Source organism: Protomyctophum parallelum, assembly GCF_964188405.1.
Source record: "Protomyctophum parallelum genome assembly, chromosome: 17".
NCBI classification, from domain to species: Eukaryota; Metazoa; Chordata; class Actinopteri; order Myctophiformes; family Myctophidae; genus Protomyctophum; species Protomyctophum parallelum.
This window is the reverse complement of record NC_139719.1, coordinates 21,781,295-21,842,242: the sequence shown is the minus strand read 5'-3', so window position 1 is coordinate 21,842,242 and position 60,948 is coordinate 21,781,295. Positions and strand designations below refer to the sequence as shown.

The 60,948-nt window shown below is 44.8% G+C and overlaps 3 protein-coding genes across 5 annotated transcripts; 2 read left to right on the top strand and 1 right to left on the bottom strand.

Moving 5' to 3' along the window:
* Positions 1 to 492: 492 nt before the first annotated feature.
* On the bottom strand, positions 493 to 40,199 carry LOC310874869 (myosin phosphatase Rho interacting protein). Of its 3 annotated transcripts, XM_083787785.1 has the most exons (25): positions 39,200 to 40,196; positions 35,086 to 35,163; positions 34,527 to 34,592; positions 26,647 to 26,798; positions 26,052 to 26,136; positions 25,183 to 25,357; positions 24,033 to 24,534; positions 20,987 to 21,113; positions 19,757 to 19,855; positions 15,211 to 15,267; positions 14,479 to 14,547; positions 14,283 to 14,372; positions 14,056 to 14,165; positions 13,006 to 13,591; positions 12,554 to 12,691; positions 8,337 to 10,979; positions 6,171 to 6,318; positions 5,789 to 5,906; positions 4,246 to 4,405; positions 3,913 to 4,020; positions 3,616 to 3,702; positions 3,267 to 3,429; positions 3,073 to 3,158; positions 2,575 to 2,649; positions 493 to 1,558 (listed from the first exon to the last, which is right to left on the bottom strand). In XM_083787785.1, the coding sequence occupies exons 1-24, from the start codon at positions 39,320 to 39,322 to the stop codon at positions 2,617 to 2,619; spliced, it is 6,003 nt and encodes a 2,000-aa protein (XP_083643911.1). In that variant the 5' UTR covers positions 39,323 to 40,196; the 3' UTR covers positions 493 to 1,558; positions 2,575 to 2,616. The 3 variants fall into 3 exon arrangements, with proteins under 3 accessions (XP_083643911.1, XP_083643910.1, XP_083643912.1); XM_083787784.1 differs by lacking the exon at positions 2,575 to 2,649 and having other exon boundaries at positions 39,200 to 40,199; XM_083787786.1 differs by lacking the exon at positions 2,575 to 2,649 and having other exon boundaries at positions 10,923 to 10,979; positions 39,200 to 40,189.
* Positions 40,200 to 41,108: 909 nt separating this feature from the next.
* Positions 41,109 to 46,807, top strand: dhrs7cb (dehydrogenase/reductase (SDR family) member 7Cb). Its single transcript, XM_083787806.1, has 7 exons — positions 41,109 to 41,259; positions 42,441 to 42,597; positions 42,766 to 42,878; positions 43,697 to 43,907; positions 44,064 to 44,156; positions 44,893 to 45,054; positions 45,395 to 46,807. The coding sequence occupies exons 2-7, from the start codon at positions 42,444 to 42,446 to the stop codon at positions 45,616 to 45,618; spliced, it is 957 nt and encodes a 318-aa protein (XP_083643932.1). The 5' UTR covers positions 41,109 to 41,259; positions 42,441 to 42,443; the 3' UTR covers positions 45,619 to 46,807.
* A 1,979-nt stretch (positions 46,808 to 48,786) lies between these two features.
* LOC310874651 (multidrug resistance-associated protein 1-like) lies at positions 48,787 to 53,319 on the top strand (the record flags this gene model as incomplete). Its single annotated transcript, XM_083787512.1, has 1 exon — positions 48,787 to 53,319. One exon carries the CDS (start codon positions 48,787 to 48,789, stop codon positions 53,317 to 53,319), a length of 4,533 nt encoding a protein of 1,510 aa, XP_083643638.1.
* Between the last annotated feature and the right edge of the window lie 7,629 nt (positions 53,320 to 60,948).

The following is a 60,948-nucleotide window of genomic DNA, read 5'->3' as shown; positions in this document are numbered from 1 at the left end:
TGCACAGCATATAGCACTTTATGGTAAAATTTACACTTATTGTATGTTTTCTGGTATCTGCTATGTGTACTGTAGTATCTTTTTATTTTACTGTATCGTTTGATGTACTGATTTCTGTCTATGTCGCTGCAACCCAATTTGCCCTTTGGGGACACTAAATAAAACTTGAACCGTGAACAGAATGTATATGCAAGGCTATTAATTGTGAATTTTAAATGTGGTTGCAAAGCTTAAAAAATATAATTCACAACCATTATGCATTTTCAAGGGACAAAAATCAGACCCCATTTTTGTCCTGGTGCTTGTGACTTGTAAATCCATAAGTACTTTTGTTTTCCGTTCTTTCCATTTTCTTCCTTTCAAAGACATAATGTAGTGTTGGAACTGGTCTGGATCTAAAGCTTTTTGTATGGAAAAATCAATTCTAATCAAGTTTGCGATCACAGTGTAGGTATGCTGGCAGAACAACTCCACAAACTAAGACACCTGAACAAGGGTGCAAAAATATTTATTGCTAATAAACCTTTAGTCAGTTGGTGTACATTTGCTGTATATTTACAATAATAGAGTACAGAGGAATGGGCATGTGAGACAACAATCCAAAACATTTAAATAAATACAAAGGGACTGCCACTGAACAAGACTACAAACATAACCACCTCCGACAACTCCTATACAGCTGACCCAATGATTGCAGCAAGAAAAAAAGAAAGAAAAAAAAGTCTATATAAATTTTCATATATATATTTATATTATAATCAGTGAATCAGATACATATGCATTCAGCAGTCAACCTTTTCATGGATAATCTAAAATGGGTGAATTTAAGACATCTATGATGATCACCACATAGAACATAAGCAAACAGCCAATGAAGCGTCTTCCAATGCGGCAGACAGTTTGCATACATTTTCGTCCCACGGCTTGTTTATCGAGTGACACAGTCATCTGCGATGAAATGATAACGGAGCGGTGCTGGCCTGCTGGGGGGGTTCTCAACATGTGCAAGCCGACCACACCTAGCATAATGTGCAGGCATGAAGGCCAAACTAATTCCTCAGGTTGGTTATGCAAATCATTATTCGGTCATTAACATGTAGCCGTTGTGTGTAGCCATTAAACATCACACTTATTCCTTTGGCTAGCAACACAGTCTACGCCGTTAAAACAGTAGCTTACACAGTCAGGGTTTTAGTGTATGCATGATAGATGCTCAATTAAAAACAGTACACAATATTTACAGTAAGATTTTAACAATAAAAAACAAAATGTCACAGTAACTGAAGTGCATGGAATGCGGACACTATAGACATGAAATTCAAACTCAAATTCATTCATTTTTTTTTTCTTTTCTTTTTTTTTTCAATAATATACGACTTGTGTTTTGTGACCAGTGTGTAGTGTTTCTAAATAAGTAATTACAGAGCTAAAATATAGTGGGCCTCTAAACATGCAGCAAGTTAGACAGGCCATTAACGTGCCAATGTCAGAACTCCTTAGTGTCTTTGTTTTCAAACAGGTGGAGTCTCTGTTCAGCCGTCAGTCCTTCCTTTAGACTCTGGAGAAAGATAACAGAAGAGAAAGACAACGGGGAATTGAGACAGATCTGGGAACATAACATTGTTGCCTTGATAGAGCCATGTCATTCCTTAGCAGGCAGCGGAAGTCAAGTGCTTCCCAACAGTGCTTATCTATTGTTAACAGGTGCTTAACACAATATGGGTGAATGCATTCATCCGAACAGTGCAGTGAGAGGAGTAAAACCCCAAAGACAAAACTTCACTTGTGACCCCAAAGCCTTCTAGACACACCGTGGGTAATCTATAAATCTATAGGTTGTAAACTGGTAAACAAACAAACAAACAAAAAAAGGTATGAGTGAGTAATGTGAGTGGACAAATGGATCAAATTGTATTGAGAGCGCCGAAGTCCTGACGTAACTCTCATCCCTTTGATTCCCCTGGTTTGCGGAAGTAATTTCTCTATGGAGAATAACATGGGGTGATCTTAATATCGTCTACTATAAGCGTTGTGGTCCAAAAATAAACAAGCTGTCTCAGCGTTATTGTCAGGGAGGTGTCTCTGTATCGTTTGCAACAGTCAGTTACTCATATATTCTAGCGAAAATGTAACTAATTCAGTAGCAGTAACATTGGCATTTTCAGTCAGTTGATTCTTCATATCCATATGAGTGAAGCGGCCGGGATGACATGTTTATTTTTCAAACACAGTTCTTATATGAGGCGATCTAAAATCCCCCTATGGGGATTATAATGCAAATAAAAAGTACATGAACCTGTGGATTTGCGCCCTCTACCGATATTGACGTCAGACTTCGGTGCTCTATACCAACCACGTAAATACAAAAAAAAGAAGAAAAAAACAGAACTACATAAAAGATTTCTATGCTCTGTGGGAGCCGAACGCAATTTCTTCTCATCAGCCTGCAACCTGGGGGATTTGTGTTTAACGACGTTGAAATAGTGACACCGTCAGAGAGAGCCACACAGTGCTTTAAGAGGTGAAGGACAACAGGAAGTGGTTGACACTGGTGGAGGGGTCCGGTTGGTTTACCTAAAAGGAGAAGGGTAGAAGGCCTAAACGTCTCCAGCAGCCCTAACTGTCCCAGGGCATGTCACGATTCACAGACTGAGAACAGAAGGGGGGAAAAGAACAAAACACACCAGCAAGCGTGTGTTAAGCAACTACAGTGTTACCGGTGCAACAAAGTCCATAATTATGAAGGTCATTCTAAGTCTTGTGTGTGTGTGTGTGTGCAGCTTGGCAACAACATTGCCATATTATGTGGCGCACCGTTCAATAATACAGGTAATAAAACAATTGACCTGTAGATGGCAGTATGGCATGCTACATGACTTGTTTATTGTATTTAACACACTAAATCCAGCTGTTATGAGAGACCTCTACTGGCAAAATTAATCACTGTTCAGAAAAAAGACAATTGTTTCAGCAATCCAGTTTAATGAAGATTACATTCTAATAGAAAGGAAACGGCTACAGTAGATGGGTTTTGAGGACTAGTAAAGGCCTCCCTAGTTTTCGGCAACCTACCTTTGACCTCATGGTACGCTCAGAGCGTTTAGCTGCAGCAGCTGCCATCTTGAGGATGTCTGGGTTGCTTTTGGACTTCATTATATCTAGTGAAGACAATGGACACTTAAATAGCAAGGTGCTCCTGGCGAGTGTGGGCCTGCATAGTTTAATGGCAAGCATTTGATTATTCGCAGGGTGAACGGTTCTCCTACCGTATCCTCCTTTCTCCAGCTCCTCCAGTGAGGGCTCCCCCAGTGCCTCGTGGGCCAGCTGCAGCTGGTCTCTGAGCCGCCCCAGATCCCGCTCGGCTTTGGCCTTGACAATGCTCAGCTCTGTATAGATGTCCTTATACTTATCAGTTGAATATTTCTTGTCCTGCGCGCGCACACACACACACACACACACACACACACACACACACACACACACAATAAGATCTCGGATGAAGGGTCAATTGAGTTTTATCTATATTGTTTACCCTTCACTTCAATCCCCTGTGCATGGGGATTTGCATCCTGAAGTGCCTGAGAAGGCATCCAAGTCAAATGAAGAGAAACGTACTCTTTGGGCAGACTGGAGTTCATCTTTCAGTGAGTTGATTTCCTGCTTCAGGTACTGGACCTCAGATTCCTTCACCCTCAGCATCACCTGGCATGTGGAAAATACATGCAACTTAATACTGAGCAACAGTCTTATTAACCTCCATACATCGGATTACAGATGCTACAGTGGGAACTCAATGATAACCAACCATTGGTTTTATTACAGTAAATTTGAATCTGCCACTATTAGTGTCATTACGGTACACAGATGTACACTTTCCAAAAAATACATTTCAAGAGTAAAAGGTGAAGGTACCTCTAACTCGTAGAGCTCCTTGCCCTGTATGTACTGCCCCGAGTCTTTCTCTTCACTGGTCATGGAGCGCATCTTTGTGATCTCTGCCGCCAAACGGTTGTTCAGCTCCTAAGAAAAACACAAACAACTGCCGTCTTAGTTCAGTAGGTAAAGGAAAGCTTCAGCACCAGGGAAACCGTGACACATGATTCATCATGTGTCTGTTCATGCATCACATGCAAATGTTGATGGCTAAGCAAGCCACGGTTTCTTCAAGGAGAATGCATGTGAGCAGCCATGTTGCGTGTGAGCAGCTGTGTTGTGTGTGTGTGTAGTGTACAGTATTTTGTGCACCTGATTGTGTGCGTTGAGCTCCTGGTTCTCTCTCTGACACTGCCTGAGGGCCTGCCTCTCGGCCTCCAGTGCCTGGGCCAGGTGGGCGTTCTCCAGGCACTTCTGGGAATACTGCTCCGACAGCACCTCGATCTCCCGCTGGAACGAACACAGCTCCTCTCTGAAACACACCGCGATAAGAGACACACGAGACATTCAGGAGAGTTCAAACAAGAGCTACAGCGGCATGAATTCGGAATTATATATCCTCTCTCTTGGCCTGCCTTTGGCTTTTAAGTTCACGCTTTGAGCCTGAAAGAGGTTGATTGATGTCTGATTAGGAGCATACAGTGGGGCAGAATGGCAGAGAAAAACAAGATAAATTCAATGTCCCACAGACCAGACTGGGGTCCGGTCTGTGGGACATTGTAATTCCATGTTTGGCAGGGTCATATTTTGCTACCTCAGTCACCTGTTGCCTTGGTTACAGCTGGCAAGCAGCGGACTATAGGAGACCTTCTGCCCAGTTGCTTAGTTACACAAAGCGGGATCAGTAAGTTAGTCCAGAAAACACAAACAATGGTTCTGGATCGAAGAAAGGGCACAACTAAAATAGATTTTTACAGCCGTTTCATACTTACCTTTTTCAATCAGATTGTGTTACAAAATTAGAGAAACTTGTGTAATAGACTCCTTATTTAAAAAAAACACACACATTTCCATGGACTTGACCTTAATAAATGCTCAAGTTTTCTGATGGGAATGTCATATGGCAGGTCTCAACACCTGCAGCTCCCCAGGTGATGTGGTATGATGTGTCATAGCATGCAGAGGACAGGCAGGTGGGAAGTCAAGTCAACACCCAGTATGTCTGTCTAGTCTGCTCATGTCACAACTAGACATATGGAACGGCAGAAGAGACTGGGACTATTAACATCTTATCATTGCCTAAATCAAATTAAACAAGTCATCCTGTAAATAAGCAAAGGCAAGAGGAACTAGCTAGTTTGACTCAAACGTACTATCAATAATAAAAGGACAGATGTGGGGGGAAAAACCTTTCAGCGGCCATCAAACAGGAGGACCACTCTGAGTTAACCCATTAAGACCATTAAGATCTGTGTCAGCTTAGCTTTTAACCACGTTAACCATTATTTTAAAGTTTATCTGTTGAAAATAGCAGACCTACAAGCTCATAGCTCGGCACAGAGTGTCACGCTACGAGCTTGTAGATATGCTATATATTTATTTTTATCGTGAAAATGTGTCTCAAATCTTTGAATATATATTCTAACGTTTTTAACTCATATCTTTGCTTCTGGGGGGGGTCCCTGGAACAACATACTTTCAGATGGGGGTCGGCGGCCAATTACCTATGTTTGGTGTCCTTAACATGAAATCGTTTGAGAACCCACTGATATAGAAACATAGGTTTTTTTCAGAAAACTGTCATGATTTAGAAGATATCTGTAGATTCTGGTCTCAGGACTACAGCTCAGAGTTTTCACTGTGTTGTATCCTACCATAAGATACAGTACTGGAGCAGCGAAGGAAGCCAACTTACTCGTGCTGCCTGCGAATCTCCTCTATGTCTGCATTCTCCGTGTTGTTGTTAGCCTTGCGGGCCTTGTCCAGCTCCTTCTCCAGCTCCGACCGGTGGGCATTCTTCATTGCTTCAATTGCTATGGCAACAACAAAAAAACAAAGGGCTTTACTGAGCGGAGAACCTGCAAACTCTTTCTTACATGTGTAACCACTTTCACTGCAGAGCATAATAACCCCACGCCAATGTGTCCAATGAGCTTAAAAAAAAAGAAAGAGCCTATAAGTTGTACTGTACTGTATGCTTGGTGACATCAGTGATCACATGCATTTACTAGTCTGTAATGCCTTCAGATATGTTCTGTCTTAAGTAAGATGGGTTCTTCATCCCAGGTTCCATTTACCAGCTATGGTCGCTGCAGTCTCCTCGGCCAGCAGCCTCTCTTTCTCCTCGTGGAGATTCTCCAACTCTCTCTGGTGCTTCCTCTGGAGCTCGTCGACCACCTTCTGGTGCGACTCCTCCATGGCAGCGAAGCCCCTCTCACAGGTGGCCTATACAATACATAGGAGGGGGGTTCAGAGGTAACGGTTGAGCATACAGGTCATCTGTGATGGGACCAAGAGGTTCCCCTGGCCAATGTGAGCTGGGATGTAAAAACCTCTTGGGCCCCCCCCCCACACACACACACACACACGTTATTTTCTGCTGATCATCATCCATTTAATAACAAGCTGCAGCCTGTTAGCCACGAGCAAGACGAGCCTGTATGAGTAGAGATGTTAAGAGAAGGGCACTGGAAGGAGAAGTGGGTAATACAAACATGTGCCTTTAAACCCTGTGAACCTAAAGACTATTAATGCACTGACTACTTGACCCAATGCCAATATTAAAACGAGTTCAAGTCTGGTTGAAAACGTGTACACAACATAATCTGCATTGGCCCCAACGAAATGATTAGTGTGTGTGTGTGTGTGTGTGTGTGTGGGGGGGGCAGATGCCTCTGGAAACAGACGCCTGGTCGGCATGAGGTATTTATTTTTGGCATGCCCATCTGTGTCGAATTATGCAAGACCGGCAAGTTTGTATTTACACCTTTGGGTGGTTATGGACTGGAGAAGGGGGGAGGGAAGGTAATCCTAATCAGCACACTTTTAGAAAAGAGCCATTCACAGTGCTATTATAATTAACAGTGCACGTTTCCACAAGAGGAGATTTGAATGGCCTTTCCGACTGGCTTGACCCCAAACCCTAGGCCCACATCCGTCCTCTATTCACTGCCACTAATCTGAGGACCCGGTCAACGGTGGTGCCCTGGCCTGTGCTCCTCCCTCTCTGCAGCAGTTAAAACAGGCTGCAGCCCCAGTCTGTTTTCATAGGGATAAAAGCCCTGAGAACTCAGAGTAGCAGCAGGAACTGACTGTGAGAGACTGAGTGAGCCAAGTCTCTCCCGCTGGGCATATGGAGACTCTCTGGTCTTACATCACAGAGCACCTGCACTTTGTTTACTGTTGATACAGATTTGTGTGCGTGTGTGTGTGTGTGTGTCTGCATGTGTACAAAAGCTCATATCCTGTTTGAGGAGTGCAATGGGTTCTGCTCGACCAATCCAGACTATTTACGTAGCTTGTAATGGGGAGGACTAATTAAGTTACATGGTAACACAAATTATTTCCATATATTTCAGAGTGGATGGAAGGAATACATTGCCGTTCCTCTCATTCACAACAAACATGACTGTATTAGCCTTCAGCTCAATGCAATGAAATCAGTTACTACTGATAATACTTCCACTGACTTTAATTAACATAGAAAATTAAGACCCCAAAAGGCGAAGCCAAACCTAGCTCTGTAGGTGGAATAAAACTAAGATAAATTCTCTCATCTATTTGTAGGGGGGAAAAAAGAAGAAATTATATAATTAAATATTATACAAGACGGTTCAATTAATTTCATATTAAATCAGAGCCAAGAAGGGTGAAACGTTAAAGTTAGCACAGCTAAAGGAAAAGAGATTGGACCCATGCATTGTCATGTTTGAATAAAGGCTAAAATAATTTCCAAAACCATGATTACATTTCTTTTGGCTCCAAATAAATTACTTCAAATAAAGTAAAAAAGGGTCAACCTCTTTGCCAATACCAGAGTAAAAGATTTGATTAATAAGCACACTGGACTAACACAAGAGGAACACATTTCATATTAATATAGCCTCAAAATTGTGGGACAGCATCTTACAGTGTCAAATGAAATGATCAGATAGCCAATGTCAAATCTTGGTTACTTGAGACTCACTCAAATAACCAAGAAATTGCAGCTCAAAAAACGTCCACAAAATGGGTTCCTCGGTACAAAACCACTGCGGCTTTAACAATCACATGCACTCAAGAGAGGGTTAGTGATCATGCAACATGGGGGGAAAACTGGTTTACAGAACAAAGAGCGGGAGTGAGGGCTGGCGAGGTTAGGAAGGCAGGGTAAGGGGACAGGGGGGGGGGATCTGGGGGTTTGCCACAAGGGAACACAAGGCGTCACGGATGGAGGAACGGGCAAGGACAGGGAGTGCTGCCACCTTCAGGTTCTCCAGGTCTTTGTCATATTTCAGCCGCAGCGTCACGTTGTCGCCCCGCTGCTCGCGTCGCCTCATCTCTTCGGCCATGGCCGAGACCTGGGCCACCAGCTCCTGGATACGCTCCTTGAGGGTAGACGCCGGGGGTGGAGTGGTGGGATGCGCGGGATCGTGCCGGACCTCGTCGGCGGCGCTCGCCGGAGTCGCCGCACGTCGCAGCTCCTCCATTTCACGCTCAAACGTCTCTAGGAGAACGCTCCTCTCCAGCTCGTGCTTCTTCGTCAGGTTCTCCATGCAGGCGGTCAGCGAGTCTATCTCTTTGATGTTCTCCTCGGAGCGGAGGCGGAGCACCTCGCCGGCCTTGGCGACTTCCCGCCTCAGGTTTTCCGCTTCCTGCTCGTACGCGTCCTTGACCTCCCGCAGCTCCTTCCGATGTCTGGCCATCGTGTCTTGAAGTTCAATGGCTTTATCCAGCGAGTCTATAGGCCGTCCTTCGATCTGAATGTGAGCGAGTGACTCCGTGTCCCTTCTCGCCGTCGCTTCAGACAGCCGATTCTGAAGATCTGCCAGTTGGGACTGTAGGTCTCGTGTGAGCTCTCTCAGTTTAGGACAGTTTGCACAGTCCAAGCTGCCGTTCTGAATTTGTGTCTGCTTTTGCTGTAGCTCTGCGTTATGTTCATACTTCAGTCTAATGCTGACATAAGACAAGTGCGCTTCTCTAAAGGCATCTAAGATATATCCGTGACAGTGTTGCGGTTGATCGCCAGAGTTGAAACGAGCTAGAATCACGGACAGGAGCTTGTCATCTTTTTTGGACTTCAAAGTGGAGATTATCTGCTTCAGTAAATAAACCTTCTCTTCCAGGATCTCTCTGAGGTCGTCCAGGACGAGAGCGTTGGTCTCATTATTGAGCCAGCTGTACATGTCCGGGAGGCTCGACTCTGTCACAAACACCTCGCTATCGACTTCCATTTGTGCTTGCGGGGAAATCCTTCTCATCAAAAGCAACATGCTCCTCTCCGCCATCATACGTTCTGCCAAAAGCCTCTCAAAGCTTTGTGTATTTCCTGCCTCTTCTTCTGGTCTCTCTTCGGTAATACTCAACAGCTGGCTCCAGAACTCTGCCTCTAATACTAATCTCTTCAGAACTTTCTGACTCACGTTAAATGATGCCGCGTTAGGACATCCAAGGTATTCTGTGATAAGTAAAGTGCTTTTCAAACCACCGAGTAGTTTCTCTACATTGACATCCACCTTCGATAACATCTGCAATACCCGATTAAGTGCTTGAGCCTTCAACTCAAACTCTCTGACTACTTTCTTAATAAGTCCTTCTGCACCCTGCCTCTCGCCCACATGAATTACCCGTTCAGCAACACGCATATTTTCTTCCATACTTGCAGTCATCTCTAACTCCACCGTATCTTTTGACATCCGCAGTTCATTTTCTGCCTCTAATAGTTTCCGACTATTGATCCTCTCAGATTCCTGGATTCTAGTGATTAGTTCACTGGTCTGTGCCGCGAGTTCTAAACAGCGCTGCTCCGCGGTCTGCAGCGCCGTCTCTCGTTCGAGCAACTTCACCTCGGAGGCTTCAAGCAGCTCCCTGAGATGCTCTTTCTCCGACAGCGTCTCGTCGTTGTCGTCGTCGTCGTTATTCGCCAACTGGAATCCCAGACCTTTCAGCGTGGCTTCCTTCAGCTGCAGCTTCTTCTCCGTGTCCTTCAGGCTGTTCCCCAGCTCCTCCAACGTCACCAGAGCCTCGTGAAGCCTCAGAGACTTGTCGTTTAGCTCCCTCTCGTAGTACTCCCTGTCGATGGCGTTGGCCTGGTTCTCCGCCAGCTGAGCCTTGACTCTGTTCAGTTCCTCCATGATGAGGTAGTGCTGTTTGCTGCCCTGCAGGTCGACCAACTCGGCCTTCAGCCTGTCTATCTCTCTGTCGGCTTCCGTCAGCTGGTTCACCATTTCTTGGTATCTTTGGTTCAGCGCCCAGTTCTCGCTGGACAACAGCTCCACCCTCTGGGACAGCATTGCTGCCGTCACCTCGTTCATTTCCGAATGGTCTTCGATTTTTGAGACAGGACAGTATGGGTTTTTTAAGCTTTCCAACTTTTGCCTCTGAACCCTCCCGACCATATCTTCCATGGTTAGAAGACGGGTTTCGTAGCTGAGGATGCTTTCTCCTGCCCTGGCTAAGCTCTTCTTCATGGTCTCATTCTCTACCTCCTGTTGATATTTCCAGGCCTCCAAGAGATTATGGAAGCTACTGTGTTCCATTGCCTCCTGACTGCAACTGTGTGACCGTAATAATTTCACCAAGCCATTAAGAGTCAGAGGGTTTCCATTTATCAAGTCCTCTAGCTCTTGAATCCTCTCCGTGCTATCATGGAGCAGGAGGCTAACTGTCTTTTGGATAGGTTCTGGGGGAGGGCTTTGTGGGGGTTCAGAAAGATAAGGTTCCTTGATGGAGAGGTGAGAAAGTGAGAGGCCAAGCTGTGCCTGCATATTGCGCTTTTTCAGTTCTTGCAGCTGCAGGAGCTCTTTGGTCTCCTGGTACTTCTTTGTCAAGCTCTGTGCTTGAGAACTAACCAGTTCCGGCCTCTTCGTCTGGGGCGTCACATCAGCCTCCAGAGCTGGGTGCTCCAGCTTGGAAAAGGGGACCAGACAGTTGGTTAACACACAGCAGGGGACACACAAGCTTGCTAATTGTTTCAAGGGTCAACTAATTAATTATTTCCCCCCATTTTCCCTCTAAAATGTGACATTGAATTAAACATTCCCAAATGATTAATGTTTAACTTCAAATTATGTTGATGAACACTAATGATATATATATTAAAATAAACATCATTCCAATTTAATTAGGCCTAAATTATGTGAATTGAAAGCATAGGAAAGAGATTTAATGGCAGAGGTTAGTTAATCACGACAGAGCATGCACATTAAATGGTTAATGGTTATTTCATGGGGTAAGTGATGCAGAATTAGTTTCAGCTGGATGGTTTACTGAGGGATGAGGGATGGAAGAACAGAAGACCAAGTCCAACAAAATACGTACATACATACATACATTTTCAGTTATTTGCACCACTCATTCACTGTCTTTCTCCAAACATAATGTTTGTTGAGATGTTAGATTTCTCTTGTGCCCATCTAAAGCATAGCTTAGAAATGCAATTCTCATAAAATAAAAGTGATAAGATTTCACCACAGCCTTGCAAAACACTGGAATGTAATATTTCTGAAACAAGACAAAAAAAATGTACATGTTTTCATAAGGATTACAAACATATTCTAAAGATTTAAAAGAAACTCATGGAAAAATAATACATTTTTTATAGCATGTCTGAACATCTATATACGAAGTCCCCAAGTAAATACAAATAGATCACTCTTACTTAACCCATTTTAGGCGGGAACCCCTTTGGTGTTAGCATTGTTATGCTTTAGCTATATTTGAAAAATCGAAGAACCACTGACATAGAAACATAGCTTTTTCAGAAAACTGTCAGGATGTAGAAGACATTTTTAGAATCTGATCTCAGGTCAAAATGGGTTAAATTGTCACAAACCTAGAAACATATCCACACGCACAAGGTCAACGGGATTCACCACAAGGTCAACGGGATTCAACCGACAAAATCAAATGAAGCCACGGCATGGCTGATGACATTTGTTAAAGAAAAAAAAGGATGGTCTATAGTAGTTAAAAGAAAATGAAATTCGGACTTCCATGCAAATAATTAGACAAGCTGAGAGGTTATTTATTTCAAGCCAAACATTTAATAGCCAAAAAGTATAATCCCATTAATAATGAAAACCAATGTTATTTGGCCAATACCAAATTGAATATTCGGCAAATTAACTTCCAGCATAAGTTCTTGAACTCTATCCTACACGAGCCTAATCCATCACATAAATAAGAGATACGCCGATAGAAGCCAAAGTAGTAATGAGATCTCCATGTTTTTCCTTCGCATGCAATGAACTCATGCAAAGGCACATATCTGTAGTCGTTTTGTAGCATCGAGGTCTGTCAGTTTCTTACAACAAAATACAACATGCAAAGATTGTTACAAAATGAAAGGAAAATACTGCTCAGTTTCCGAACGAATGCATGAAACCCCCAACAGCAGGCCTTTTTCAAGACATCACATCACAATGCAGTACACTGAGTACAGCACTGAATACATGGCGACTAGTTATCTGATATGACTCACCGGGGAGATGTAGCCTGTCCGGAAGTCCTGCTCTCTCTCCAGGGCTGTTCTCAGCTGGGTTTCTAACTCCTGCTTGTGCTGGTTGGAGTCGACCAGCTGCTGGTGACAGCTGCCCAGTTGAACCTTCAGCTCTTCTACCTGGAAAGGTGGCGAGCCATACAAAATGATAGTAACAGTAAATGGTTAATCCATTCTGGGCGGGAACCCCTTTTGGTGTTTCAAACATTATGTTATAATTTAGCTATTGAAAAATAGCAGATCTACAAGCTCATAGCACGCCACTCGCTGTTTTTGAAAAATCGTTAAAATGTGCCTCAAATCTTTCAGAAAATTGTCATGATTTAGAAAACATTTATTAAAAATTTCGACGTCAGGCCTGAATGGGTTTTAAATTGACTGAGCCTTGTTCCCCGCTTTCCACAGATGCTGCCACTCTCTCGGTGTAAACGTACCCCTTTCTTGTAACTCTCCAACAGTTTCTCCAGCTCCGCCGCCTCTCTGGTGTGCACAGTCGCGGGCAGGGGAACTCTCCTCTCGTCCCGTATGGGCGTGTTCTCGACCTGCTGCCAGTGCTGCTCGATCACCTCCTCCACCTGCTGCTGCGTCTCCACGGCCACGGGACCTCCCGCGTCGAGCTCCGTGTGCCCGTCGCCCCCTCCTCCTCCGCTCTCGCAGTCCATCCTCCCTCCCTCGACGGCGGCGGCGGCCGATGGCTCGGCACTCGTGCTGGTCACGGACTCGTACCTCTTCCGCCTCTCCTCCCTCCTGCGAGCCCGGTCGAGGTCTCCGAGGTCTGCCTGCAGGCCTTCGGCCTCCTGGGCCCGCTGGTGGGCCAGAGCCTGGGCGATGGGTCGGAACTCTGCCCAGTCGAAGGTCTTCGAGCGGCCTTCCTTTCTTCGCTCTCGGGCCCGGCTCTTCTTGACGCCCACCGCGGGGTCTCGCTCCGTCGACGAGACCTCGGAGGAAGGAGAGTCCTGGGTGACATCCGGTCTGACCAGGCCCTCCAGTGGAGAGAAGGAACTGTTGTCCTCGGTCGAGCTGAGGGCAGCAAGAGCATTTCAATTAAAAAAAAACAATGGAACATTGCGAGGAAGGGTGTTATGATGCGTAACATCACGGCTGTAATGTGTTCACGGCTGTAATGTAATTCAGCACCAATCGCAAATTGTACTATTGCTGCTATGCAAATTTATTTTAATACATATCCGATATGGTGCCGTCGAATGAAACACTGAGATCAAATTTTTATGAAGACTTTAATCTGCTGTAAACAGCATTGCCAAGCGATATTAACCCATTTAGGCCTGATGTCGAAATTAAAAAAAAACGTTCGCTCTGAAAGAATATATACCTATTCAAAGATTTGTGCTGCATTTTTACAATTAAAAAAAAAATAGTACAAGCTTGTAGATCTGCTATTTTTCAATAGCTAAAGTATAACAGAATGCTTGAAACACCAAAAGGGGTTTCCGCCCAAAATGGGTTAAGATGGTTAAACTGACCTAGCCACATCAGGAGCGGTGGAGGGTCTCACATTCTTCATGACTGCCTGGATCCAGTTCCTCCGTATACCTGCCGTCATGGCCGACAGAGTGTGCATGCCCTCCTGGGTCTGAACATTGACAGTTCGGTATGAGACACATAAGATTAGGGCTCAACGGTCGAACATTATGGCATGCTAAAACAACGACAAAATGTCTTATTATATGAGAAAGGAGTTGTCCCTCACGTGTATTTGGAAACCATAGTTGCGTTGCGCCTGGTACTCCGTGACATTGTAGCAACTAGACAGGTCAATCTCACCATCCAGATCAGAAGCCTTTTGACACAAACGTGTCAAAACATGACATTTAACAATCGACAAGATTAGGAAACATTATTGGCACGATCAATGGAGAAAAAAAAGAAAATATGAGCTGCGTCACCTCTTCAGCGATGGAGTCCTTGTAGTATCGCAGGCTGTGGTCTGTCAGCACAAACCAATACTTTTTCCACTGCAGCGGAGAGGGGTGAAAAGAGAAAAAAGCATGTTACGCAGAGTTCAAAGACAGAATTGTGTCACAGCGCAAAGACTGCAATGCAGAAGAACATAAAACCGCCAACTTGAGTAATGAAAAACCCGACGAGATACTTGAGAGAAATGAGAGTTTGTTCACGTTGCGTGTATAACATAACATTCCCTCGGTCTGTAAAAGCAGCTACGAGATGCGGGAGCGTTTGCAGCTCCCGACACCATCTCCCCGTCCGTATGTTGTGTAAAATGCATGTGCAAAAGGGCCTTGGGCCCCCAGTTTGCTCTTTTAACTGTCCTTATTGAAGCTCTGACATCAAAGTCTGACCGGACCTCTGTAAAAGGCCATATAATGGTACACAGACATTCTGAGGTGCTCGGGGTGGACATTTTAGATGTCGTTTGAACTAGCCACCAAGTCCCTTCTTTGATGACTGCTGACGGAAAGTTAATGCATTACGTCACACAGCTACTTGAACTTCAGTTAAACATTGGGTATTTTACAACACATTATTGCATTTTATAATTTTATCGTATGAAAGAAACACAATGGCTGCAATTGGCTGAGACAGATGGAGGGAGCGCTCATAGGATGTGGAATGGACCAAAAAAGGAGCACTTCCCACACGTAAAGCTCTGAGAGTACCTGGCCTTGCTCGTCCAACTTCATCATCCAACCCTTTTTGAAGTTCAGCAAATCTGGCTAAAAGGGAGGGGGGGGGGGAGAGAAAAAAAGGGATAGTGAGACACTGTATTCATCTGAATGAAAATTAAAGCCTCTCTTAAAGGACCATAGCAGCATCAATACTACGTATTCTCATCATAAGCCATATAATATATCGTACACTAAAAAGAAAATCTGTTAATGTCTTAATTTTTTTATTTCACATCTATCTATAACAGCACAACTTTGGGTGGCCAACTCATAGACTGCAGTTGTATGTGGACTGGAGTATGCAGAAGTGCGGGGTTTTTTTTGTATGTTTTTTTGTGGCTTTCTCCTTTATTTTATATATTTTATGGAGGGACAGACAGTAAGTAGGCTGACAGGAAATGGGGAGAGAGATGGGGCCGTCGGGATCGGGAGTCGAACCCTCGGCACACTGCCAGACTGGATTCCCAGCCAAGGTGCCTGGACCGCTGAGCCACGGCCCAGGCCAGAAGTGCCGTTTTTACTTGTGTGTTGTGGCCGTGATGCGTAACCTCTGCGCTTACAACCGCGCACAGCTTTATTTTCCACAGCTTCAAAGTTTGAAGTTGATTTATAAAACTTTACTGAAATGAACTGAATCCAATAACCTCCGTGAAAATGACACAAACGATGTCATGTGCAGTATGTTTTGGAAAATGGTCTGTATAGTAATGTCGAGTATTATACACCTTGAGTCATAGTCACATCATGCGGTATGGTCCTTTTAAGACTAAAAACAATATGACACCATGCAACTTGCAAGACAATTTTTTTGCAGAATTTTAACTCGTGTAGGCACTGAAACATAAGACCACATAGGCTTTATAAAGTACACGATGAGTTTGGTTCACTTACCTGTGGCTGTGACACAATTATAAAACACAAGTTACAACAAACAGGGCACAAATTAATTGGCCCAAAACGATAGCAGACATTTGAGCTTTCGACACTTCACAAGTCAAAAGGCTGCACGCACGCCGCCATCATTTCAAAACGGGTGAACAAAAATAACAGCAGCAGCAGCGGCAGAGACAAACACATGCTCACTCAGCGGAGGGTAGAAGTTGACCCTACCAATGGCTCGGACAAATCTATAATAGGTTTTGTTGTTGATATAATGATCATCTTTTTAGACATGATCCACTTGACAGGGGCAACTTCTGCTTGATGCTGTTCTGTACTACGACAGCCGAGGTTGCAGCGTTCAGTTTTGTTGTAGTCTGCTGTGATTCCACACAGTGGGACAAAACACACGCGCACACACACATGTGATCAGTGCCCTCAGGAAGCAGTGGTAAGTTGTGACACACACACACTTTGTTCTGTCGCTCTCAAAGTCTTCAAACACACACACACACACACACACACACACACACACACACACACACACACACACACACGGCAGAATGGGTGCTCCAAAATCACGCCAAGATGATAAAAGGCTGCACACAAGAGATAGCAGGAGGATAACCTGGAACAGGTGAGGTAGAGAACCCTGCATCATGGACGACTTGCCCTATAGCGCCACACTCTCACACAACCACACCTAGGCCAAAGAAACACTAGCATTAGTCTGAACTCTGCAGTAGGTTCAGGCCACAGATAAGACACTTGGAATCTACATTAGTGACAAAAATCAGCTGGCCCACAACGGAGACATAATGCATAAGCTAAACAGTCGCCCAGCTAATTTTGCTTCCGTCATCCGAATGTGTTGATTTTGATCATTAACAGAATCAGTACTAGTAGCACACAGAAACGGTAAAAAGACGTAAGGCGGTAATTTCGCCAACCAAGCTAAGAAATAAAAACAGCAAAACAATAAAACAGCTGCCCAAGCAGAGCTGCCATAAATAGAAAGGGACAGCTTTGCTTTAAGAATGAAGTCTGGATCAACTGAAACCTTCCTCCATCTTTAACCTAAGTTCGACTTCTATTTAGAAGACAAATGTGTTCTAAATCATGACAGTTTTCTGAAAAACCCATGTTTCTATGTCAGCGGTTCTCAAACATTTTCATGTCAAGGACATCCAACAAAAATATATGTAATTGGCCGCTGACACCCATTTGAAAATATGTTGTTCCAGGGACCCCCCCACATTTTCAAAAATAGCAGACCTACAAGTTCATGAGCTTGTAGATCTGCTATTTTTCAACAGCTAAAGCATAACATCATGCTTAAAACACCAAAAGGGGTTCCTGCCCAAAATGGGTTCATGTGTGCCGTTCTTTTCTGATCCGTTAGATAACCTCACTAGCCCTTCAACTAGGGCTGCAACAGCAGAGATAGTAGATCAGCTATTTTCACTAGAACAAAAAATGTTAATGTTGATTTGGTTATGCACGAGGATGCGTAATTACGTACACCAAAGTCCTTGTAGCCGTGTACCGGCTCACAGGAGAATAAACTGAAAAGGGAATCTTGAAAATACAAGAAAGTGGGGCTTTCACACGGGGCTAGAACATGCGCTGCTCCTGTGCTTGCGGTTATGGTTAGGGTTTGAGGTAGGTTGTCGTTTGTCGGACCAACGAGTAGTCTGAACCAAGTACTGCACCCTAGCCAAAGTGCCAATAGTGCTAATATTTGATTTACGACGCAGATGAAAAAAAATAAAATCTGAAAAGTAAATCGATAGAATAATCACCAATGACATAAATCGATAGTTACAGCCCTACCTTCAACCCAACAACAACAGAGCAACCCAATGACCTCCCTCAGCAACAACCCTGGCATTGAATCTGACCATAGACTCTTCACAGCTTACGAGAACAACAGAGGTATTGTCTAATACAAAAAAGCACAGTCTACACCCATTAACACACACACACACACACACACACGCACGCAAACAGAAACACCTTGAGCAAATATCACTGGTTGATTACTCCGTTTATTCTGGACGAGTAGATGCTTTGCTCTCATCGTGTGTTGCCAGATTTACAGTGTCCTCCAGTTTCCCACCAGGAAGTGTCACATGGACACCTCATCGAGTCAGGTGATCAAGTCGGGGGATTTCTGGAATCTGGACGCAACACAAACTGGACGATTTGGGATGTAATCTAATCACCACACGCGTGGCCAATGTGAATTTCGTTTCAACACAAGTTGGCTGGCTTTGTTGTTAAAGAAAATGTAATGTGCTGGTACAGTGGAAACTGCTCAAAATACATTTTGGTGGCATTAGAGAATGATTTTATACATTTTCTCTCTACTTGTTATATCTTCTTATAATATATTTTCGTCACCAAGAAATAGAAAAGACTAGCCATACAAATAGGTAGGTAATCAAATCACCTCCTTCTTTCAAGGAGGTGATTCTTCAACTTTCAAGGAGGTGAACTCTTCAACTCTGGGAACTACTACCCAACACCATGATTGGCACCAATATGGCAAAATGTTCTAAATTTCATTATACTTTAATTAGCATGTGACGTGTCAAACTAGGGGGTTTTCATGATTCTGAACCCATTCCAAGCATTAGTTTTGCACGAAAAACACTCCTTGGGCTAAATTTGGCCATAGCCGAATGTGCCCAAATGTGCTGCCCTCATCACATTTGTGATGACGGCTATGGCCACTCGTATATATTTAAAAAAGTGATGTGTAAACGCAAACACTATTATATATAGCAATGAGTACTATCACAATTTAGAGATGATTAATTTAACTTTACTTTAACCAAATCACTACTTACCCTACCTTTACACACACACTTTCACTGCCAATAATATATCTCAGTTTTCATTGATTACGTTAGATTGCGCTTTTCGCCAATGTATTAATCGCTCTAGGTTGCTAGGAGACAGATAAAATCAGAAAAGAAAACTGTCGCCAAGACTCAATGTAAACAGATTTGCACAATCCATAACTAAAGAGCCCATGATCGTGGTTAGACAAATGACGGCAGTGAACGAGTGAATGTGTTAACACATTCAGACCGTACGACGTGTGGGAACGTCATAGGCAATCCAACCGACGGATCCTAGCGCATTTTCAATTATATCAAACGAGAGAAGAATATTCTGAATTATTTTCTTTCTTTCTTTCTTTTTTTTGCCTCCAAGGCCACCATACTCTTCGGTCCCGGTCACTTCCTAGTTTGCCACGGCAGAAAGAATGCCTAGCTCTCCGTGGTTTTGATCAGATGGATATACTAAGCTCTTCATTTCTGACTTCTGACCTGCCTCTCGTTCAAAAATTTGAACGCGAGGGACAATCAGTGATTATTATCGGAATCTTAGCGAGGTAAGCAAGCAAAAATATGTCTACGTTTTTTCCCGGAACGGAAGTGTGTGTGTGTGGGGGGGGGGGGGGGGGGGGGGGGGGGCTTACAGAATAAAAGTGTCCATATCTTCCCGGCACCCCGAGCTTCTATTTTTAAAGGAATCCCGGCACTGTTAATCCGGCACTGTTAATACCGGCAGGATCTGTCTGCATTAGTTACATTTGAAAGGATCACATGAACTGTGATAAACCTTGATATTCAAAAGGGAGACTTACTGTCATGACAGACTCACTGGTCCGTCGGTCCAGGGACTTTGCTCTCCTCAGTGGAGGGAGGGTGGAGGGGAAGTCCAGGCCCTGGCCATGTTTCTGCTCCTGGAGAAAAAACACACACACAAACATGTTATGTTTTTCTTGCTTTGCTCTCCGTTTTAATCATACGTGTTCTTTCTGTGGGAATCAGATTCATCATCATAACAGATACAGGAAACGTCCTGCTTTTCAGAGAAATCCGAAAAGCAGGAAGTAACGGAATGTGGGTCAGGGTCAGGGTGGGAAAGTGCGAAACCAGCCCCTCAGTGCATACGTAAATATGATGACAGCCAATGCCCCCCCCACGTCAAACGTGCATGTTTTCTGAGGCTGAACTCAGAGAGAATGATAACACAGAATGCTCGCTGATAGCGCGAAGCAAAACAGGGCGGCTCTAACCGCAATGTGTGTATATAAAAGGGGGAGTGCTGCGCGACTGGATGTTTGACAGCAACAGTGGAGATGGACAGAATTCGTCGAACACGGGCACAGAGTAGCCTATGTGAGAATGAACAAGTGTTGGGCCTATATTTTTCATCTGGAGACAAACGCAGAGCGGTAAAAAAAAAAAAAGAAAAAAAAACACACAAAAAGTGCTGGTGAGATCGGTTCCCCATAACATTTTGGTGGCAGTTCTCAATCTGTTTTTGACTTCTGACCCAATGTTGTGCATCTCTCTCTCTCCTAAGGCGAGGGGGGGAGGGGGGCGTTTAAGCCACTGTAGCTCGAGTGCAGCAGGCCAGGGTGGGAAAGGGAAGCGCCATCGCCAGGGGAATCCCCAAACAGAATGGAAACTGGAAATGAATACAGCACACGCTCCTGACCTATGACCTCCAACCAAAACAAAGGCAGGACAGAAAAAGGGGGCTGGGGGGGGGCAGGGTGCTCTGCTGGAAAGAGAGGAACACCACAACACAAGCTCGTGGGTCCAAAAGCTAAGCTCAGGTCTGCGTTCTTTTCTGCCATGTGATGTCGTTTAAAAAAAACCCACTGTTTACAAGTCCTTACCACACATCCATTGTAAACTGCTGCACAATGCTGGCACTGTTAGTGTGTGCGCACACACACACACACACACACACACACACACACACACACACACACACACACACACACACACACACACACACACACACACACACACACACACACACACACACACACACACACACACACACACACACACGGTATTACCTCTCTGTGGAAGCGTCTGTGTTCACTGCGGCCTTGTCTGGCTCCACCCCTCCCTGCTTCCTCCACCTCCATCCTCTCGGCATTCTCCAGCTCCAGGGCCTCCAACTTCTCGATCACGCCGGAGCGACTGGATCCAGGATTACACACAGACAGACCCACAGCGCACGGTTAAACACAGAGCGACTGGGTCCAGGATTACACACAGACAGATCCACAGCGCACGGTTAAACACAGAGCGACTGGATCCAGGGTACACACAGACAGACCCACAGCGCACGGTTAAACACGGAGCGACTGGGTCCAGGATTACACACAGACAGACCCACAGCGCACGGTTAAACACAGAGCGACTGGATCCAGGGTACACACAGACAGACCCACAGCGCACGGTTAAACACAGAGGCCAGCAGTTAAGCCATTTAGACCTGAGAAAAGATTCTACAAATGCCTTCTAAATCCTGACGGTTTTCTGAAAAACCCATGTTTCTATGTCAGTCGTCCTCAAACATTTTCATGTCAAGGACCCCCAAGATTATATGTAATTTGGATGCCGACCCCCCCCATCTGAAAATATGTTGTTCCAGGGACCACACCAGAAGCAAAGATTTGAGTTAAAAACGTTGGATTTGCGTCACGTGTTCACGATTTTTCAAAAATAGCATACCTACAAGTTCATGAGCTTGTAGATCTGCTATTTTTCAACAGCTAAAGGACAACATAATGCTTAAAACACCAAAAGGGGTTCCCAACTTCCCGCCCAGAATGGGTTATGGCAGAGTGACCACAACAAAAGTAAAAAAAACACGCAAGATGGAACAAGAGTTCCACACGTCATACAGTTTATAATACTAGTGCAAACCAAGCCGGTTTGTGGCAGGCCGTTGTTGGGAACGCACGCCCGTGTCGGAGCGGGCCAGGTATGGAGAAACCGTTCATCTGATCAACTTCACACACTGTACTTCCACACTGTCCATTCGTCAACTTACTCTAAGTATGAAGCTCGAGATACTGTATATACAAAGGAAAATTGTACATACATTGTAATATGCAAGTAAGGAAGTGGGTTAAATTCGGTTTTGTGCATCACATTTCACCCACTTCTTTACTTCTGTAAACCTGTGATGTGACAATGAAGCTGATTCTGACAGACATCGGAAAAGTCCGTTTATGGGCAGCTTGGGTACATCAAGGACATATCCTATGGCAAGGTCAGTGCGACGGTCAAATATTAGAAGGGGGCAGCCGGACTTTAAGATCACGGATGAGATAGTAGTACCTTAATCTGTGCTTTATCTGCAGACTTGCATAAACATAGCTCCAACAAATGAAATGGTACACTGCTGGCTTTGACACATTCCCACACATACAGCCTTTGTTAAAAAGCCAGTGGAATAGAATTCGACTGTGTGTGTGTGTGTGTGAGTGAGTGTGAGTGAGTGAGTGAGTGAGTGAGTGAGTGAGTGAGTGAGTGAGTGAGTGAGTGAGTGAGTGAGAGAGAGAGAGAGAGAGAAGGAAGCAGTGGGAAATATTAAATTACTCTTCTTTTTTATGCTGCCCTTATTTGGGGATTCCTCAGCAATAGCTGACCTCCTTAAAAGGCAACATGGGAGAGCGAAGGAAGAGGACGGCTAAGGGGCATTTCAGTCACATGATCTCATTGGCTAATTAACCATATTCACACAGCTGTCATTTTTGCTGTTACATCATACTCATCTCTTATGATGTAAGACCAAAATGGCCGCCATGTGAACAAGAAGTCTGTTGCCTCTAAAATCAGAAAAACAGTCCAAATGGACCAGTTATCTGTCTGCGAGGCCAACTGTGTACATTCTTTCTATTTTCCCCTCCCATCTCCTCCCTTTCCTTTCAGGCCGGGGCTTGGATGTAGGGAATGGAGCAGGAAGCGGGCTCGGGGAGGAAAAAGATGACCCCTCCCTCCCCCACTTGTTTCGTTTGAAATGCTGCCTTCACTGGTGTGTGTATGACCTGTGACCTTTCCAAGAACAGCGCCCAGGGGCTGAGGGGCAGATTGCTGAATGGAAAAGTACAAAGCCAGTATGTTTATACAGTGTGTGCTTACACAGAATATAAGCGCTGACCCCCCCCTCCCCCTCCCCCCACCCAAAAGAAATTAAAAAAAATGAAAACTGGCAAAATACAATTAGTTGTAACAAATATGGTCCAAGAAATACACACACAGGAATATCCAAAGCAGAGGCTCTCAAATCTCAGTCTGCGTCTCTCGTCTCCCCTAATCACCAAATACGGCGTTTTTCTTCCACCCCATGGAAAATACACCGGTTCTGAGTGTGCATCAAAAGTGGTCAAGTATGTCGGTTAAGTGCGTCACAGGACTGTCTATGTGAGTGCATGCCTTTAAATGGATAAAAAGCCTAGTGCTCCACTGTCTCCAGACAGCAGGGAAGCCGGCATTCCAAGAAGGGCTGCCTTGCTAACCTGGTTCACCAAGCTGAGGCTAAACCGGCGGTTGATTAATAACTGCTTTACCTGGAAGAGGACAGCAGTGGTTTTAGTCAGGCTGGATATTATCTTCAATAGCTCTGCACTCGGGCATGACCAGGCCCTGTTCCACAGAGGGCTAAAGAACGCTTCTTTTTCACTTACTGTATAAAAACAATGTTGCCACCGGCTGTATTGTATGCGTATATGAAAATACCCTTACACCTTGAACCTTGATTACTGGAGGAATGGGAAAGACAAGTGATACAATACTGACTAGACTAGAGATACTCCGATACCGTTTTCTTGGGAGTATCGCTGATACCGAGCACCGATACGAGTACTTTTTGATTTTGTTGAGCAACAACAACTTATTTTACCCCCTTTTCTGCAATTCATTGATATTGCCTTGTACTAATGCTCGAAAAAAAACATTATAGCCCATTTGATATGATATATAAATGACAAAATAAGTACAATATAAATGTAATGTGTATTGTGTATGGCTGTCATATCTTTTTTTCCAACTTAAGTGAAACATGCAAGTACTTTTTCCACCACCACTGGGCAGACCCACAGTACTGACCTCCTCTCGGGACTGAGCACGGCCTCCCTCTCCTCCTGCCTCTCGGGGCTCCTCAGCCGGCTCCTCTTCTCCGCCTTCCTGGCCTCGGCCTCCAGGCGCCTGGAGGAGCGCGCGGCGGCGGCGTCATGGTGGCCGCCGTGGTGGGCCGCCCCCCGGGGGTGGTGCGCGGCCCCCGCCGGGTGGCTGTCGGTGCTGGTCACGGTGCTGCCGCTGCTGGCGTCCGAGTCCAGCGAGCTGACCGAGCCGCTGATGTGCGAGCCGTTGGAGAGCAGCGAGCCGCCGGAGGGGAAGGGGTCGCTGGGCGCCGGGGAGACGCAGCGCGGCAAACCGCCGCCGCCCAGGCTGGAGCAGGAGCCCGTGGGGGAGAGCAGGTCGCGGTGGGGCGCCGCCATGGGGCCGTGGAGGAGGAGGGGTGGGGCGGGGGCGAACGCCCGGTCCACCGTTTCGTCGCCGTTCACGGAGCCGCCGTCCGAGCCGCGGCCCCCCACGGAGGTGGAGTCAGCTAAACACATGGAGGACACAGGAAGTCACTCTACACAGGCAACACAGATGTGCGATTATTATGAAATTGATTTAACCCATTCTGACCTGAGATCAGATTCTAAAAATGTTTTCTACATCCTGACAGTTTTCTGAAAAAGCCACGTTTCTATGTCAGCCGTTCTTCGATTTTTCAAAAATAGCAGACCTACAAGCTCTGAGCTTGTAGATCTGCTATTTTTCAATAGCTAAAGCAAAGCATAATGCTAACACCAAAAGGGGTTCCTGCCCAAAATGGGTTAAGCTTAAAATTCCAATACCCAACATCTCGGCTGCACTCGCTCACTCACACTCGGTTACTCCGTCGCGGTGGTGTTACGGTGAAATTGGTGAGCTGCCGATATGCGTGACCACTTTGTGGACTTCACACAATTTACATGAAGGTCTTTAAATACGTGGTCCTAAATACAGGTAGGTTGAACTCCGCTAATAAACAAACCGGCAATGACTTGCGTTCGGACACTGACATTATGTGATGTCCAACACGATTATCACAAATTTCTGTAGGTCACCATATTCACTGCAACACTGCCATGCTGGAGTGTGAGTGGTGACTAGCTCTTTTCTGCACAAAACTCTGTGGGCGAGTCATTATCCGATTCCTCCCTACCAGCAGGGGGAACTGGAGATCCCAGCGGAGGCAGGTCAGCAGCAGACCACACCGCAGCCCCTTCAGCCTCCCTCTGGCTCAGCTCCTCCTGCCAGATGATGGAGCTAGAGTCTGGAACCTTCTCTGCTTCAGGGATACCCGAGCCCGTCACCGCAACCTTGGCTGGACCCGGCTCCTGAACAACAACAAACAAAATCACACCCGTGTTAAGTGAGCGGCGCTCTTATAATCATACGTCATCATACATCATCTCATTCTCAACCAATGGAACATCTCCCACCCAATCACATCGACCAATCACAATTTGCGTCCACACTTTTGTCTTCAATGTTTGTGTTTACGGTTTACGCAAACACTCTCAAGCTAAGCATAGGCCCCACTCGTGACATCACAAGTGGGGTCCGGTTTTGTTTTTGTTGTTTTTTTGGGGGGGCATGAAAGCCCATGACGTCATTCCTGAAAGCCAAACATCGGAGGGACTAGCGCCCCTCATAAATATTGTCACTTAAAAGTAGAAATAATTAAAATAGTCTAATTTAATTGGAGAATATAAGCTTCCTGATAGTGAACCCACAGTGCTCTTCCAGACATTGGTTGTGTTTCTATTAACTAATGTATTTTGTGTATTATTGTGTCCCACTGGGAGGAGACCCCGGGGCAGACCAAGGCGCAGTTGGAGGAAACACATCGACTCACTGGCCTTGGAACATCTCGGAATCCCCCAGGAGGAAGTCACTAATGCTGCTCTGGAGAGGGAAGTCTGGAGCACTCTGGTGGAGCGGTTGCCCCGGCGACCCGACTACGGATAAGCGGTTGAAGATGGATGGATGGATTATTTTGTGTATGGTTCACGGTGTACTGAAGGTTACCTGGGAGGTAGTGGGCTCCACCTTGCGCTTCTTCTTCTGGTTCTGCTTATTGGTCCTGGGGTACACGACCAGCTGTTCACTCCACCTAAAGACACACATGCAATGTGAATAGCATTACATTGTTCTCTGGCTCTGCAAAGAACCACATTAACCCATTCAGGACAGACCAGATTCTACAAATGTCTTCTAAATCCTGACAGTTTTCTTTGAAAAACCTGTGTTTCTACGTCAGTGGTTCTGAAACTATTTCATGTCAAGGACCCCAGAAATAATATGTAATCGGACCCCCATCTGAAAATATGTTGTTTCAGGGACCTCCCAGAAGCAAAGATTTTTGTTAAAAACTCTCTGTGAAAGCATGTATTCAAAGATTTGCGCCACATTGTCACGATTTTTCAAAAATAGCAGATCTACAAGCCTGTATTTCAATAGCTAAAGTATAACAATGCTTAAAACACCAAAAGCGGTTCCTGTCCCACATGCAAGAAAGTAAACACTAGAATGTAGAAAAACAAAACACAACTGCTGACTCATTCATGACTTCATCATACCAGCATACACAAACACACACACGTCACGCATACAATAAACGTACCCATTGATAATCTCTTTATTCTCTCCTCTAATGAAGTATTCCTGTTCTGGGGTGATGATGCAGAGAGCATTCTTCTGGCCCGTCTTGGGCTCGGCGTCGATGACATCGGTACAAAGGTTCATGTTCACCGTGCCCTGAGGCAGCGTGCTTGGCTGGGGGGGGGGGGGAAACAACAGCACGTTAAAATAGTACCAACTTTATTCGTACACGCCTCACGGTTTTATCCTCAGAGAGGTGGCGGAGGCACTCACCACCAGTGCTCCGTTGCCACGCATCAGGACGGCCGCAGAAATGTAAACACAGATATCATTCCATGACGATTCAAAACCAAGTTGAAGGAGAAAAGTGGCTTAGTTAGGAGGTGCTCCCCAGATTGTATGCAGACACAGAGCTTACTTAGTTCAAGCCCTGGGCTAGGCGTGCGATTGGTCAATGACGATTCTACAGTTAATCGGCACCGCGTTACTTCACACTAGCCATTTAGAGGCCGTGTTTTCAGCCATTTCTGGGTTTAGTGTAACGTTAGCCGTGCTCCACAGCAAAGCCTGCAGCAAGCCCAGGACTAAACTTAATTTCTCCTTCACCATTCTTTCCCAGGGGACACATCAGGGCTATCAGCCTCTCTACTGTAAGGTCACTCCACTGTTATCTACAGGTCACCATGGCAACAACTGGGGAAAGCCTTTCTTTCAATTCAATTCAATTCAAAGGGCTTTATTGGCATGAGAAAACATACGTTTACATTGCCAAAGCAGAAAGAACAGTACAACAATCACCTGCAGAACCTTCTGTGTGAAGAGGGGATGACAGGACTGTGTGTGTGTGCACGCGTGAGTGTACGTTGAGTGTGCGTGTGTGTGTACACGTGAGTGTACATGTGTGTGCGTGTGTGTGTTAGGCTGTGTGCCTACATCTGTGTTTTGTACACCAGCTGAGAGATAAAGACAAAGAGCATGCCTACATTGCCTAGAGTAGACTGACCATATGATAGTAATCCACCCCGTTTGATGGATTTACTATGCTGAACAATATGTTCCAATAAAATCATTAATGCCAATCTGTTCCATATATTCCTTGGTCATATGTTGCAATCTGTGGAACCAAAACCTTGTCCGAAGAGCCCTCGACAATACACAGCAACCACGTTTTGTTTCAGGTGGGGGTGGGGGGGGAGAAATAACAATGATCTCATTGTTATTTATACCTGATGAACGTATTGTCTGGTCAATATGGGCCAGCAGAATTCCCCCTATACTTGCTCTCGGACCCCTTGTACTTTCTTTTGCGTCTGGTCTGAATCCTGCAGCGTTATCAGGCACTGCTCTGCCTGCTACAGATGTAAAACAGGTGCCGTTGCTCTCCCAGACTCCTTTTAAGGCCATTGAATACAGATCCAGCTTTATTAAGATCTGCCAGTAAACCCAGGGGGCTGCCAAATATGGCAATTACAGTGGGTCACACTTAGAACTTAAGAGGCTGCAGAAGGACTCCCTCTGCAAAAAAAACCAAGAGGGAATTCTAGGCCATTTAGCGATGCAGAGGGCATGGGAGAGAACTTAAGCTACATCAATGTAATAGTGACATTCATAGTACTCCAGTCCAGAGTCCATAGAGATTTCAAAATTGAGGTCAGATCAACATATGGAATGTCAGAACAGGTCAGCTCCATATATGGAGATCTAAGGGTGGCAGCGGGGGAAGTGTCTTGAGTGTACAGGGTTTGATGAGGGCCCTCGTTGAGAACTCTAGTTTTCGCCGGCTGCACAAATAGCTTTTGGGCAGGCCCGTCTAGAGTTTGAATGGACAGGTATCAGTCAAAAGGGAGACATCGAAGAGGAAGGATGGATGGGGAAGGATCAGCATATGGAATGTTAGAAAACAGGTTATGGGGGCTTTCCCCATGAATGGGGATTTTGAGTGATAACGGACAAAAACGCACGATTCCATAAACTTACATGTGTTTTTAGTGCTGATTCAATCTGCAAAATGTCGACAATTGGTAAAAGTGTGCCAATATCACTAAGCAATGTAAGCATTTTGGAAGCTAGTTGCAGTGAAATAGTTCAACATTAGCCTCACATCTACTTGGCAGTGATGGCCAAACCAAACAACACTCAGATCCAGGACGGTGATCCCCAAATCTGATCTGTGGTCAGTACCGGCTAGCCTGATCCTGGTCCTGTCTGTGCATAGACAGCAACTGCTGTTGCTTAGAAACAGTTAGCCGCTACTGGCAGCAAAACAAAGGAGATGTATCGGCCAAGACGCTGCCATTCAAAGGCAGATGAATTATAGTCTGTTTGATTTCTTCTACACAACCGATTCAATACCATATCCTCCGATTGTGTCTGTCTGCCATGGTGTGGCCAACTATTTTTTTAGGCCCATGGCGGGATATTATTAAAACCAACGGCTTGCTCTCAGACTCTTGAGAGTTCAGTTTGGAGAGTTGCTTCTATGGGAGCACGACACAAGAAAAGGCTATAAAACATGACGGGAGTTTGAACTGCGCAGGAACAATACAAGCACGCTACTCAATGAAGTCAAATCATTGTGTAGTGTACTGTAGAAAAAAGTAAGAATGACCCATTGAATATGGTGGCACCTTAACTCGGCTACTGCAAGCAATTATCCAATGTTTAAAATCTGGGCTATTTTTTATTGCAGCCCAAACCCAATAGTAAACTTGTGAAGCCTCCCCCCCCCCACCCCCCTCCAAAATAAAATAAAAGATTATAAAAAAAAATAACTGAAAAAGCCCACTGAGCCAGCTTTAGAATTAAGTGGAGTACACCCACTCTATAAATGATAAATCCTTCAGGAGGCTTTTTTTTTAATGGGCCAAGCCAGTGGCAAGTCCCGTCGAAAGGCCGCCGCGTTAAGACTATGGACCGGAGGCTGCTGTTTTATATGGCACATGTGCCTCGACACGCAGTGCCCTCCAACAACACTCTTCTTCCAACCCTCGACAGACAGGAACTGCCAGTCTATAGCCCATTTTAGGCGGGAACCCCTGTTGGTGTTAGAATTATGTTATGCTTTAGCTAGTGAAAAATAGCAGATCTACAAGCTCATAGCCCGCTACGAGAAAAATCGAAGAACGACTGACATAGAAACATTGCTTTTTCAGAAAACTGTCATTTTCAAACAGACATTTTTAGAATCTGATCTCAGGTCAGAAAGGGCTAGCTTCTCCTACGTCCCGTCCCCCCCTCCCCCCTTACTGCTATAGAGCTGCTACGGTAGAAATACTTTCCAGGCCATAAAACAGCGTCGTGGATACAAAGACCAACACCTGGCAGAGGACAGAGAAGCAGTAGATTAGTTGATTATGTGATGTGACTGGCTAAATGACCATGTACTGTTTTACAGTCAAAGGGTATAACAGAGGCAGATATGTGACACACACACACACTTCCCCTGTGTTCTCATGGTCACCGACCCTTCAACCTCGACACTTGCAGGGTGGTCTCGCTTCGTTTCCAGCCTGCCCCCAAGACTCAAATCTCACTTTCACCACCTTTCTCTCCGTTTGACGCCATGCCTTGCAATTAGAGCCAGCCTTGAGGCCAGATTGTGGTGGTCCCATGCCAAACATACCCATTTTGGAGAGCCCTAGACCACGATTAACAATGTTTTGACCAATACGTTGAGATCCATTTGGAAACACATCGAAAAATGTAAGCTTATATTTGTGAAAAGTTAACGTAGAAGTAAATAAAACATGGGGGGAGGGTAACCTTTTCAAATAACTGACCCAAACAACATTTTAAATTAAGCATCAATATATAACAATATCAGTATATAAAAGGAACATTTAACTATACTATTTCATTATGCAATGAAAAGGTGACAAACTGAACTTTATTTTATTAAAACCACTAAATACATATTCAAACTATTTCAAAGACAGACAATCTAAAGCTCTCAATGAATTGTGAGTGTATAGATCTGCAAATTTCATAATGGTAACAAGGAGAAATATAAGCTGCATAATTGCCAAATTGCCAATACAGATGTCAAAAAGGCAAATGACGGCCAAACCAATATATCGGTTTGGCTCTACTTGCAATGTTCTGACCCAGTCCGTCTAATTATCTGGTTGAAAGCACGTTGTAAAATATTCTCAAAGTCCCCTAATTATTAGATGCGTTACCACCCCCATCCCCGGCAGCAACAGACCTGGGCGCTTGCCGCGGCGAGCCGTGTGTGTGTGTGGAATGTCTGGGTCTGGGGCGTATGTGACGTTTCTCTGTGGTTTTGGGGGGCTAGCATGCTCCCTTTCCTCTCACTGTAGTCCTGGAACGAAGAGTCTGCTGTAATTCACCAAATATGGGCATGTGAGAGGAACGCTGCAGAAGAGAACATCCCTCGGCTCTCCTCGTGGCTAGAATAGTTCAGCTTTAAGAGGCTACCTCTTCACGTAGAGACTATGATGTCTGCTGGTCGCCCCAAAATAGCAGAGTGCCATCAGTCTGTGGTCCTTATTCTTTGACAGACCATCACCGTGTGAGAATAGGCCACTCCTTCCGACAAGACTCAAGACACACTGTCTTGCTTTTCCATCACAACAGCATCGAACAATAAATGGCTAACCGCTTATCCTATTCGGTTCTGCTGCGCTTACTCGAGCTCTGTGGTCAACATAATTTGTGCCTAACTCTGACCTTCTCAGCAGAGGAATGACTAAGAATCACTTCATGCTTTGTCTTTAGACCATATTGGGTCTGTTACGCAGACAGTGAAATAAGAAAATCACGGGATGATGCCAAAGCATTCCAGTAGAGTTTGACAAAATACAAAGAAATCAGCTAATAATAACTGGAATGAAAACACACAAAGGACAACCTTACAATTTAGGTATTTAGCAGACACTTAATCCAGAGAGAATTACAGTAAGAAAAACATGGTAATACATCGAATACATAGAAAGCTAAGAACCTAATATCTGTCTAACAGTAGAATATAAAAGTAAAACCTTGTCTTGTCCCGTGAAGAACAAGGTTGTCTTTCACAAGAGTAAATGAATTGACCAAGTAATAAGTAAATTACAAGTAAGTAATTTTGCTGACTGAGGTCAATCATCAGTAACATCATCCAACATTTCCATGTGGCTGGCTTGGTCGACCACATTGTGTCTGAGAGGGAAGCGTGAAAGAGTCGATATGATCATTGGTATTAAAGCCAGCTTGGTCGCCATTCATTCTGCCTACTGAAAGAATACTTTTAATTTAGACGTTCAGCACTGCATTTTGGCATTCCTTAGTTACACACTGATTATCTGCTCGGTACTAGAGTGTTACATTTATTAAGGCCAAGCTTTAATAAATGTAACACGCTTGTACTGAGCAGATACTCAGTGTGCGCGACTGCGCGTATGCCTTTCTTCTTCTTGTTGATGTCCACTGGCCTACGCACCTGTTCATACGCCTTATCTCTACGTGTGCGATAGCTTTCTTCTACGGCATTCCTTCCTTAGTTACAAAATCTAGTAGGAACAACTAGGATTTCAAACTTGCAACTATCTGCGCACCGGTCCTTAACTCATTTAGGCTTGACATCGAAATTAAAAAAAAAAAGATTTTCTAAATCATGACAATTTTCTGAAAGATTTGAGGCACATTTGAACGATTTTTCAAAAACAACAGACCTACAAGTTCATACCGCGCCATAACATAATGTATGTAACCACCAAAAGGGGTTCCCGCCCAAAATGGGTTAATAACCATGTCAACAAGCAAATTCAAGAGAACCTTGGGGACAACATGATTTAATTATTTAAAGAATCACCCACTTTGAACTCAAAATGGTCCTTAGCATGACAGGCTTTGAATGGCATAGGCTCTTGGAGGAGGAATTGCAATAGGTGGGAGGTTATATGGCATGACGTGATCAAAAAAGGAAAAAGACTGCAAGATACAGACAAGAGCATGTGGACTGGGTGTCACTACATTAAATCTCTGTAGTGTATCTGAGGGAATGGGGGGAGTGATGTCCGCATTACACAACGGTATTCATTCCCTCAGCCAAAAAACTAAAACGTATTACAGCTCGGGCCTGGACAAACCATTTGGTTAAACAATGAGGACCTTGACGAGAGAAATGATAAATCCGCAATAGAGAGGTTCAAATTTGGGAGAGCGCCCTATCCCGAGGGTCCTGCGCTACAGAGTGGCCATTTTCCTGACCCAGTTTCCCTTGCCTTTTCCGGAGTGCTCTCTCAGAGCAGATGAAAAGGCTGGGGGGACAATGAGCCCGACAGTTTTGGAATAACCATTACAATGAGAGGAAAACACAGTTACACACCAGCACGGGTGTCACTGGAAACACATTTACACAGTGGAAAACGCGCAGGCAGGCAGGCAGGCACGCACGCACACGTGGAAATGCACATACACTTTTGTCATTAGGTGGCAGATCAATGACAACAATATCATTCAGCAAGAGTGGATTCAAACTAGGGATGCACCGATCCGGCTTTTTGGCATTCGATACCGATTTCGATACATGGGGGTCCAGTATCTGCCGATACAGAGTACCGATCCGATACCCCCCACAAAGAAACGTAATAACCTATTAAGCTGTATGCCTCACTGTGTGGAATCTGGAATCATTATTTTGTGTAAGGCAACATCAAGGCTTGACTTAAACATTACTTTCCCAACTTTGTAAAACAAAATGTAACAAACACAGATATAAATGCACTGAATTATTTATTAAATAACTGTGCAACAATTAGACCAGGTTAATGTGTGCGCAGGCTAGCCTGGCTGCATTCCACATGTTATACTGTCAATACTACACTGCTGTGTCACAGAGGAGGTAGAGTTGTTTTCATACTGTAATTACACATAATTATAGGATCGGATAATGGATCGGCCACCAATCCGATACCCGATCTAGAATTTTAGCCTGGATCGGCGCCGATCTCCGATACGAGTATCGGATCGGTGCATCCCTAATTCAAACTACTAAATCTTCTTCACACACACACACACACACACACACACACACACACACACACACACACACACACACACACACACACACACACACACACACACACACACACACACACACACACACACACACACACACACACACACACACACACACACACACACACACACACACACACACACACTTTTGAGATGAGCTCATGTAATATTTACTGGTAACCTATATGGCCATAAATAATATGCCCCTTGAAGTCAAATTCCCCTACATTGACCTCACCGCCTCCCACTCACATGATTCTTTCAGGAAATTTAAAAACCATGCTTCTGTACGTCTTTGGCGAGCTAATACGACAGGCTGCACATGGTAACATGGTGTGGGCCCCAATGTTTATACACAAGCATTCTAATCTCCAGCCTGATCAGCCGGTGTGGGTTTGGTCACCCGTGTCACATTCCCCAGCGACAACGCCAGCACAAACATGGACTTAGCGTGGGCACCACAGACCATATATATATATACAGTACATAGTATCCATTTTGCTCCGTGTCATACTCCGGCCATGTGAATATGGTCAATAAAGAGACTTTACGGCTCTGCGGCCTCCCTCTTATTTGCTGGACCATTCGCTCTCCTTCATGCTTATCTCTCCATTGCACCATTTACCTCTCTATGAACTACTGCGATGTGTTGTTTTCCTGTGATAAAAGTTTCCAGAGAGGGTACATTTTCAGCATCACTGGCGGCACAGCCTTTGCATCCCCCCCCCCCCCCCTCCCCCCCCCGCTGAGATAAGAGCACAGTAAGGGTCATCAGCTATGCCCAGGTGAGACTGATAAGCTGTCTTAATTAAAGCTTACGACCTGGCTCCCCCACAACAAAAATGAAGACTGCGATTTGAGTGACGCGGATGCCGTGCTTACCGATTCGTCCAGGGCGAAGCGCAGGCAGCCATGTTCGTACAGCACAAAGAATCTCCGCTGCCATTTCTGTCAAAATTGAGAAGTCGGTTATTCTGGAGAAGCTTGTAAATGAAGCAGCGAAAAAGAAGCTCAGTAGGCAGTAGCGACTTAAACCTCATAATTTGTTGACCGAGTCCCAAAGGGGTCTATCCTTTCGTTTCTCGCTCCACACCAAATCTTTTTTTTTTTACCAAATGTCTCTGCCCCAGAATAGGGACATTGGGGTTAATGTGGTTAATGACTCACAAAAGCCAAGATATGGCACCCTAAATAAAAAAAGGCAGATAAGATAAGGACACAGATTACTTCGTGTCAATGACCATTAGCCTATATCTCCCATATGATATGGACCAGAATCAGTTAAAGGCTGAGAGTTCAGCCATACATTTTTTCACAGCAGGAAATGGAGCTTGTGTAACATACCACTCACTAGTCTATCTCAGTGTAGAGTACAGGAAAGAAATGAGCATATGCATATGCCCATCCCCCTGCACATCATCCACTACAAATACATGCTTACCCGGGATCTCTGCATAGGATTGTCAAAGTCAGTTCCCTCGGGGGCCAAGCACAGCCATCCGCCATAAATAGGTTTAGCCTGTAAAAAAAAAAAGAGAGAGGGGGGGGGGGGGGGGGGGGGGGGGGGAAGGGCAATTTAGGCAATCATTAAAACTGGAAGAGAGTGTAACCAGAGGGGGGATGGGATGAGAGAGAGAGATGGTGAGAGTGTGTGAGGGAGTGTGTGCAGCCTTTTGGGGCCCAGATGTTGCCTGTCCTCTTCTCTCACGAGGCATTTTTGCAACCACACAACAGCCAGTATAGTGAGCCTCTTGGTTTAATCAACTCTTGTTTGATGACACGCTTGAGTGCCTCTCCTTCCCATTTCCTCACAACAGATGAGACCAGAGTGGGGCATCCAAGTGTGACTGACACCGACAGAGTGGCTATCGGTCAGAAACAAACTCAGCAAAAGAAAAATACAATCCCCTATACATGATCACTGGTTCATAGAGGATAAGTTCAAGACATGGAAACATAGGACGGGCGGAATAGGAGGAAGGCCTTTTAAAATGCCTCGTAGATAGCTCCTCGTAGATCTGCCTTTTTATTTTTTTTAATTGACCTATATAATGACATGCCCAAAATAAGGGATGCCAGGTTAAGTGTTTTGTTTATGTGTTGAGCGTTAAAACATTGACAAGCAGCCCTCATTCTTCCTTGAGCCCCCCCCTACCTGCAGAGCAGAAACATCTGATTATTAGCCCCAGCTACACCATTACTGGCCCTGTTGTGGCTCCATGTCATCGCATGCCTGCTATAAATCTGTCTTGTTTGAACTTGCATAGATGCACCTATGGGGATAGACAAATGGAGGCCCTTTAGTTTTTGGAGAGGAGAGACGTGGCCCACATAAATCAAACCTAATAATTTGGCAAGGTTTGACAGTTGACACAAACAATTACATTTTAGCCCATCTCAAATGTTTTAATGCACAGATTGCACACACAATGGTCTGGAAACAGGCAAAATAAAAAGAAAGAAAAGAGTTTGAGGGAGAAAAAGCACAAGGGGAGAGAGCAGCTGTGTCAGACACCTGGGGTGATGGCAGGCCGTTGAGCCAGGGAGAAGCAGCCACGGGGCGTAGGGGTCCTGCAGTGATGCCACGAGCCCTCCAACCTCCTCTTCCTAACACACGTCTCCTGCAGAATCTATCAACAGCCCTCATTCTCCCACCTGCTCAGTGCTCAACCCCCGGGTGCTCGTCGTTTAGCCTGTCCAAATGTTGGCACCAGCAGGCAGGTGCACCTCAGTGCTAAGTAACCCTCAGCGGATCTTCATGGGTCCACTTGGCTGTCGGTGTCATACGGTGGTGTTGTATGCAAATGAAAACAGCAAACCTATAAGCCGACAGCCATGGTGTATTGTAGCTTGTTTTGACAATTATTGCCTATGAAATAAATGTCCAGAATAGGGAGTTTCGTGTTTAAAGTGGTTAAATTAATACTGAGGATTTTTCTAGCAGGCGGCGGCGCACATGTGTCGTTTGTCAGGCATATGAGTGACAAAGAAACACAGCTGGGTGTGACACGCCAGAAGGGAGGGAGCCATGCGAAAGTCATTCCACTACCACAACAGTGCTCCTCTAAATACTAGCATCCCTCCACCCACTGGCACTGTGTTGGGCAGTCAACAATATAAAGCTATTGGCTATTTGGAATAAAAGTTACTTGGCGGCACCAACCATTCCATGATGCCAACATTGGGAATAGTCTGCAGGGTTTAGCTGCCTTGGAACATTTGGAATGTGTTAATTCTAAAGGCTCTTTAAGGCCAAGACTTTGTCTCAAATTCTGTTAACTACTGCCTGCAGTGCCTGCAAGCCCACGGAGTGCAAGGTTGAGCAGAAACCTCTGGGAAGCTCGGCTCCAGTTTCCCCCGATGGATCCACTTCCCCTTAGAAACGCTTCCTCCTTTTCCCCCCTCTCGCTTAACTCACTCCTACTCTCACCGTTTCTCAACTACTACCCCATCCCAGACTCCCTCGGTTTCTCACGCATCCTGCCTCGCAGACACAGACTTCAGCCTGCATCCTCCATCATAGCCCTGCCTCCCACCACCCCTACACCATGAAAGCATGATTACGTTCCTCTCTCTCGCGTGGGGAGGAACCTCAAAGCCTGAAGATGATCTCAATCCCTCTATGGACAAATCATTCATGTGACAAACCATAGCAACAGATTCAACAAATTCGTGCCTTTGGGTCTTCAAAGAGTACACAAGCTGAAATACAGGAATGTGCTCAAGCCGCATCCCCTCCCCCGGTTCAACCTTATGTCCTAGTAGTGTGAAACAAAGAGATTGTTTATATTGGATACTGTTTTTCTGATATTCGCAGCCTTCCCTTCGGATAACTTTTCCATGTGGGCTATCTATGTCAATGTTGCATTCATAGCGCCAGCTCTATCAAACGAGTAGTGGGAGGCGAATGAAAAGAAAAGCAGGGGGAAGGGGGCGCTTAAACTAGCAATTCCAGGTCCCTTCGAGTCCCAAATAACTTTCTTAAATTCACTTAGCCTAATGAGCCATTCATGGTGTTTTAACAGCATTACACGACTGCAGTGCTGAAGCTTTCTTCTCACTTGCTTATTGAGTTTATCGCTGGCTGAGAGGCTTGGCGTTTTCCTAGTCAGCCTGTAACACTTTCCATCCACTGATCACATTCTCCCTCTCAAAAATAAAAAACCTTGTTTTATACACGTCCAACATGTCTGGGAACTTTAACACTGACTGCTCATGCATAAATGGAAGCCAGGGGTTATAGCAAATACATCATGTGTATTGTCCGGTAGGGACTGTTGATAACAACCAGTGATTATACCAGTGGTTCTCTAAAGTTTTATTCATGGAGTCATGGACCTCCCTTAACCCTGGACCGCACATTGAGAACCACTACGTTATATACAAATGCACTGTATGCTACTATAGTGTTGGAAGATTGGAACACAAGGCATTTTCTGAATGTAAAGAAGTCTAAAGAACTGAGCCCACTGGATCTCAGACAGTTACGCAGACATGTACAGCACAGTATTATACAGCCTTTCTGGTTCCTTGGATGGATGTCATCATCAATGCTTTTAGAGAGTGTGAGGGGTGGGTCACAGGGGATTAGTGGAAGTGATGTAATCCTAAAATGCTTGCTTGGAATCAGGAGTGTTGGATCTGAAGGGTTAACCTGCAATAAACACTAGCAGATCCACACAAAGTATAGACACGGAGAGGAGAGGATGCTGACGTTGCCGTTTGGCTCTTAAGCCATGTTCAAGGGCCCATCTGGACCTCATCGCCTGGGATCAATTACAGGATACAACAGAGACTAAACTAATGATCTGGGGGAGAGAGAGAGAGAGAGAGAGAGTGAACGCAGGCGAGAAAGACTGAAGGGAAAGATTGTGTACTGTATAACTCAATCTCCAAAGTTTTGATGAAGGGCGCTCTCTCTTTATAGCTGCTGCACTCATTTTCAGATAAAACGCATAGTTGATGGTGACACCCCAGCAGGCGAAACAGTGCAAAGCTGAAATTGCCAGTTAGCCAAGCTACAGGAATTACCATTCAACAACATGCCTGTCACATGGGTAAAGAAAGTGGGTTGCTTAGAATCAGAGACATATTAATGCATGACATAGACAGCTTGTTTTGGCCAAAACAATAAAGCACTCTTCCATCAGCGTCTGCATCTTGGCTTGTTGTTTATTACTGGCACAAGCACATAAAAACTGATCCGACCAGAACACTATCCAAAAGCCCAGATATCTAACCATCTAAGTAACAATTACAAAGTGCTTTATGGATAATCATGGTCTATAACTCTATATATATTCAAACAACAAACGAGTGCTGATCGTTGTAGCTCGACTACATTCTCGTGAACTTGACAAGCTGGTTAACACTGTAATCAGGTTACCTTTGTCAGCTAATTGAAACTTTTGACTGACGTCTGGCAGGGACATATCAGTCATGCATCCTGAAATGAAATCCCGTTTGTTGTGACTAACGACGGGTTTTAAGAGATACAAAGTGTTTTGCAAAACAAACCTAATCAACACTGCAATTAGGCCTAACTTGAAGCCTACCTGGTTCAAATCTTGGTCCGTCAAGAGATGCAGCTCTCGTGGTTTGAAACAGTTCTGACATTTACTTTTGTTAAAAATGTTCGCCTGGAACTTCCTACAGGGATTTTCCTTTGCAGCAGACATTCTCTGCTGTTTCTTCCCACCTCAAACCTTAGCAAACTGATAATAGTTTCTTCAGAAAACTCTTTGAGCTGTGTGTGTGCAATCCCCGGGGTTGTTCTTGTGCGTTTCGTTTTTATCCAAATGTGGTGAACAACTGCTTAGCCATCCAATGCATCATTCCTCCAAGTTTTTTAATCGTTGCACGATCACAGTTCAAAGCAAACGCTCCCTTTTGCTTTGAGTTATATCCAATTATTAGTGTTATTCCCCCAATAAATGATGCGTGTCCATTATTATTATTAAGCCAGCCTGCTGGTGGTGATGAACGCCTTTCAGTCCATGGCCTCCTGCACCCACAAAGCCCAGTGGCGACAGACAGACAGAGCAGAGGTGGCTAGTAGTAGTAACGAGCTAGCTTTGCTACTAGCCCAACACGGCTTCTTTCCACAGATCAATAACGGGGCGCCGCAAGCCACAAAAACACCAGGGCCGAGGAGGAGGCGTCCGCCTCGAACTCCATCAAAAGTGGGGAAACAAAATCCGCCCAGGCAAGAACGGAGCTCTCCACTCCAGTCAGTCGGCTAGCAGGCTGCTATCCTATCCCCCGGGTCGACTCGTTCCTCCTCCACGGAGCGGAGTTGACCCACCGACCGTTCCTCCTCTCCTCCTCCTGCTAGCTCGTTGAGCTAGCTTGCAGGCTCGCTAATAATGAAACCCTCTTTTGGGTTTAAAAAGGAGCCCAAAAAAACCAAAACAAATCCTACCGACTCCCTCTCGTGCTTCCCATACGGTCGGTCTGCAGAGAAAGAAACCCCCCCCCCGCCCCGTCCCCGGAATCACTACTGACGCCAAATAAGTTGATATTTGGGGTTGGGTTCCATTATTCCTGGCTGGTTTGGGTTAGCACTAACACAGCAGCACCACGGTGGGTTTATTTTTCTTCCTTTTCTCGGGGCTGACTGAGTTCTTCTCTCCCAGTGGATGGAGGTCGCAGATTTGCTGCTGGAATTTTACGGGATCTCGCGGTATTAGCTCAACTGTCGCCGCCCACCGGAGTGAGAAGCGTAATATTATGTCGTACGGTGGTGTCGCGCATCGAATATATATATATATATATATATACTCCGCAGTACGACGGTGTCGCAATTGCCCCTCTCCCACCGAAAAATAATGATTGATTTACACAAGCTCCTTATCTGTTCTTTTGGGCGAGCGACACGAGATGGAGTTAATAAAATTATGTAATTAAATACTGTTTATATGCTTTAAAGTCGACAAACTGTGGGAAATGCACAGTTTAAATAAGTAATTCTTCTGAGAGTAGACGGGTGAAAAATGAAAAACTCAAGTTCTCAAGCTTAGTTTATTTAAGAATTCAAAGCTATGGATGAAATTGGCAGTAGGCTAATAGTCTTTTTCTCTTTCTCCCTCTTCAGTGACCCATGCCATGTGACTTTCTATCCACAGACTCAGTTGTATTTACTTAAAAGCTGGTTTAGGTGAATAAGGAGCATTTAAGCATTTCTAAAACTTTGAGGAACGAGGGGGGACAATAGAGCCTACCCTTAGGAGTTTGAGTTTGGGGACATATAGTTGCTGATTGATATTTAGACAAGGCGTTGACTAAAATTCCTTCAACACCAACTGTGCAACTCTTATTTCTAGTCAGGGGGAGTTGGGCCTCCATTTGTTGTCCATCTCTGCTTCATGTTGGCAACAAGGAGGCATGCCTTAAATACTATACACCACATAACGTGTATTAATGGCTGACTAGCACGGGCTATTATAAGCATCAGGTTCCACTAGCCCGTAGTGGGCCAGGCAGACAGAGTGTGTTAGAGAGCTATGTGAACTGACAAGAGACACAGAGGGAAAAGGGATAATACTCTGTCTGTTACCTAACTAAACCCGGAAAACATCAGCCATCCCCGGTGAAGGATTAGTTCCCTGCCCATGCTGTAAGTGACCCAAGAATAACAGAGATTACATGTGTGTCTGTGTGCTGTGTTGCTTTTAGATGTGTCATGTGTGCTGCTCATCATCAGTAGGCCTATACCGACTAGCCCTCTGGGACCTCCAGGGGGATTTACAGTATTTGTAGGTACTAATTATACAACATATGTATGGTTCTTCTGACCGTAGGCCTCTTTAATGTGTTTTCCCCACTAAATCAAGACAAGGAAGGTCCTTTCTTTATTGTGCACGTGAACCTTCCGAAAGGCATGCCCCCCTTGGGGTATCCAATGACAATATCCCGGAGGTGACTTAATGTAGTGCAACTAAGCGATTCTGCTGCGGCAGAATATATTTAGCCGTTCTCTTAAGACACACTTTACATGGTAAGTGCAATATAAAGGCCACCAGACACATGTTGGACCCACATGATTTAGGAGAAACATTTTTAGTTTATTAGTACCATTATAGGCCTACTACTGAAGTAACCAAGAAATATACCTCACTACCGTACAAGTGAGAAGTGAATTAAAATTATTCTAAATCCACCTTACTTTTCTCCATAAATATAGCCATGTCGGTATGCAATCAATACCGACATGCAGAACTAAAAGGTCTAGGAGGGCATTAGCAGCACGGGCTGTGAGACTTCTCCTTTGGCACACATATCTAATATCTATCAATTGAGAAGTGCACAGTATCTGGTCTGCTTCTACGGAACACCGTGAATGTTCCATGAGTTGAAACGTGACCTACATTTTGCCCTGATGTCACCCGTGCTTATCTGAATAGGACCCGTCGAGTGTATAGTCTCGAGTTGGACACAGGAGAGAACGGTATTGTTTCGTTGCCTGTGGCTTACTCCTCAGCCACTGTGGAAACACAGGATAGTGGCTCATAATCTCTTGAGCACACAATTGTATTTGACAGCACATGTGCTGATATTGCTCTACAGAGTTTTCAGCGATGATGATGGATGGATGATGCATTTTTGGCATTACAGCAATCTACACAAACAGATAAGCCGCACCTCAAAATAGTCACACTTCCAAGTTCCGACTGGATTCTGGTTCTTGTCTCAACACCTGATCCTTGACTGGCTTTTTTGCTGTTCTAGAATGCAGGTCAATATAGGTCTTTTGTGTATTTATTGCTTATATATTGGATTCCTCTGTCTCCCTAACAGATCATGAGTTTCTCCTCTGTGTTTGCGCTGCCCCTGCTGATAGTGGTGGCAGCAGGGATATACTACATATACAATGAGGTCATGCAGTTCATGGCCAAGTCCTTGGTGCGGAACAAAGTGGTGGTGATCACGGACGCCGTGTCAGGGGTTGGGACTGGTAAATAACTCTTCATAACTTTCTCATGATTTGACTTTGAGAAATAGTTTCCAATGCAGCTGTAGAATGCATAACAAGGTTATTGTACACGATGAGCCAACTATTATTTTCATTACCTCTCCCTGATGTCATTTCAGTTGTTGTTTTTATTGTTTTATTCCTATTTAGCATGTGCCCATACCCTCCATAAGGGAGGTGCCAGACTGATCCTGTGTGGAATGAGCTGGGATAAGCTTGAGTCTCTGTTTGATTCATTGACCAGAGATGCTGATCCGAGCCAGGTGAGGCAACCAAATCGAAATTGAAAACAGTTTCAGCAAGTCCATCCTTGTTTGAATAAGCACCAAAAACTAAGTGATTCCTCATATAGACAAGTTTTCCATGCTTTTGCAAGCTCCCTGAATGAGAAAAAGTATACGTATTGGCAGCCATTGATCCAAAGAAATATACAACACTAGATTATCAAAGATCTATAGTTACACCTTCATGACATCACACTCACAGTCTTGATTGTGAAGCTTTTTTCAGATGAATAAACCAAAAACTCACTGGAATGTCACTTATGTCAGTGAGGGATCAATGGATGACACAATGGTTCTTAGAAAAAGACATAGGCATAGCACATTCCGTCACTGCTTTTATCATAATGCTCTCCTCTATCTATCGCGTCACAGACCACCGCTTCCTCCTCTGGTCATACACAATAGAAGGATATCCTTTCTGACAGTGTCCACTGTCCACTGGGCATTTCCTGTACACAAGCCAGAGCAGATGCATGCATAGGCTATAGGAAATAAAAGCAGATGTTACTGAAACAGACACTAATATTATCCAATGAGAAAACATATGATATATTATACCTGTCATTATGCAACATAGGGGGGAAAAAACCCACATTGAATTGGTTAGCACAGCATTCATAATTTTGGCATTTAGCAAAATAGCAAATCTACAAGCTCACCATGCATCATTTCGTGATGCCTTGTGAGCTTGTTGTATCTGTTATTTTAGGTGAAGATATTTAGCGTAGAGGTTGGCTAAATATAGGGTTCAAGTGGCACCCATAACACATACCTTCCTTGTTTTCTATTTCCCCAAGACATTCCAGCCCAAGCTTGTGATCCTGGACTTTAGTGACATGGACAGCATGCCAGAGGTGGTGAATGAGGTGGTTGAGTGTTATGGCTGCGTGGACGTGTTGATCTGCAATAGTAGCATGAAGCTGAAGGCCCCTGTGCAGAGCGTCTCTCTGGAACTGGACAGAAACATCATGGACATCAACTATTTTGGCCCCAGCACTCTGGCCAAAGGTAGACACACCAGAGACAATTTGCCCGAATCGCCATAAACACCATGACAAGACATTGCGTTCTGTGTGCATTCCTGTATTATTGATGTCTTTGTCAGCCAATCATGATTGCTTAATGATTAACGATTGTGTTAATATTGTGTGAATCTTGTCACAGGTGTGCTCCCGACAATGTTGTCCAGAAGATCAGGACACATCGTATTGGTCAACAGCATTCAGGGTAGACTGGCGGTCCCTTTCAGAAGCTCCTGTAAGTTTTCATGAAGCAGTTTTCATCACTTGCTAAGACAGCAACTCTGTGGTGTCTATCTTCCTTTTTGGCTTTTCTGCCTTTATTGATATACAAGTGAAGAATGACAGGAAAGAGGGAGAGGGAGATGGGGGATACATGTAGCAAAGGTCGCCATGAACGGGACTCGAACACGCGACGCGCTGTCAGGCTAGCGCCTATATGTGGCATGCGCCTGGACCACTAGGCCAGCGGGCGCCCCGATGGCTATCTTCCTTATATTAAAATTGGCTACCGGGAGGACTGTCTTGCAGACCTCGTCACTCTGCCTCAGACTGTCAGACATAACCATAAACAAACCTGATATGCCCATATACAGTATACTGTAGGCAGGACCACGGACTCAAGGGAGTGCAGTCTCTATATGTTCTTTCTATAAATGCCATATTACCTATATGCTGAATAAAGCATAAAATAAAAAAAAGATATGAAAATATCCACACTGCTGTATTTTCTGCTCCCCATTTATTGTACTGTGCCTCATAAGAGACCATACAGCCTGTTAGAATTACAAACATGAACTACAAGTTTTCTGTGTGTGGCGCAACAGGCACAAAGAATTCCTGTGGCGAGACAGATAACAATTAGGCTCGGTGTCTCCTTTGCAATGTATGGAATGAAGTTGCGTTATGGGTGAGTCAAAGCTCTTTTGTGTTCACGCGCGTGTCTGTGTGTGTGTTTATGTATGTCTTTTTAGATGCGGCCTCCAAGCATGCAGCACAAGCCTTCTTTGACTGCTTGCGGGCAGAAGTGGAGGAGTATGGGATAACCGTCAGCACCATAAGTCACACCTTCATCAATACTGGTGCCATTCCTCCGTCTGACATACCTGTACTCAACCTAAACAACTTGAAACCATGTGAGTATAAAGCCTAAATGTATGTTGCTTGCCAAATATAGCTGACATTGAGGTGAAAAACACAACACGCTTTTTTTTACTGTGTGGATCTGCAAGGAATCTCTAGCAGAGTCTGTCTATGCCTCCATCTGGAGATAATCTCATCAAAATTAGGTTCACTGGACCAATCAGTAGCAAATTTATTGTGCCACAGAAATCCCCCCACATACAATAATGTATTGTTTAAAGCGCGGACTCGTGTAATAATAATGACAGCAAAATCGTTATACAGAATGCACAACATGCAACATATGAATATTGTTTTCTGGCTAAATTGAACCATTTTTCTCCCTGCTTCCAGACATTACCACCGTTATTGCTAACCAGTTGACCAACGGTGTGGGCCCATCGGTCCTGGCCAATGAGATTGTGCGGACCGTGAACAGGAAGAGGAGAGAGGTTCTGCTGGCCCATCCCATCCCCAGGGTGGCCCTCTACCTCCGCACACTCTTCCCTTCCTTCCTGTTCTCTGTGGTGGCCGCGGGAGTGAAGGACTCTGCTTTGGCTGAGCAGATGATTGATTGATTGATTGAAATATTTATTAACAGTTTGCAGAATTACAGTACATTTCAAGCACAAACTCAATACAAAGACTGTTAACTGTGAGTGGACGACCCAATTAAGCATTACACTTGTTTACAAGAGGGTCCACCATGTTCAATTCATCAAAACATTTAGAGACGTACAAATAGACACTTCTATATAGTTAAAGAACAGAACAGGAATTCATCATAAAGGAAGCAAAAAGGGAAAAGAAACGAGGGGAAAGGGGGGGTGGGGGGGTGGGGATTCAGATTTTACGTAGGCCAATTTAGAATTGCAGCCGTCCGTAGGTGCCCTTTGAGAGCGGTTTTGAAGGAGTCAAGGGATTCACATGTCTTAATGACTGTTCGTAGGGAGTTCCACATTTTGGTGGCATAGGAGCGAAAATAATTTAGTCCCTTGTTTTTGCCGAATCTGGGTTATACATGGTTTGTTGCACTATAGATGCAGTAGGACAGTATAGTTCTCAAAACTTTTCATAATAAGGAGGAGCCCTAAATTGACCAGGGACCCCCCATAAGAGTATCATTCATGGTTCTAGCAGTGATTCTCAACCATTTTAATTTCAAGGACCCTCAGTTTGACATGCATTGGGCTACGGACATCCTTTCCACTGCATAACAGACTATAATTTGTTAATGTTAATTTAATTCTGCAATTATTATCCATCGGTTTGGAATATTCACACAAATGTAAGGATGTTGTCTTAAATTGTTTTCCCGTGGAGCATATAAAAATAAAGAGTTTAAGTTATACAGTTTAGGCTTATGGTTAGTTGGAAGTGGAGATTTGTTGTGTTTTTTTATTTGGCCATTACAAATGATTTGTATAGTGTGAGAATTAAATTGGTAAAGATAAGTACATCAGATCACTTTAGCTGAATATAAATCATATTATGACAGATTATATGTCCATTATAATTTGTCCATAGAATCACAAAGCATGGTTTTGTTGAAATGTGTATTTGGCCCAAGATGGATTTTTATGCCTAGCTATTTCATCTGTTAAATCCATCCAATTTATGGACTCTCCAGTAGATGGCAGCAACATGTCATTCTTAGCACTAGTGTGGTCTTCTTTGTTTCTTGGTGTATTTCAGGTATATTTAACTTTGTGCCATTTGCTTGCATTTTATGATGGTGCCAATTTTGAAATATGTGTGCATTTTAAGCCCCCCCCCAAAAAAAACAAATAAGAATGTAATGCCCTGGACATGTGACAGTGAAATAAAATAGTTCAGTGGCAAATGTGTCCGAATATTTGCTCTCACTGCACGCATCTTTTACTTCATCAGTAATGTTTCGAGCCGACTAGGCTCTTCTTCAGACCTTGAAGGTCTGAAGATACTCATCAGCTTGACATATGTATATATATATATATGCTTGACATTTAAAATATCGAAATGCCTAGCCCTAGATTATTAATTTCATCTGTAAAACACTAGGGGCCACAGGCCCAAAAGCTCAAGGAATAGAGTGATGTCATGCCGTACTTTTTATTTGTGTTTTTTCTATTCATTAAGGTCCACAGAATGAGAGGCCTCTGCCGGAAACACTGCAAACTAAAACTTATGGCCATTTTTGTATACCACACCAGAGACTATATAAGGCAACATTTTCCAAATTTCATTAGGCTTTAAATAGCATGTGACATGTCAAACTAGGGGGTATTCGTGATTCTGAATCCATTCCAAGCATTAGTTTTGCACTAAAAACACTCCTTGGCCTAAATTTGGCCATAGCCACTTGCTCAGATGTGCCAAACTGCTGACCTCATCACATTTGTGATGACGGCTATGACCATGATGGAGATGGAGAATGACTTGAACTCTGAAGGATAATCATGATGGTCAGAGGAATGACTTGAGTCGAAGTGTGAATGAGTCTCATTCTCTAGGTAGGACAGTGCTTTCTTCCTTGGAGCTCCCCTTCTTATGTCGGAGATCGCCCATATGTGCACTTAAATAAGGTTGTGATAGTTTTGTTAAGATAATAACTATATATATTCTGAGCTCTTTACTAAACAGAAAATACATTTTATTTAAGATATGGGGATACCAACCAATCAGCTGAGAACTCACACATGCAGGATTCAGGATAAACAAGTAAAATTGGAAGTGATGAAACAAAGAAATTAGCACACAAAATTGACACACTGTCAGGCCGCATTGCAGCCTATAGGTGCCCAGACCAGCTGGCCATAGGGATCAACTTTAAGTTATTAGTTAAGGTTAGGCAATAGGCACTGATTGTGCAAGAGTGGTTAAATTGCATATATCCTATGCTACATATGTTCTTTTATTAGCCTCTCAGTTAATTATATTCAGGGATGTAATGGATATATTTGCATCAAATGCATGCACGCACACATGTCTGTGCAGAGACACAGACCAGTGTTATTATAGTTTTGAAAAACTATAATAGAAACCCCTAATGCCATACTTCATAAAAGAATGTCACACAAAACAATTGTAGATCTACAAGCTCACAGCACGCTCACACCTCACAGCACTACAAAAATCACACCCATGTGAAGTGAGGGGCGATTTTATCATGGTACATCAGCTCATTCCAGCCAATCACAATTTGCGTCCTAATTTTTCCGCCCTCACTTTTTATCCCCAATCCGTACTTTGCTCAGCCAATCAAATCATCACTATAGGGTGATCAGCCAATCAAATCATCGCTATTATTCACACAAACACACAAAGCTGGGCATAGGAGGGGGGGGGGGGGGGGGTAGCGCCCCTCAAAATCGGAATGGTAAATGAGTCAGCACAAATCTGGATGGCACTTTAAACAAATATATGATGGATGGCACATGGGCACACACGTACGGGTGTGTGAGTGTGCGTGTGTGCATGGCGTGTACCTGATCAAAAAGATGTGCACTATCCCCACTACACCTCGATTATAGTATTTTCTGATTGAAGAAAGTAAGGAAAACTAAAACCGCAGCAGTGTCCGTTGCTAGGTTACACTATATAGTATACACTATATAGTACACTTACAACTGACATCATACAGTAGCTGCCAACAGTAAAAGCTGCCACAGCAGCAGATTTCATTCAGTGCATGCAATTCCAGGGTGGACAGGTGGAATGGTACTTGAGAGACAAGGTACACAATAACAGAACACTTTACTTACATTATGTCACATCTATTGGGCTTAGCCAACCTTTGCAGTCCGGACGGTGCCGATCCATTCTGGGATTGGAACCGGGCCTGGTACACGGCCAATCCAGACCTAACCCAGTGCTTCCAAAACACAGTGCTGGCGTGGTTACCTTGCCTCTACCTCTGGCTGTGTGCTCCGTTCTACCTCGCCTGCCTCCGCCGCCAAAGCGGCGGTTACATCCGCATGAACCACTTCAACCGATCCAAAACGGCGGTCGGCTTTCTGCTGTGGATCGTCTGCTGGGCAGATCTTTTCTACTCTGTCTGGGAAAGAAGCCAACCACACAATGCTCCCGCACCGGTCTACCTGGTTAGCCCCGCCGTGCTCGGAGTCACCATGCTGTTGGCCGCCCTGTTGGCGCAGTGCGAGCGCATGAAAGGAATCCAGTCGTCCGGGCTGATGCTGGGCTTCTGGCTCCTGGCTCTGGTTTGTGCCACGGTCACATTCAGGTCCAAGATAATCCAGGCACTCGACCAGCCGTCGGCTGTGTGCGTGTGGCGACACACCACATTCTACGTGTACTATGCCCTGCTGCTCATTGCCACGTCGCTGTCCTGCCTTTCTGACAGTCCACCGCTGTCCACAGAGGCCATCAAAGACGTGAATCCCTGTCCCGAGGCCGGCGCTTCGTTCCTGTCCAGGATAACCTTCTGGTGGGTTACCGGCATGATGATGACGGGCTACAGGCGTCCTCTGGAGGAGAAGGACCTGTGGTCCCTGAACCCTGAGGACCGCTCCCAGAGGGTCGTCCCTCACCTGTTGCAGTGCTGGAACAGAGTGTGCCAAAAAGTCAAAAGGCCAGAGGATAAGATGCCGTACTCCCCCAAGAGGGCGTCGCGCTGGGATGAGAGAGAGGAGGAGCAACCTGTGGAGAAGTCAGAGACCCCGATGGTGAAGAAACCCAAGAAGACCAGAGAGGCCTCTCTGTTCTGGGCCCTGTGCTTGACCTTCGGACCATACTTCATCGTGTCCGCCCTCTACAAGTTCATCCACGACGTCCTCCTGTTCGTCGGGCCCGAGATCCTCGGTCGATTGATCGACTTTGTCAACAGCTCCAGCGCCCCCTCCTGGCAGGGCTACTTCTACGCGTTGCTGTTGTTTGTGTGTTCCTGCTTTCAGACATTGATTCTACACAAGTACTTCCATGTGTGCTTTGTGACTGGTATGCGTCTACGGACCGCCATCATCGGAGCCGTCTACAGAAAGGCCATGGTGATCACTAATGCGGCGCGGCGTACCTCCACGGTGGGTGAGATTGTCAACCTGATGTCTGTAGACGCCCAGCACTTGATGGACCTCATCACCTACATTAACATGATCTGGTCTGCACCGCTACAGGTGACGCTGGCCCTGTACTTCCTCTGGCGGACCTTGGGTCCATCTGTACTGGCGGGAGTAGCCATGATGATTCTGATGGTGCCGGTCAATGCTGTCATTGCCATGAAAACCAAGACCTACCAGGTGGCTCAGATGAAGAGTAAAGACGGCCGGATCAAGCTGATGAACGAGGTGTTGAACGGCATCAAGGTGTTGAAGTTGTATGCTTGGGAACTGGCCTTCAATGAGAAGCTGTCTGCTATCCGCGAGAGGGAGCTGCGTGTCTTAACGAAGGCTGCCTACCTGCATGCCTTATCCACCTTTACCTGGATCTGCACCCCCTTCCTGGTAGCGCTGGCCACGTTTGCCGTGTACGTTTTGAGTGACGAGAACAACGTGCTGGACGCCCAGAAGGCCTTCGTGTCGTTGGCTCTATTCAACATCCTGCGCTTCCCTCTGAACATGCTGCCCATGGTCATCAGCAGCACGGTGCAGGCCAGCGTTTCCATGAAGCGTCTACATGCATTCCTGTCTCACGAGGAGCTGCAGGAGGACAGTGTGGAGAGGAAGATGATAGCGGGATCTGCTAACAGTATCTCCGTTGTGGACGGGTCCTTCAGCTGGTCCAGAGATGAACCGGAGACTTTGAAGAGGTTGAACGTGTCCATACCCGAAGGTTCCCTAGTGGCAGTGGTTGGACATGTAGGATCTGGAAAGTCATCGCTGCTCTCTGCTCTGCTGGGAGAAATGGAGAAACTAGACGGGACTGTGGCTGTTAAGGGTTCCGTGGCCTATGTTCCCCAACAGCCGTGGATTCAGAATGACACCCTCAAAGACAACATCATGTTTGGTCAGGAGAGGGACGATAACTGGTACCAGCACATTGTGGAGGCCTGTGCCCTGCTGCCCGACCTGGATATCCTGCCTGCAGGAGACAATACTGAGATCGGCGAGAAGGGAGTGAATCTATCAGGAGGTCAGAAGCAGAGGGTAAGCTTAGCCAGGGCTGTCTATTGCAACTGCTCCGTCTACCTGCTGGATGACCCGCTGTCTGCAGTCGATGCCCACGTGGGAAAACACATCTTTGACAAGATCATCGGCCCACAGGGTATGCTCAGGGACAAAACACGTGTGCTGGTGACTCATGGCCTGAGCTACCTGCCGCAGGTTGACCTAATCCTGGTGATGGTGGAGGGGGAGATCACAGAGATGGGGTCCTATCTGGAGCTGATGGCCAGAGAGGGGGCCTTTGCCGAGTTCCTGCATACTTACGCCAACACTGAGCAAAGCAACAACTCGACTTCTGTACCAAAGGGAATGGAAAGCGGAGGCCCTGCTACTATCATTGATCAAAGTGTTCAGAACAGCAGTAACTCAAAGAAAGGAGATGAGGTTTTTGGGATGAAAGCGAATAAAAATGAAGTGGGAAAGCTGATGGAGGCAGACAAGGCCAACACAGGAAAGGTAAAGTTGGCTGTGTTCTGGGAGTACACAAAGGCCATAGGAGTGCCGCTGTCCTGCATCAGTCTGGTGCTGTTCCTTGCACACCACTCGGCCTCGCTCTTGTCCAACTACTGGCTTAGTCGGTGGACAGACGACCCAGTGATCAACGGCACTCAGCCCTATACGGAGATGAGACTGGGCGTGTATGGCGCTCTGGGCTTCTCACAAGGTGTGGCGGTCTTCTGTTATTCCATCTCAATGAGCATTGGGGGAATCCTGGCCTCGCGCTACCTCCACCAGTCCTTGCTGTTTAATGTCTTGCGCTCGCCAATGTCCTTCTTTGAACGCACACCCAGCGGAAACCTGGTGAACCGATTTGCCAAGGACACGGACACCATCGACTCGGTCCTCCCCAGCATCATCAGAATGTTCATGGGTTCCATGTTCAACGTGTTGGACGGATGCGCCATGATACTGGTGGCCACGCCACTGGTCGCCATCGTCATCCCTCCGCTGGGACTGCTTTACTTTTTCGTACAGAGGTTCTACGTGGCATCGTCACGCCAGCTCAAGCGACTGGAGTCGGTAAGCCGGTCGCCCGTCTATACCCACTTCAACGAAACCCTGCTGGGAACCAGCGTCATTCGTGCTTTCGGCAAGCAGGAGCGCTTTATCCAAGAGAGCGACCAGCGTGTCGATCACAACCAGAAGGCCTACTACCCCAGCATCGTGGCCAACAGGTGGATGGCTGTCCGTCTGGACTTTGTGGGGAACTGCGTCATGTTATTCGCCGCTTTGTTTGCTGTGATGGCCAGAGAAAGCCTGAGTCCTGGGATCGTGGGCCTGTCCATCGCCTATGCTCTGCAGCTGACAGTGTCTCTGTCGTGGCTGGTGAGGATGTCTTCCGAGCTGGAAACAAACATCGTGGCTGTGGAGAGGATCAAAGAGTACGGCGACACAAAGAAAGAGGCAGAGTGGAAACGTGACCCGTCCACCACGCCCCCTGGCTGGCCAACAGCAGGTTTAATCGAGATCAGAGACTTTGGCCTGCGTTATCGTGAGGACCATGTGTTGGCCATTCGCAACATCAACGTCACCATTCAGGGAGGGGAAAAGGTGGGTATCGTGGGCCGTACAGGTGCAGGGAAGTCCTCCCTGACGCTGGGACTGTTCCGCATCATTGAAGCAGCCGAAGGATACATCCTCATTGATGGGGTCAACATCGCTCGGCTGGGCCTGCACGAACTCCGCTCCAGAATCACCATCATACCACAGGACCCCGTATTGTTTTCAGGATCTTTGAGGATGAACTTGGACCCATTTGATTGTTACACTGATGAGGAGGTGTGGACAGCTCTGGAACTGGCCCACCTCAAGAGCTTCGTATCGGGTCTGCCAGACAAACTCAACAACGAATGTTCTGAACGAGGAGAGAACCTCAGCATGGGTCAGCGCCAGCTGGTGTGTCTGGCCAGAGCTCTACTGAGGAAAACCAAGATCCTGGTCTTGGATGAGGCCACAGCCGCCGTTGATCTGGAGACGGACAATCTAATCCAGTCCACCATCCGCACACAGTTTGAGGACTGCACCGTCCTGACCATTGCCCATCGCCTCAACACTATCATGGATTATACCAGGGTCCTGGTGTTGGACATGGGGCAGGTGGTTGAGTTCGACACCCCCTCCAACCTCATCTCTCAAAGAGGAATCTTTTACACGATGGCCAAAGACTCCCAGTTGGTCTAAACCAGGACACGCCCACCTGCACTACTCCATTCTGCTCTTCTAACTCCACATCATGGGTTGTAGACAGAAGAGAGGGAACAATGAATTGAAATCATTATCTATTTTAAGGGGGGGGGGGGGGGGTGCTTAAAGCAAACATTATGGGACAATAGACTTGGCTGCCACATGACATCACGAGTGAAAGCCAGGCAGACCTCAAAAATCACACCCGTGTGAAGTGAGGGGCGCTGTTATCATCTTACAACATCAATTACAACATGTTTGTTTAAGCAACGGGTGCTAATGTTTGTTTTAGTCCTCAAAACAAACTTTCACAAACAAAAATTATCTTTATTGTCTATGGCGTTTTCTTAAACTTAAATGTTTGTCATCGTTGAAAGACAAACATTAAAGCTGTATATAGGAGGGGCTAGCGTCCCTCAAAAACCTAAACTGAAATGTCGTACTGATGACACGTAATAATTTTATTAGGCTATACATTACATTTTGTGTACTATCTACTATACAGTGTCGGCGCAGTTCACTTTCAAGTTTCAACTGGGTAGTAATGGGTAGGTTCTTTTTTTACAGGTTGACTACTGAAGCTGTAGTGATTTTTGAGGAGCGCTAACCCCTCCTATGCCAAGCTGTGTGAACACAAACATTGGCTTGTGATTGGCTGATCACCCCATAGCGATGATTTGATTGGCTTAGCAAAGTACATATTGAAGATAAAAGTGAGGGCAGAAAAATGAAGACGCCAAAAGTGATTGGCCGGAATGTCATTTGTGATGATTTGATTGGTTGAACACGGAATGTGATGTATGATGATAAGAGCGCCCCTCACTCCACACGGGTGTTTATTAAGGTGTTCAATATGTTTGATTTATGCCCAGCTTTGCCGGTTTGTGTGATTTCGCGATGATTTGATTGGTTGATCACCCTATAGCGATGATTTGATTGGCTGATCACCCCATAGCGATGATTTGATTGGCTGAGCAAAGACATATTGAGGATAAAAAGTGAGGGCAGAAAATTCAAGAGCCAACAGAGGGGCGCCGTCTCAAGTGAACTTGAGCAATGAGTGCCGTACCGAACGTTGCAAATTTCAAATGAGCCGAATCAGCCCGTCCGAGTTGCAACCCACACAGAATCATAAATAATGTTTGTTGTGGGAAGCACATTTGTCCCAACTTATACAAAATGGGGTGAAGGCCACGCCTCCATCGCAGTCCAAACAGTAGTAGTGTACAGATTATGGGGTTTTCTATAGTGTATGTACGGATTATACCAATCCGTGTTATTTCACCGTGTTTGAGTGAGATCAGGTTTGTTATCTATATGTATACACTATACAGACAGAACAGTATATCATTGGTGTCAGGAAATAACCAAAACTAACTTGCGTTGCAATGTAGAATTATTTTGTCAAAAGCTTGTATTAATACTTTTCATTGGTTAAATAGTTAATAGTTATAAAACTCAATGACAGACATAACCCTTAAATTACAGCATATCTTTTTTGTCATTCTGTCCTTCAGGCTCGGTTCTGATAAGGTTATGGGGGTTATAGGCATACGACTTTCCAAATCCTGCTGTAGTCTTCCTTATCTCTCATGAGACCAGACAGTGGCCTTGTGTTTAGAATGTCTGCCCTGACACTGAGAGGTTGGGTTTCGATCCCCGGCCGGGTCATATCAAAGACTGTAAAAATGGTGAGTGCATGCTTGGCACTCAGCATCAATGGGTTTGATTGCGGGTCAAATCAACTAATCAAATGATTCCCGAGCACGGCATTGCGTGAGACGAATCGTGTGACTTTGACTTTGATTTTCCGCAGTCAGACTGCCTGCTCTCTCCTGAAAACTCCAAGACACCTTACAGAGAAAACGGTCTCGCTCAGTCAAGCCAGAGAGAGTAGCCGTGTAGAACTAGCACATGGCATTGTCAGACAGTGGCCTTGTGGTTAGAGTGTCAGCCCTGAAACTGGGAGGTCGGGGTTTGATCCCGGGCTGGGTCATACCAAAGACATAAAAATGGCTCCCTGCTTGGCGCTCGGTCATCAATGGGTTGGATTGGGGGGTCAAATCAACTAATCACATGATTCCCGAGTGCGGCACGGCTGCAGCTCACAGCTCCTTGGCTGCGGCTCACCGCTCCAAGAGATGGGTCAACTTTGGAGCATAAATTTCACTGCGGTTACTTGTTTGACTCACTTTGACTTTTCTTCTTACCTCAGTTGCCAAGGTTGCATCAGCATACGAGTGGTTGGCAAGAGAGTAGAGAGATTCATACCTCCCTTATGTAGCCTATATACTTTGCCCAATGTTAATAGATAAAAATAAATTATATCTATTTTGTAAAGCTAATTAGAAAGGACTGTGCCTATACCTTCAAATAACCCAGCCGGGAGATCAAATACCGTGCTGTATTTACCTTAAAATGAGTGAGTAGCCCTTTACATTTTAAATGACAGTCACTGTACCAAAAAATAGAAAGATACCTTAAAAAAGATTTGGAGACAGATGAAATAAAGTTCTGAGAGGGTGGATTAAGGTTTTAACAATTATTTTTAGTTGGTATAAAGTCAATTTACATAGAGAATGTGCTACATGGTTCAGATGATAGTATTTACATTCATAATCATTTAGAGTATTAAAATGGTTCCGAAATGGATCCGAACTGAACTGAACTGAACCCCCTCTTCACAGTATTGTTCCAGGCTAAATACTGCAGATCACGTCAGATTTGTTGATAGGCCTATAAAGTTAATTGGCTGGAGATGATTCATATCAATGTCAGATGACAAGACCAGGGTTGGCGGTCTCTCATTAGTCCAACGCATTGATGAGGAGGATGACGTAGCGACGTAGAGTTCATCTTCCTTGGTTCAGTCATTGATGGCCATAGAACGGGAAAGCACAGAGGCTGGCGTTGCTAGGCAACTTGTTGATAACTTCTTTCCCTGCACTAAGTTACTAGGCCAAGGTCAAACTAGACTGATAACACAGCAGCTGCATGTTGAATTAAAAAACAGCGCCTACCATAACTTGGTGACTGAGAAGAGACAGTATGGCGACTGAACAAGATATTAAATGGGACAGATTAAAACATATTTTGTCCATAAACATGAATGACATGACATTAAATTGATTAGAAGAACAACCCTGTGAACAACCCCAGGCAGTAGACGAAGCGTAAAATGAAGATATGGGAGAATAAGGTGTATGTAATATGTAATGTAATATGTAATATGAATGACACAGCCTGGCCCAAAGTTCAGGAGGATATGGGACATTGTCCCATATCCCATATATATGTCAACATCAACATTAGTTTGATAAGACATAATTATCTAACAAATGTGCCCATCCCAGAGTCAGCTTTCTCTACCTGTGTGTGTGACCGACCAACAATACTGTAACCTCCACCCACAGCTCTTTGAAATTCTGCAACACACAGAGGTGCACACTAAAATCCAGAGTGTGAATTTACACTGAGTGTAAAAATGGACTTGCGCTGATTATGGTGTCAGTGTAGTAGGCTACTTTTGTTTTGGTCTGGGGGGTTCTCAGTGGTTCTCAACCAGTGGTCCTTGAGGGGGTTCCAGGTGGTCCCCAGCTAAATCATGGAGAGTTGGTGACTGTAACGGAAATTACATTTTATTCCTGTTGATTATAGTGATTGATTAATGAGTCTTTCTATTTCATCACTTGTTCTGTATGACTGGAAGCTGAATCAGTTCATTATTAGTGCAGTGTTATGATCATGTCTGGTTGGAGTGTCCTGGCCGAGAATGTAAACATAGGCTAGGCAGGGGCAGATAAGGGGGGACACCTGGATGATGTTTTCTGAGGGAGGAAACTGTTCAGCCAAAATATCGCTTGTGAGATTGATTTAACTGTGTCTTGTCCTCTCCAATACTGTCAGTATTGTCAGAATCCAGAACAATTTTGAGTTAATCTTTTTCTCTTTTCACCACTTTCCCATCTTAGTTAATAATTATGTGTCCAATCATTATAATACTGGTCAGTTTCATCTGTTGTATCAAATAAACCTACCAAAGACAGTTAGTTGTATTCTCCATTCTCTCACTGGTCCACCGGCCGTGACCAAATGGACCCTTATAGTTATAGATCTTTAACTCTTTCATTTATTCTACAATCTTAAATTATTGTTAAACATCTATACATTACTTAATTTACAAGTTTACACAATTAGAGAATATAGAAGAATTGTTATCTCTCCTATGCCTATATGGTACAAACATCAAAACAGTATGGAATTGTGGACAAAATCTTATGCAACAATAACAACATATTCTCAGCGTTGGAGATGGATAGGCCAATCTCTCTGTTAACCAGCCTCAAACACCACAAGACAGTCCCCTAGATGCCCTGGACCGAGATTCTTGGAGAACTCTTACGGCCTAAGCCCCAGAAGAGGTAATACTAATAGTAACAACATATTCTATTTTTTTGGGTCCAAGAGAGTATTTTTCATGAAATGGTGGTCTCAAATGCCGAATACATAATGTGCCTTGATTATGAAAAAAAGTCCACTCCAAAGGTGGGTGAAATTTGTTTTTGAGCAAGTTCTATCATTTTTCCATAACATTTCTATAGAAAGATCACACTCGTGTGAAGTGAGGGGCACTCTTATCATCATACATCATCACATTCCGGCCAATCAAAATTAGCTGACCTCACTTTTCTGTCTCACGACAGACATAATATTGGAAATGAGCTGCGATGAAGAAGTGAGCAAATTAAGTTAGGCTTTTATAATTACCAGAGGCCATGCAGATTTCTGCAATGGGTGTCAAAACGACTGGTAAGCATTTTAATGGCATTGTCATAATTCTGGTCTGATAAAGCCAATCCCGCGACTACATAGCCGCAGCTGTGCCACTTAAGAATGACTTTAAATAGAATCAGCCAATCAAATCATCGCTATATGGGGTACACACATTGCTCAGCCAATCAAATCATTACTATGGGGTACACACAAAGTTGGGCATAGGAGGGGCTAGAACCCCTACAAAAAAAGAAGGTGTAGTTTTACTATACTGTGAGCACTGCAACAGTGGGTGGAGAGTGAGAGTGAGAGTGGGCTGACCTGGTTATGTAAGCGTTGTTCTGTCATTGCATTCTTAAAGGCAGATAAGTCTGGCTACACAAGGCCATAGTTCTGTCTAGAGTTGAACTGGGAGAGTTTAACCGGAGCAGAGGTCTGCAGGGTGAAGACCATAACATTGTAGCAAGTAAACTCAGATCCCAAAAGGTAAATGCGGGCCTCAAATGTCAACCATCAGAGTGGACCGAAGGAGATTAGATAGCCTACTTAAGGGGTTTATTAAAAGAGAGAGATGTCGTTCAACAGCTTTTCAACTGCTGTATCAGAGGAGCAACAGCCAGAGATCTACCAGAAAGCCATGCTGAAGCAGCCTGTGATCAAGTTACACAGAATAGGTGCGTGCATGTTTTTATGTCTGTGTACTGTAGGCTACACTTTTCTTTCAACTCCAATAGAAAGCAGATGTACAGAAATGTTGTCGGTAGTGGAGTAATGCATGGTGCTTCCTCCCAGCACTAAAAGATTGCTTGATTGATTGATTTAATGATTGATTGATTGATTGATTGAAACCTGTGAATGGGTACATTTCAAACAAAAGCACAAGTCAATACAAAAATCACACCCGTGTGAAGTGAGGGGCACTAATATATTAAAGTCTAACTCATGTTGCTATGATTTGGTGATGAAATGGTGATGTAAAACGGATGACACCATGATAAAGCATTACACTTGTTTACAACAGGGTCTACCATATTCAATTCATTAGAAATCAACCAGATAAGCTGTGCGTGTGTGCGTGCGTGCGTGCGTGTGAGAGAGAGGGTTGGGGTTTTAGTGACTAGCATAGATTTGGTCTGAAGCTACAGTATAAGATCTTCATTTAATGCATTTTAATCACAACTGTCTAGAAGAAGTATCAGTCGTCAGGCAGGCCAGGAATTAGCCTAAATGTTCCAACGGCCAATCTGTGCCTGGCAGTTGTTGCTGCCAGTCTAACTTTTTTTTCTCTCTCCTCATTCTCCATCCCAGATGTCTTACCTTCCCAACTCAAACATATATACAGCAGAAATGGACATCTCAAACATCACCAGATAATTCATACCGGACATAAGCCCTACACCTGTGACCAATGTGGGATAAGCTTCAGCCGCAACAGTACTCTCAAACAACACCAGAGAATTCATACAGGAGAGAAACCGTACCACTGTGACCAATGTGGAACAAGCTTCAGCCAGAGCAGTCATCTAAGAAATCACCAGAGAATTCATACCGGACATAAGCCCTACACCTGTGACCAATGTGGAACAAGCTTCAGCCAGAGCAGTCATCTAAGAATACACCAGAGAATTCATACAGGAGAGAAACCGTACCACTGTGACCAATGTGGGACAAGCTTCAGCCAGAGCAATGATCTAAGAAATCACCAGAGAATTCATACAGGAGAGAAACCGTACCACTGTGACCAATGTGGGACAAGCTTCAGCCAGAGCAGGCATCTAAGAAAACACCAGAGAATTCATACAGGAGAGAAACCGTACCACTGTGACCAATGTGGGACAAGCTTCAGCCAGAGCAGTACTCTCAAATGTCACCAGAGAATTCATACCGGACATAAGCCCTACACCTGTGACCAATGTGAGATAAGCTTCAGTCAGAACAGTACTCTCAAACAACACCAGACAATTCATACAGGAGAGAAACCGTACCACTGTGACCAGTGTGGGAAATGTTTCAGCATTTACAGTAATCTAAAACATCACCAGAGAATTCATACAGGAGAGAAGCCCTATCATTGTGATCAGTGTGGGATAAGCTTCAGTCAGAACAGTACTCTCAAAGTTCACCTGAGAATTCATACAGGAGAGAAACCGTACCACTGTGACCAATGTGGGACAATCTTCAGACAGAGAAGTCATCTAAGAAAACACCAGAGAACTCACTCATGCAGGACTCTCTAAAGATGTCATGCAGTCAGAGAGTAAGTAGTCTCTCCAGCCTTTTTTTAGGCTAGGTTTCTGTGTAAGGGGACTTCGGTGTTCTGTACCTTAGTTAGTAGAAAGCATTGAGGGAAAACGTCTCCCTTGTGCCTGCATCGTATCACCTCATTTTTATCTGACCTGGTTGTATAAACCTCTGTATTGGACTGACACAAATGTTACAACTTGTTGATATTTCAAAGAAAAGGATTCAATGTAGGATATCAATGATATCATTGCTGTTTGGCAGAAACCCGCTATATACATTTTTTGTTATTAATCAGTGCAATTGAACATCCTTTATACGTCTGTGTTTGGTTTTACAAAATATGTAACCAATGAAAAGTATTAAATGTGCTTCTGACTAAACCTCCCAATTCTGGATCCTCACACCCGAGCGGTGCCTTTTATCATGATGATGATGATGTATTGACCCACATGATGTCACAGCGGGCGGAATAATAATGCATAGACACTCATTTACTCCTATATTATGAAATTAATGTTAAAAGTATATAAAGCTACTGGCCTACTAGCAGTGTTGGCTACATAAGTCACTGATTAGTCCAAAGGTCTACTAGATTAACTTCAGAGACAC

What these genes read in the sequence shown, in the direction of transcription:
- dhrs7cb (XM_083787806.1), top strand. Translation starts at nt 42,444, where the DNA reads ATGAGTTTCTCCTCTGTGTTTGCGCTGCCCCTGCTGATAGTGGTGGCA. An exon ending in CCCCAGCACTCTGGCCAAAG is followed by an intron (nt 43,908 to 44,063) that starts GTAGACACACCA and finishes ATCTTGTCACAG; the next exon opens with GTGTGCTCCCGACAATGTTG. An exon ending in CCTAAACAACTTGAAACCAT is followed by an intron (nt 45,055 to 45,394) that starts GTGAGTATAAAG and finishes CCCTGCTTCCAG; the next exon opens with ACATTACCACCGTTATTGCT.
- LOC310874869 (XM_083787784.1), bottom strand. Translation starts at nt 39,322, where the DNA reads ATGTCTGCTGCAAAGGAAAATCCCTGTAGGAAGTTCCAGGCGAACATT. An exon ending in ACCGCTCCTGATGTGGCTAG is followed by an intron (nt 13,592 to 14,055) that starts GTCAGTTTAACC and finishes TGCTGCCCTCAG; the next exon opens with CTCGACCGAGGACAACAGTT. An exon ending in GACTGCAGCGACCATAGCTG is followed by an intron (nt 5,907 to 6,170) that starts GTAAATGGAACC and finishes TTGTTGCCATAG; the next exon opens with CAATTGAAGCAATGAAGAAT.